At 33.2% G+C, this 72,089-nt stretch overlaps 3 protein-coding genes across 8 annotated transcripts; all 3 read left to right on the forward strand.

The window, feature by feature from the left end:
• Positions 1–12,160: 12,160 nt before the first annotated feature.
• LOC137828606 (UDP-Glycosyltransferase superfamily protein) lies at positions 12,161–23,443 on the forward strand. Its single transcript, XM_068635247.2, has 14 exons — positions 12,161–12,963; positions 15,616–15,702; positions 15,908–16,011; positions 16,187–16,237; positions 18,351–18,522; positions 18,648–18,968; positions 19,741–19,944; positions 20,037–20,543; positions 20,652–20,861; positions 21,237–21,425; positions 21,721–21,893; positions 22,209–22,361; positions 22,466–22,547; positions 22,620–23,443. Exons 1-14 carry the CDS (start codon positions 12,457–12,459, stop codon positions 23,007–23,009), a joined length of 3,150 nt encoding a protein of 1,049 aa, XP_068491348.2. The 5' UTR covers positions 12,161–12,456; the 3' UTR covers positions 23,010–23,443.
• A 960-nt stretch (positions 23,444–24,403) lies between these two features.
• Positions 24,404–28,151, forward strand: LOC137828607 (DNA binding protein). Of its 2 annotated transcripts, none has more exons than XM_068635248.2 (5): positions 24,404–24,684; positions 24,932–25,092; positions 26,236–27,322; positions 27,634–27,779; positions 27,908–28,151. In XM_068635248.2, exons 2-5 carry the CDS (start codon positions 24,959–24,961, stop codon positions 28,014–28,016), a joined length of 1,476 nt encoding a protein of 491 aa, XP_068491349.1. In that variant the 5' UTR covers positions 24,404–24,684; positions 24,932–24,958; the 3' UTR covers positions 28,017–28,151. The 2 variants fall into 2 exon arrangements, with proteins under 2 accessions (XP_068491349.1, XP_068491350.1); XM_068635249.1 differs by having other exon boundaries at positions 24,449–24,684; positions 27,682–27,779.
• Positions 28,152–49,516: 21,365 nt separating this feature from the next.
• On the forward strand, positions 49,517–57,845 carry LOC137828611 (putative F-box protein At3g16210). 5 transcript variants are annotated; one of them, XM_068635257.2, is made up of 3 exons: positions 49,517–49,715; positions 49,911–50,998; positions 55,530–55,903. In XM_068635257.2, exons 1-2 carry the CDS (start codon positions 49,690–49,692, stop codon positions 50,992–50,994), a joined length of 1,110 nt encoding a protein of 369 aa, XP_068491358.1. In that variant the 5' UTR covers positions 49,517–49,689; the 3' UTR covers positions 50,995–50,998; positions 55,530–55,903. The 5 variants fall into 5 exon arrangements, with proteins under 5 accessions (XP_068491358.1, XP_090161429.1, XP_068491356.1 ...); XM_090305303.1 differs by lacking the exon at positions 55,530–55,903 and adding an exon at positions 51,153–51,422; XM_068635255.2 differs by lacking the exon at positions 55,530–55,903 and adding an exon at positions 57,685–57,845 and having other exon boundaries at positions 49,517–50,998.
• Positions 57,846–72,089: the final 14,244 nt, after the last annotated feature.

Here is a 72,089-nt window from a genome sequence, read left to right on the forward strand (position 1 = left end):
TCAGCTAAGGAAATGTGGGATACACTTGAAAAATGGTACAAGAAACCAAGGAGTGATTTAATGGATAAAGAATCTTTTGCTGATTCAATCTCTTCTGAAAATAAGTTGGATGTCTGCTTAATGACCAAGGGAGAATCAGAATCAAGTCAAGTAAGTACAACCTCTTCTAGTAAATGTGAAAGTTATTTTCAATTACTTGATGCTTTCCAAGAAATCCATGAAGCTAAGAGATTAACTTTTTCAAATAACCGATTGAAATGTGAAAACAACAAGTTGAAAATGAGAATCATAATTCTGGAAAATGATTTGAATCAATCAAAAGCTGATTTAGAAAATTCTGAACTAATTTGTGAAAATCCCTCTTGCAAATGTGACTCGAGTTTCTACAAAAACTGTGAGTCCCTTCAAGAGAAAGTTTTATATCTTGTGAAAACAATTGATATTATTTTAAAAGAAAAATCAAACTTTGAAGATGTGTTGGCATCCCAAACACGTGTTTTTGGAAAATCTGGCTTGAGTTTTAACCCCCAAAGCAAACAAAGTGGATGTACAAAACCTTTTTCAACTTTCACAAAAAAAATCGGTTAAAAAGTCAAAATAACCAATTGTTTGTTGTTCTACTGCATGAAAAAGGGACATTCTGTTAGGTTTTGCAGGATCAAAAGGTTTTCTGTTCCTAAGGGTATTCTGAAATGGGTTCCTAAGGATCCTAATGTTCCTTGGAAACACATTAACACTCATGGACCCAAATTCGTAAGGGGACCAAATCTAGCAACTTGATTTTGTTTCTTTTGTAGGATTGTTTGAGGAGAAAATAACACCTATGGTGTCTAGATAGTGGTTGTTCTTAACATATGACTGGTGATGCATCCAAGTTCATCAACATCTCTCTCAAACAAGATAGGCATGTAACCTATGGTGACAACAACAAGGGAAAAATCCTTGGCAAAGGTACTATAGGTAATGAAAATAGCTTGCTTATTCATGATATGCTTTATGTTGATGGTTTGATGCACAACTTGCTCACCATTAGTCAGCTATGTGGCAGTGGTTACCAAGTCACTTTCAGGACTAATTCATGTGAGATTCGCTTACCTAATTCAAAGGATGTTCTGCTCATTGGTAAAAGGTCTAACAACATTTATTTGCTTGACATATCTAGTCCTACTTCAATAGGTTGTCTTCTATCAAAACATGAGGAGTCATGGCTTTGGCATAGAAGAATTGTCATATTCACATGAATCATTTAAATAAACTTGTCCATGGCTTACCCAAACTCAAATTCAAAAAAGAACATGTGTGTCAAGCATGTCAAAAGGGAAACAAACTAGAAAATCTTTTAATTTGAAAAACTGTGTTTCAACTTCAAAGCCCCTTGAACTTTTGCACATGAATCTTTTTGGTCCTTATAGGACTATGAGTCTTGGAGGAAATATGTATGTTGTTGTGGTTGTAGATGATTTTTCCAGGTACACTTGGACTCATTTCCTACACTAAAAGAAGGAAACATATCCAGAATTTAAGAAGCTTGTAAGGAAACTTCAGAACACATGCTGCAGTAACATATGAGCAATTAGAAGTGATCATAGAGGGGAATTTCAGAATGAAAAGTTCATCATCTTCTGCAACAAGCTAGGAATCTCCCATAACTTCTCTTCACCAAGAACGCCTCAACAAAATGGAGTGGTGGAGAGAAAGAACAGGTCTCTAGAAGAGCTTGCAAGAACCATTCTAAATGATTATGCCCTACCAAAATGTTTCTGGGCTGATGCAGTGAGCACTGCCTGTTATGTGATGAATCGTGTGCTAATTCGGCCTATTTTAAAGAAAACATCTTATGAGTTGCTGAATGGAAGAAAGCCAAACGTGAGCCACTTGAAAGTCTTTGGTTGTAAGTGTTATATTATAAATAATGGCAAAAAAAGGTTAGGTAAGTTTGATACTAAATCCGACAAAGGTATCTTCCTTGGTTACTCTCTTAATAGCCATGCTTATAGGGTCTATAATAAAAAGCTTATGACTGTTGAAGAATCCATTCATGTTGTTTTTTATGAGACTAACAAGTGTGAACAAGGTGCAACTAAGATCAACACATATGAAGATGATCAAAACATCTTCTTAAAGAACCTTGACAACAACACAAAAATTCAACCGGTTGAATCTTCAAGACAATTGATTGAAAATCTGCAGCAGGAGGATTTGCCAAAGGATTGGAAGATTCCAAGAGACTTGTCTGTTAATAACATAATTGGCCAAATCCACAGAGGAGTATCCATCAGAAGGAGTATGGCAAATTTCTCCAATCATACAACATTCGTTTCCAAGATTGAACCTTAATCAGTTTGTGAAGCTCTCAAAGAGAAGCACTGAACAACAACAATGCATGAAAAGTTCAATCAGTTTATAAGAAACAAAGTGTGGACTCTTGTTCCAAAGACTACTCAAATGAATGTAATAGGTACCAAGTGGGTGTTTAGGAACAAATCGGATGACTCTGGCATCATCACAAGAAATAAAGCTAGACTTGTTGTAAAAGGGTACAACCAAGCTGAAGGAATCAATTATGATGAGACCTTCGCGCCTGTAGCAAGGTTAGAAACGGTAATATTGTTATTAGCTTTTGCTTGTATGAGTGGTTTCAAATTGTTTCAGATGGACGTGAAAAGTGCATTTCTCAATGGAATTGTAAATGAAGAGATCTATGTTTCACAACCACCTGGTTTTTGAAGATCACAAGTATCCAAAGCATGTATACAAGCTAAAGAAAGCCTTGTATGGCCTCAAGCAAGCTCCACGTCAATGGTATGAAAGGCTAAGTCATTTTCTCTTATCTCATGAATATGAAAGAGGAAAGGTAGATAAAACTTTGTTCATTCAGATAGCTGATTCTGATATTATCTTAGTACAAATATATGTACTTGACATTGTTTTTGGCTCTTCTAATGCAAAACTTTGTGAAGATTTGGTCAAAGCTATGCAGGGGGAGTTCAAAATGTCAATGATGGGAGAACTTTCATTCTTCCTAGGTCTACAAGTTAAACAATCCAGAGAAGGAATCTTTGTATGTCAATTTAAGTAATGCAAAGACATTCTTAAGAAGTTTGAGATAAAAGCATGCAAAGCTGCAACAACACCTATGTCAACAAACTGTTATCTAGGTGCTGATGAAGTTGGATCAGAAGTTAATAAAACAATGTACAGGGGTTTAATAGGTTCTCTTCTTTATCTAACTGCAAGCAGACCAAATATCATGTTTGTTGTTTGCCTTTGTGCAAGATTTCAGTCATGTCTTAAGGAATCACATCTCAAAGTTGCAAAGAGGATCCTGAAATATCTGAAAGGCACAATATCCATGGGTTTATGGTATCCCTCACACTCTCCTATTCATTTAGTAGGATATTCTGACTCTAATTTTGTAGGTTGCAAATTAGACAGAAAAACACAAGTGGAACATGCCATCTACTTGGATCAAGTCTCATTTCATGGCAAAGTAAAAAAACAAGCATGTATAGCTCTATCAACTGCTGAAGCTGAATATGTAGCTGCTGGAAGCTGTTGTGCACAGATCTTCTGGATCAAACAACAACTTGAAGACTTTGGATTAAAGATTAACAAAGTTCCTTTACTGTGTGACAACACAAGTGCTATCAAGTTGACAAAGAATCAAGTCCAACACTCAAGGACAAAGCATATTGAAATAAGGCATCACTTCATCCGTGATCATATCAACAATGGAGATTGTGAGATCAAGTTTGTTTCAACAAAGAGTCAACTTGCTGACATCTTCACCAAACCTTTATCAAAGGATAGGTTCTATTCTCTAAGAAATGAATTGGGAATAATTGATATGCATGATTTACCTTGAGCTTGTCTTCTTTTAATTTGTCTATTTAATGAGACAAATAAGGGGAGAAGGATTGTTGGGAGTTGTAATGTTCTTTATTGTGTTTTACTGTTTTTGAACATTGTTATTATTGACTGCGTTAACTGCTTTAAATTTGGAGTTTATTAAAACTAATGTTATGTCTGGTTTACAGTATTTTAACCGGTTATCTCTATGAAATAACCGATTGTTCTTATGCATTCTTGTATAATTGTTGGTTTCTCATCTGATTGTGGTTGATGTTCCTTCTGGAAATCACCTAGTGAGAACTAGTGTATGGTGTACATTTGTTTTGGATTGGATTACCCTGTGTTTGTTCAATGAATGTAGGATTCAACATATTCTAAACAAAGAACATTCCTAAAAGCATGCTCAGGATTTGTCTCCATCAAATAGGGGGAGATTGTTGAAGATGGGAAGCTTTGATGAATCAAATCCTCATGGAATCTGAAGTTGTGCTGCGTTTTAGATTTGGGTTTAGTTATGGGGTTTAGAATCTTTGTAAGATCAGTCTTGATTCCTACAGAAAGCTTGTTTCAATCTATTTTAAAAGAACTAAGTGTTTTTTCCATGCAAAAGGAAAAACGACCGATTAAAGTTTCGAGACAATCGGTTGTTTGTCACTTAGCTGGAAAAGTAGTTTTGAAATTGTTTTTTGAATCAATTGTGTAAGTGCTGAAACCATTCAACCGGTTAAATCATGGTTTCAACTGATTAAAAGTGAGTTTTCATAACAGTATTTTGAAAACCTGTTTAATTGATTCAGTTGTTCAAATATGCCTTAAACGGTAGCTTTTCAAAGGTTATAAATATAGTCTTCTTTCAAATGTTTCAAACGAGAGAAATATAGAAGTTTTACATTCTGATTTGAGACAAAAAAAGAGAGATTACAATCTGTTTGTGAAAAGGATTTTTTCAAGTTTAGCAAGATTGCTTTTGAGCTTTGCTGTGATTCAAGAACTAATCATAGGGCTTCTAGTTTACTATTATTCCAGGTGTTTTCTATCCTTTCTTAGTTTCTTGTAATTGTTCATATTACATTATGTAAATGTGTTTGTAAAATCCTATAAAGTCAGTGTGATTCTGACATGAGGTGTGTGTTGTGTGCATAGAGGGTGAGTAAGTCTTGTGGTTTCAGGATCACCTCTTTGTGGGTGTTTGTAATCTGTGTTTGGTTACATAGTGGAATACTCAGTGGTTTGACTGAGGACTAGATGTAGCTCAGAGATTCAGTGAACCAGTATAAACCTTGTGTGTAAATCTCTCTCTCTCTCTCTCTCTCTTAACTCTTTAACTGTTTGATATTTTCGCTGCCATAAACAACCGATTAAATTGTGTTTTAACCGATTGAAATTCTGATATCTGTTTCTGTTAGACTGATTGATTGACTTGCTGAAATGCTTATCTGAGTTGATTGTTAAAGATTCATTCTAAAGTAAAGTAATTGCGAAAATCTTTTAGAAACAATTCACCCCCCTCTTGTTTAAGCCATCAATTCTAACACGAGATAGGACTTTTTTTAAGAATGTCTTGTTTTACCGTAACAAACCACTAAAGCCAATAACATCATTACAACTATTGTGCAAAATAATTAGTTAAAATAAAATGGAACAAGTGGAGGGCATTAGAAAGAACTTATGGGGAGCTTATTAGAGTTTATGAAAATGGCATATGACTTTCATACACTCTTTTATTTCTTTTTAGCTTATTCTAATAATATTCATAGTTTTGAATCTATGACACAAGCCCTCGTGTAATAAGAGCTAATTGAATAACACTTTGGCTGTTTAAAATAAACTTATGCATAAAAGCCTACTCAAAACTATGGCGTAAGACCTCGTGTACTTAAAGCCTAGTGAACAAGTACTTAATTCTCCTCTTTCTTAACTTCTAATACAGTCTTAACATTTCCTTGTTACAAAGAATTTTCCCAATGATGGTGTCCAACATGTAGTCATCTCTTTTAGCCACTAATGCATAAATACCAATCTTAGATATCTGAATTCCCAAAAGTTTATGCATCACTGCTAAATGAAACTAAACACTATAACCAGTCGGATCTCAGGTACCCAATCTTCATAAAAGAGAGCAAATAGTGTTGGAAAAATTTTGTTTTTGGCAAGGTCTCCAAAATCTCCAACAACAGTCACACTAAGTTTGGATCCTGTACATTCTGAGTCTCACAATGGGGCTTGCTATCTTCTTTAGCCAATGAAGTTCCAACTAAACCTAATTAATTGGTGAATATATGATATATGACTTTAGCTAAGCTAACCAACTATAGTTAAATGCAAAGGCACAAAGAGTCAACAATATATAAACAATTAAAGCAAACAAGCCATGTGCCCACAACATATGATTTGATTTTAATAGATAAGTGCAATATGGATTTTGATTTATTATAATACATGGATTCAACATTGAACTAAATCTTTAAGCAAAATGGAACTTAAGTACATAGAAGCTAAGGGAGGGAGAAGAGAACATGATGTGATCCCTTGGCAATAAGGAATGAGAATTTTCCAAACTAGAAGAAATATCAAAATAGTAAAAATTAAAGAAAATTAACATATGTTCTGTCAACATGAAGTCAGTCCAACTCCAGTCGAAGCTTTCAGTATGATTTAATTTTTTCCATTGATGGAGGCAAATATATATATAGGGTGTGAGACATAATTGAAGTATGAGAAGTGAAAATTATGAGGGAAAACTAGGAAGAAAAAGGGTAAGAGAGAAGCAGTCAATATGTATATTCTATAGAAAGGGAATAGACTTCCACATAAAGAATATAATATGAATTCTTTTTCTGATTAACAAATTGATAACCAGGTCCAAAGAGTTTAACAATAATGCCTATTGGTTTTCAATGTGACATTAATTGTTTTAGGAACAAAACAAGGTATACAATTGAACCATAGATGTTCTCTAAATAAAATTAAATTTCACTACTAGGATAAAAAGACACTAAGGCTCATAAATCCTAACTCCAACCAATTTGACATAGTATTGAAAATAGTAATCAAAGTGAAAATAGTTTCGAAATACAATTACTAAAAAAACAAAAACTTCCACTTTTGTTATTCAATCGGACAACTCTTATCCCAAATACAACCACAAAATAATTAATATCTGTCTTTCTCAGCCTCCCAGCTTCTTAGCCTCTCACCCTTAAATTCTCACGACCGTAGGCTCCTTAATTTTTTCTACGGTCAGTTATAATCAGAGTGCAAAGGGGAGAAAAGACGGAAAAAAAGAGTGAAAAATTATTATATCGAGTAAAAGTTTATAAATGATATGATTGATGTAATTGAAATGTAAAATACAATTAATTGTATAATTAATAGATTTATTGAAATATTTATTTTAAAATTGTAAAAGATTTGAATTAAAATAAAAAAATGAATATTTAAATATTAATGTTTATGCATATTTAAATATATTTTTGTTCGAAATGTGTAATTAAAAGAGAAAAAAGTTATAATTATTTTTTTAAACCAACATTAGTGTTGTGGCTGAACATGAGTGAGAATCCAATGAAACATTAAGAGTTCAATATAAATAAATACTTTTTAAATATTGGTGAATTTAGTTTATGCATTTGGTGTTAGTAATCACTATTCGTGTTCTGGAATGGGGTTAGAACCAAGAGAACGATTTGAACCACTTCTCGGTCGGTCGATACTTCACTCCTTCCTCTCGGTTGGACTCCTACGCTCTCGCTCTCCCACTCCTCCTCCTCTCTAGCTCTGGCCTTGGATGGTACCTGCAAAAGGCACTCCGACACTCAAGTCAACATCAGCACTCGACACTCAGTATTTAGTATTAGATGATTGTGTATCTGATCCTTTGGGATCCATGTTTATTTATATGATTATTGTGGGTCATATGTCGTTAATGGGAATAATAAAAGGAGATTAACAAATGTTGGGTCATTAATCAATTTCATTGTGGGTCATTAATAAAGGTTTGAGTACACTTGGGTTTTTACAGATGAAGCATAGAAAAAATGAAAACCCATAAACCTTCTTTACAACGCAAGAATGATCCAAGAAGCAAAATTTAATCTCAAATAATGATTTTAAAACCTTTTTTTTTCTTCTCAAGAAATTCTTTGTTTGAAATTGATGAGATTACTTCCTTATATAAGGTATTAATGAGTGTAAATACGGTTTGATCATTTAAAGAAAATAGTTGTATCGAATTAAGTTTGATTAGTTAGAGTAACAAAATTCTATTAAAAACATTTAATTGATTTTTTGAAATAACTAATTGTTTTCTTCTAACAGAAGAAATCAACAGATTTTGAACCGGTTCTTTTATCGAAATAACTTGTTGATTTCACTTAATAGAAAGACAAAATACAAAACAAAATATTTTTAAATCTTTAAGAACTTTAAGTATTTTCAACTTGTTGATATGATAAATCAATCTATTAAAAATACTTACTATAGTTAGAAGACTTTAATAAAAGTAATTTTAAGTTATTAAAACTTGAATCAACTGATTGAAACATACAATAGATTTAGAAAATAAAACTTTTCAAGGAGATAACTTTTTTTTAAGTGACTTGGACCATAATGTAATGCAAATAGATACATCAAAATCTACCTAAACACACACCCACACAACTTCAAATCTTCATGATAGGTTGGATTCACCAAAGCAAGATCTTCTTGGTTAACAATGTAGATTCCAAAAAAATCAATAAAAGGGTATATATAATTACTTTTTTAGGGGAGTTGTATCTTGGAAATCCAAGTTAGAAAGATGTATTCTTTATCAACAACTTAAGAAAAGTACATTGTCGCATCTGAAGTTGACAAAAGGTAAAATTTTCCATGAATCTTGAAAATTTGACAAGAATTAATTTTTCATTATCTTTTTATGAATAAATCTTTTTCTTATTCTCTATATAAAGAGGACTTGTGAGGAAGAGAAAGGAAAACAAGTGAAAAGAGTAATGTTGAAAGTAAATGAGAGAATTGATATTTTCCACATTGTGAGATTATAAATCCTATTGAGAGACTAGAAAGACATTGTATTTCATTATAGTTGGGTGAGATTAGGTATTATCCTCGTAGAGTGAGAGAAACAAATATTATAATCTTACTTTCATAGGAAAGACATTTTATGGACCAGGGCACATGGATTTTATTTCTGAAATTGAGAAAGTTTTTACACATTAAAATTCTTGATGTTATTACTCCATTTTGTTGTATTTTCTTTTGTTACACAAAGGTGAAAAAGTTAATTCTGATTTTCTAATACCTGATAACCGATATAATCAATAACATATTATATAAGTTTTCCCTATAACCAATGTAATAAATCTTATGCTTTTGCAATTGCATCCCATTTTACACCAATTGTAAAATGAACAATGTAATATGTTGATGGTGAAACTGTAATTCACACAAGTGAATATGAAACATTCATATTACACTGATTTAATAAATAAATTATACTCTTAAATTTAAGTAAGCTTATTAACTTAATTACTTAATTAACAGTAGCGGAAACATTTACACGGTTACACTTGTTCATTTTGCAATTTGAATATATTATCTTATTTTATTGAGTTAAAGAATTATATTGATATTAAAATTTAGTTTTATATTATTAATAGACATGAGTAAGTGATTTGTTTGGGGTGACACTTCAAATGAATAAACATTAATGCATGGGAGCGTGATTTGATTGCGAGTAGCCGTTGAAATATTGAACTATTGTTTTTAAATAAATTCTTAAGAGTTTTTGATAGGTTATATAAAATTAGAAAGAAAAAATTTATATTCTAATAATTTTTTTATTGGGAATTCAAAAAATTTAATTTTTTAAAAATACATTAAACTTAATATTCTTTTAATTACTTTTTTTTTATAAATTCGTTGTTTTAAAAAGATATTTGAATTTATTGATTTTGTTTTTTCTTAAATTATTTCATTTATTTCAAAAATACATATTTTTATTTTAATATATTTAAAAAACATAAGTTGGAGATTTTTTTTAAAATAAGGTTATTTTTTTTGCCAAAATAAAAAATTTCAAATAATTTAAATATGACTTTTTTTCATGCATATTACTTCTGGTTATTTTTAACTAATGTTGACCATAATTATTTTATTTGACATAGGATATGATTTTTGAAAGTATGTTGACGATCTATGTTTGTTTTCACACTGATTGAGCATAAATGCAAGTATATAAAAGCGGGTAAAGTGTCTAAAGGATTCCTCGCGTATGGAAGGAGAAATATGAAGAAAGCCATGTAAACCGTGAAGTTATGTTCTTACCCTTCAAATTTGTGTTGAATTTGCGTGAGAGCACAATGTATATTCATTTGAGGAAAACTTCATAGTCGCATATGTAGAGGTTTTCCGTTGGTGTATTTAGGTAAGATTTCACGAATCCAAAGTAATGTAATCTTATTTGCATGAGTTGGGAAGTGATTTCATGACCACAAGTACACACATAATCGATTATCAGTGTTTTACGAATGATCCATTATCGATTTTGAACTGTTTTTTCAAAAGTAATCGATGTTGGCTTAAATTTGTATGGATGATTGATGTTGTCTTTATTTTTTATGGATAATCGATGTTGACTTTCCCATAATTGATTATAGTTATTTTTTAGAAGAGAATTGATTATTAGCGTTCCATGTAGGTTTTCTTTGGTATAATCGATGTTGGTTGGAAGAGAATCAATTATGAATCATTGTGCTTCTCTTATTTAATAATTATATATATTTCATTTTTTTATTATTTAAATAAGACCTTAAATAATTTAAGATTTGTATTTATTTAAGATTAAGATTTGTATTTATTTAAGATTTAGAATAATTTATGAATTTATTTATTTAGTATTTTTTTATTTAAGTAGGAAATTAAATAATTTAGGATTTGTAGTTATTTATGATTCTGAATATTTTATAAATTTTATATATTTCAGATTCTTATTTAAATAAGATATTAAATTATTTAGGATTTATATCAATTTAGAATTTTAAATATTTTAAGAAACTTTATTTATTTTAAATTTTTATTTAAATAGGACATTAAATAGTTTAATATTTCTATTTATTTAATATTTTATAAATTTAATATTTTTTATTTAAATAAGATATTAAATAATTTAGAATTTTTATTTATTTAAAATTTTGAATATTTTAAATTTTTTATATATTTTAGATTTTTATTTAAACAATTCCACTTTCATCTTTCTTTAAATCATTTCAAATTTACTCTTTCAAATTCACTTCCTAATCCAAATAAAATATTAATGTCATTGATTAAATTATTTTTTAAAATTATATCGATTTATGTCCGTTAAAATTAATTTTTATTTGATACTAAAAAAAAATCACAGTCAAAGTTAGTTGAAAACCTTCCTAATCGATTTTATATATTTTTTAATCTAATTTTAGAAAAAATTAACATTGATATATTAATTGAAAAATAATTAATCTATACACTCAACAAAAATAGCATAAATGGATGTAAAAAAAAGTTAACATACAAAAATCAATTTAACTCACATTAACCAAGAAAACTTTAAATAGTAACAAAACTCTTGTTTATATTGATGTAAAAGTAATTTTAATAACATTTACTAAAAAATAATCCCTATAGTTGTAGTAAAAAAACTTGACTTACATCGTCCAATAAATCTTACTAATGTTAATAAAAAATCATGACACGTTAATAACTTTTTCAACTGACATTAATAATTTTTTTTGGTAATTATGTTAATGTTGGTAGAGGGAAATTCTAATTAACATTAGTCAGACAATAACTCTAATCTTTTGTCCTGATTGGTAAAATAATACTAAATAATATAAAGTAAAAAATATATGTCTTCATGTTAATTAAAAAAAGTCTAACATTAAAAAATATTATTCATGTTTACAAAAAATATACTCACATCAATGAAAATTAAAATACAATATCTAACCAATGACATCATTTTAAAATAGAATGTCTAATTAATGATGCATCGATATCAAGATATTCAAACCAAAGCTAGTCTAATAAAAAAAGACAAAAGATAATGTAAATAATTTTAAATAGTATTTTTTAAGTAATGAATAACTCTTTTGTTTTTTCTAAAATTGATTGAAACATTATATTTTATTGTAAAATATTTTAATTTTTTTATAAAAATAAATTATCCTCCAGTTTCTTTTAAGATATTTAAAAAAGAATTATATGCACAAAACTACATTGTCGCACGTACTGCAACGTACATATAGTGAAATTATTAAAAGTAAATGAACATAAGAAATGTAGAGAGAGAGAGAAAGACAAAGGAAAGCACAGGGAAAGGGGGAAGAGAGAGAGTGAATTTCTAAAGTTCTTTCAGTAATAAAAATGATGACATAACAAGGTTGACACAAGATGAGCGAGCGCAAAGCCAAACACAAAATGTGAAAGAAAAAATAGTAACACTTTCAACATTAATAAAACCAATGGCTACACTTCAATTCTCACTCATTCCGCTCTCCAAATCGCAATAAATTCTCGCGGCAAAACCCGAATAGCGTTTTTTTAATTCTTTTCGAGATTCGTTGTTCGATGGGATTGTCGCGCAACGCGGCGTTGCAGCCGGAGATCGACGACGCCGGCGGTGACATTGGATTCCACGCGATCCGCGGTGGATTCCCCTTCAAGCGAAACCCTAGCCACTATCGGCACCGGGGGTCTTTCGATCGGCAATTGCCACGGTCGAGCAACAGCAGCAGCAGCAACAGCAGCAGCCGATCTCACCTGCACAGCCGCCTCACGCGCAAGGGCTTGTTGCTGTGGCTCTTCCCATTCTCCAAGTGCAAGTCCGGCTTCTACGCCCTCATCATCGTCGTCGTGTTCCTCTTCGCGTTCTCCTCCATGGTTATGCAGAACTCCATCACCTCGGTCTTCCGCCAGCGCACCGAGCGCGGCCGCTACCACCGGGAAGGGCTCCGCTTCGGGACCGCGCTCCGCTTCGTGCCCGGGAGGGTTTCGCAGGGGTTCCTCTCCGGCGACGGACTCGATCGGGTTCGCTCCCAGCCCAGGCTTGGCGTTCGCCCGCCCAGGATAGCTCTCGTGAGTTTCCTTTTCTTCGGAATTTGTGTGTGAATGTTTGATGTCGTATGTTGCTTTTGAGTTGAGGATAATTGGCTTGGTTTGAGGTGTTAGTTGTTTTGTTAGGATCTTGTTAACTATTGAGCTTAGATGTTTAGTTAATGCGAGATACAGTGTGTTTTATTTGAAGGATCCGTTGAACTGTGATAGTTGAATCGTGCAATCGAGGGTTGTGGAAGGGTTGTGTTTGTTTGTTTCTTTTCTTTCACGGTTGTTTATGTAATGTGGCGAGGGCTTTATTACTGTTAGTTATGATGAGTTATGGCAATGCCAAAACACTCTTAATTGTTTTAATTGCCCATATCGGTGCTGTTTGATTAGTTGATTGTAAGATATCTATTTTTATTATGGATGCTTTTTTGTTGGGAGAATTTTGAATTACGTTCCAGTTACTTAATTCTTGACTCTTTGTTGGTCCTTGAGCTTAAGAACTTGCTCTTCTGCCCCGGTTTCAAATAAAATTCTCCCTTTTGATTAAGGCTCTCTGGAACAGAATGTCAATAATCTTGAAATATCTATGGCTTAGATATATTCCTGATCTGATTTTTGCTTCAGAAGTTTAACGTCAGGAATAACAGAGTGCACCAGACCAGAGTGATCCCCCTGGACTGCGTGTATTATTAAGTATTTTTTGGTATGTTATACATATACATTGAACAAATTTAGAATGCTATTATTGCATTTGTACCAGGAAAAGGTGAATAGCCAATGCTTGGTGCAAATCATTACTTTTGGCATTCTTTTTACTTTATTCACATATTAACAATAAAGATTGCATGTATCTTGGTACATCAATGCATGTACAAATGAAATTCTTAGAATTTGAGCCTAGGTCCTTAGTCAACCCAACAAAATTTACCTGTGAAGTGAAGATTGCCCAAGCCTTACAAGGATTACATTAGCCATATATTTAGTCGACAGAGGATCTCAACATAAATTGTACAGCTTTACTAATGGCCTTTCTTGCAAATAACTGGCCATAGTTTCCTTAGGAGGAAGCACTTCATACCAGGTTTGGTACCCAAAGAGTGTTAAACTGTCAAAGTACTAGCACATATAGCATCTTATTTTTAGTACCTAGTCTTGATAGAATTTCTCAAAATTGTTTTTGTAGGGGATATAGGTTAGCATATTTTAATTTTGTTGAAGGTTGAAGAGTTCAACATACTTAGTTCACTTGTGTAATGGGCAACAATTCTGCACTTTTTTTTTCATGTATTTTACTATACTATTAGAATTTATCACTTCATGGTTGCTAGCTACTCTTATTCTTTGGAATTTCTTATGTAAATCTAAATGTCTTAGAGAGAAGTGAGGGTTTACTTCACTGAATCCATGGACCTTGGGATATAGCTAGCATGCTGCAAACTTCTAATTCTTAGTTATTAAAATAGGGTGATTACAAAGATAACAAGGGATAATGAAACTCTGTTCTTCTATTGACATTTGATATGTTAGGAATTCAAGTGTGAGTTTGAGTCCCACATTGAGTAGAAAAATGAGAAAGTTGAGCAACATATAAGGAAGAAGACCCACAAACCCATTGTATTAATATTTTGGGTAGGAGGTGGTGTTGTAGCCTCTTATATGGTTGACTCATAGCTCATTGGTACCAAATCTCCCCAATGTACAACCCTCAAAAGACCCAACACTTGTATCAGATCCGATGGTTCGTCTTGGTGACCAACTTAGAAAGTGAGTGAAGTATCCTAGGTTTATGGATTCTTTGTATCGAAAGTCTTCTTGACAGGTATTTTAGGCAAGTGTGTGCCGTTAAGATAAATGAAAATACAAGTAAAGGTCAAAATTGAAGGGGAGTGTACTAATGTGAAAGGACCTAACACTTGAGGAGGAGATTGTTAGGATTCTATGTGTGAACTTGAGTCCTACATTGAGTAGAGCTGAGAAAGTTGAGTAACATATAAGAAAGAAAACCACAAGTCCATTGCATTAAGGTTTTAGGTGGGAGGTGGTATTGTAGTCTTTTATACGGGTTGATTCATAGCTCATTGGTATTGAATTTTCCCGGTATATCTTCTCTCGAAAGACCCAACAAGATAGGTACGTCTACTCTCTACTGCTACATAGTATTCCCAATTGAAGCAGAAGTGCAAAGTCAATTCATTTTTCTTAATCTTATAATGATTGTTATGCAAATCTTATTCCTCTCTGTTATTCAGGCAAATGAGAAATGAAATAATACATGTTAGAACCTGTACTTCGGGTAAGAATCCCCATTTAAGAACTTTGATAATTACCTTTATGATTATGGGTCATTGATTTTTAAGAACGAGCCTTGGCTCAAAGAGATTCTTAGCTTTTCAACAGCATATGGAATAACAATATTTATAGTTTGTGGTCCTGAACTCGACCTTGTATACCTTGGGACAAAAAGGTTGATCCAAGAGGTATTGGTTATTAATTTGGCCCTCTCTTCGTTCAGGGCTGATTACATTAACTTCTGTGCCCTTGATTGGGTTCTCACTCATCAAATATCTCAAAATTCAATTATGTCATCACTCATCAGCATAGTATCCTGCATGTAAAGCATCTTATTAAATTTTATTATAATTACATCTTAATATATTTATCTGTGCTTGTTTTGTCCATCAGATTTTAGGGCACATGACAATCGATCCCCAGTCATTGATGTTGGTTACTGTGATTCGGAATCTACAGAAGTTGGGTTATGTTTTTAAGGTAAGGCACATAATTTTAATTTTTTTGTGAGATCTTATCTGTTTCATGGGTGCTGATAATGATTTATTCAAAACCTAGACAGGAGGCCCTAGTCTGGCAATAATTTTGAATCATGGTCAAAATTGATGATGTTAATTAATATGTTTGGTTTTGTAATTAAGCATAGATTTTAAGAGGCCATACATTTTCCTGTTTCTATTAACAGATATTTGCAGTAGGGAATGGGAAGGCCCACTCAATATGGGAAAACATAGGTGGTGGAATCTCTCATTTGAATACAGAGAGGCAAGGCCTGATTGATTGGTCAATGTATGTGTATTTACTACCTTTACTTTTCTTGTTTGCCAGCATTTAAGTTGGTCTTACCTATGTCAGTTTTAATGCTTCACCATTATTTTTTTCAGTTTGTTTTTGGTGTAATTTCTTGTTGTAACTTGATAGGTGTTAACCTTCGGCTTCCTTTCCCTTTTTTATTTCTCAACAGTTTTGAAGGTATCATTGTTGGCTCCCTAGAAGCAAAAGAAGCCATTTCAAGGTTGATTTTCTTTATCTTAATTGCAAAATGTTTGATTTCTGAACTGTGTGTTGGGCTGTGGGAATGGGGGAGTTCCGATTTGGTGTCCAGGAGTTGAAACAATATTTGTATTCTTTGTGTGTTTTCCAAAAAAAAAAGCTAATCATGTTGCCTACTTTTTTCTGTAAGTACTTGAAAAACTGTCATGAACTGATGTTGAGAGATTGGTTTAATAACTAAATTTATTCCATGGGTTATATAAATATGATTTATGTTGATAGGATGCACTTTTACAATTTGTTTGGCTGATTAATAGAGGAAATACTTTGTTTGGAATGAAGAGAAATCCATAATAAGGAAAAAAATAATATCTAATAGTGAGAAATACTTAGTGAGATATTTCCCTATCAAAACATATCATATCTCCCCACTTAAGGTATTGAAATAGTTTTTCTAGCATAATCAAATCATATCTCTAACACCCCCCTAGAGCATATGTATCTTGAGACGAGCTTGCTACAAATCTTATCAACACAAGACCCCTCGAGAGACTTAGTACACATGTTAGCTAGTTGTTTGTCAAAGTTGACAAAGTAAATAATGACAAAGTTAGTAGATATTTCTCAAACACGACTTTCTCAGTTAAAGTTACAATCAATCTTTAATATGGTTTGTCCTTTCAAATCATATCTTTAACAATATTTTACTTTTATTTCTATTTTGATTTTGATAATTAAAATTTTTGCAGAGACTTGTAGATAGAGTAAGCCTTAAGCAAATGTTGATATTCAGACCCACTATAGGTTTTCCTTTACCTTTTTCTTTATTTAGGTTAATTATTGAAATTTTTGTCTCAAATGTGTATCCTTGTTGGAAAGCCTCCTTAATTGTAGTGTCTTTGGGAATGGCCTTAATTGCAGCTTTGAGGGGGTGTGTTTAGTTTTTGATCGACTAGAGATATGAGTTAAACAGAACTTATAAAGCCCGAGCCAAATTCTTATCAACACAAGACCCCTCGAGAGACTTAGTACGTTAGCTAGTAGATATTTCTCAAACATGACTTTCTCAGTTAAAGTTACAATCAATCTTTAATATGGTTCGTCCTTTCAAATCATATCTTTAACAATATTTAACTTTTATTTCTATTTTGATTTCAATAATTAAAATTTTTGCAGAGACTTGTAGATAGAGTAAGCCTTAACCAAATGTTGATATTCAGACCCACTATAGGTTTTCCTTTACCTTTTTCTTTATTTAGGTTAATTGTTGAAATTTTTGTCTCAAATGTGTATCCTTGTTGGAAAGCCTCATTAATTGTAGTGTCTTTGGGCATGGCCTTAATTGCAGCTTTAAGGGTGTGTGTTTAGTTTTTGATCGACTAGAGATATGAGTTAAACAGAACTTATAAAGCCCGAGCCAAATTCTTCGAATGTTTTTGTCTCCTTGTTTACGAGTACACCTGGGTGAACATGCTTTTCCTAGCAATCAATATGAGGAAATGAATTATGAAGGCAGGATGTTTTGATGGTGGTTTAGGTCTTAAGAAATAAAATGTTATGCTTTATTTAACCTTGAAGGGTGTTGGTATACTGGTGCATTTGCTTCCCTGCCTGCATGTTTTGATGGGGTGTGTTTAGTCTTTGATCGACTAGAGATATGAGTTCAATAGAACTTATAAAGCCCGAGCCAAATTCTTGGAATGTTTTTGTCTATTGATGTTTTTCTCTCCTTGTTTACAAGTACACTTGGGTGAACATGTTTTTCCTAGCAATCAGTCTAAGGAAAGGAATTAGGAAGGCAGGATGTTTTGATGGTGGTTTAGGCCTTAAGAAATAACATGTTATGCTTTATTTAACCTTGAAGGGTATTGGTATACTGATGCATTTGCTTCCCTGCTTGAATGTTTTAATATTGAAAATAGATAAACCATTACTTGAATTCTTTGGACCTGTATTCTATCATTATTATCGTGGAAGGTTAATTGCTGTTTACACAGAATCCAATAATCTGGATTTTAACATTAAGGCTGTGAGCATTCTTTTGGCATCTTTCTATCCTTTCTCTTTTCTTATAGGAGATGTAATCTTATTTGGAGTTTTAGATGCTGTGATTAGTGAGTTTTATATTTGTGCAGCCTTATGCAGGAGCCTTTTTGTTCAATACCATTGATATGGATTATTCAAGAAGATAGCCTTTCAAGTCGCCTTCCAGTCTATGAGCAAATGGGTTGGGAGCATCTTCTTTCTCATTGGAGAAGGGCTTTTGGCAGAGCCAGTGTTGTTGTGTTTCCAGATTTTACATATCCGGTAAAGATGCTGTAACATATGCCCAAAGATACAACAATATTAGAATGATATAATCTATTCTCCATTAGGCTTGCCATAAAAGGTTTGGAAGCTATTGCTCATTTTTTTATGTTTTCCTGCATCAGATGTTATATAGTGAGCTTGATACTGGAAACTTCTTTGTGATTCCTGGATCACCAGTAGATGTGTGGGCTGCAGAAAGGTATCATAAGACCCATGCAAAGGATCAGCTAAGGGAACTTAACGGATTTGATAAATATGATATGGTGGTTCTAGTTGTTGGGAGCACAGTCTTCTATGATGACCTATCTTGGGACTACGCAGTTGCAATGCATTCCATAGGGCCTCTGCTGACAAAATATGCAAGGAGGAATGATGCTACTGAGTCATTTAAATTTGTTTTCTTATGCGGCAATTCTACCGATGGTTCAGACGACGCATTACAGGTAGTTTAAGGCCTACATATATTATGTTGATTGATGCTGACAAAACATAAGACATTTCTAAGAAGTTAATTGACAAATAATTGAGTATATACCTTCTATGGTTTTCACTTTTCAGGAGGAGTATATGTAAATTTTTTTTATGAAAACAATTATTCTTAGGAAGTTACTTTGCTGTCAAATTTGATTTTAATGGTAACTACTTCGCAGTATTTGCACAGGTTGAGGTCAATGTTCTTTCTTTGATGTTTATAATGGAATTTACCTGTCTAATAAAAGAATACATGGAACCGTAATGGAGCACTGTGATTTAAAATTTCATTTGTGGTATTTCCTGGAATATGCCATCTGCTTAAAAATTGCTCTTTTTTATTGTAAAATAGCTTGGATTTAGCCATGTAATTTTTCTGAAGAATGCACCAGTTTTTTATTCTAGTCTTTTATTTTTGTGGTAAAAAAATGATATTATTGGAGGAAGCTCGTCCAAAAGGTTGGAAATTTGTTTAGCGGTCAGGTGGAGGTATGCCAGGATATCAATAAAAGAATGGGCAGGTTAGAAAAGAATATTTTAGTGATGAAGTGTAATTAGTGATACTTGAAGAAAGAGAAACAGAATTCTTCAAGATGAGCCTCTGGAATATATTTGTGGCAATCTCTGCTTTATTATGTTTGGCTTATCCTCAGTGACAATATCTGACACGAACAGATTCATATCGATATCAGCTTGAATATGTTGTTTTTGAATTGCTTACTGATTTATTTGCTGTTGATTTAGGAAGTTGCTTCACGTTTGGGACTTCGTCAAGGTTCAGTAAGGCATTATGGCTTGAATGGTGATGTCAATAGTGTGTTACTAATGGCTGATATCATCCTATATGGTTCTGCTCAGGAGGTGCAAGGTTTTCCTCCATTATTAATCAGAGCAATGACTTTTGAAATTCCAGTTATTGCACCTGATTTTCCAGTGTTAAAAAAATATGTAAGTTTGTTATAGTTCTTCCTTTTCATCGTTCATTGATTTCTGAAACCATAACTAATTTCCTTCATCATTGAGCTTTTCTCAATTTGCAGATTGTGGACGGAGTACATGGGATATTTTTTCCTAAACAAAATACTGAAGTTTTGATGAATGCTTTTTCACTTTTGCTCTCAAATGGAAGACTTTCTAAATTTGCTAAAGCAATTGCATCCTCTGGAAGGAAACTTGCTAAAAATGTATTATCTTTGGATTGCATAACTGGCTATGCAAGGCTTCTGGAGAATGTACTCAGTTTTCCCTCAGATGCTTTACTGCCTGGTCCTGTTTCTCAGATTCAACAGGGGTCATGGGAATGGAATTTATTACAGCATGAAATAAACTTAGGCATTCACTTGTCAAATATGGATGGTGGTTTTTTCAATGGAAAAGTTTCTGTTGTTTATGCTGTTGAGAATGAGTTGGCAGGTCTTAATTATTCAACTAGCATCTTTGAGAATAGAACAGAGGTTTCAGAGGAAGATGAATTAACCCAATTGGATTGGGATGTTTTCAGAGAGATTGAAATATCTGAAGAGAATGAAATGTTTGAAATTGCAGAGGTATGGTGTAATCTTCTGATTTGACTGTCTCTGTTTCATCCGCTTGCAATTGATGATCAGTTTATGTAGGGTTAGCTTGTTTCATAAAGTCATTTCCTTCTGTTGTAGGTTGAAGAGAGAATGGATAAAGAAGTTGGTGTATGGGATAATATATATCGAAATGCTAGAAAATCTGAGAAACTGAGGTTTGAAGTCAATGAGAGGGATGAAGGGGAGCTTGAAAGAACTGGACAACCTGTGTGCATTTATGAGATATACAATGGTGCAGGAGTGTGGCCATTTTTGCACCATGGTTCTCTTTATCGTGGGTTAAGCCTTGTAAGTATCTTTGTCCATAGAAGACATTTTATCTTTTGTTCTCTTTTGGCCTTTTGTTTTCTTGCCCTTTTTTAATTTCTTTCTTTCAAGTTCATATGATATTTTGATCTATTTATCTTTATATTCAAATTGAGATTGCTTCTCTTGAATTTGAACCTCTTTTCCTTCATGAACCGAGAGAAAAAACATCAAGTATGCCATTAAATTGACTGTGTAAGTTATCTGATTTATCTTTTTGATAATTTTTGCTCTATTTCCCTTTGGATGACGACTGGTTTGAATTTTATGAAAAGGTTTAGTTTGGTTAATCTTATGTAAATCTATTGGAAATAAATTAACCCCTTTTCTGATGATAATGAAATATTTTTCTTGCAGTCTAGAAGAGGACAGAGACAAAGTTCTGATGATGTGGATGCAGTTGGTCGTTTGCCTCTTTTGAATGACACATATTATCAGGAGATTCTTTGCGAAATGGGAGGAATGTTTGCTATTGCAAATAAGGTGGATAACATTCACAGGAGGCCTTGGATTGGGTTTCAATCATGGCGTGCTGCTGGTAGGAAGGTATTCCTTTTGTTTTGTTTGCAAAAGTTTACTCGTTTGAAGTGTAATAAACCTTTTTCATGAAGATCCAAGCTAAGTAGCTATCAGAATATATTATTTAGCCTTGAATTTAATTATCAAAATTAATATATCTTCTATTTTTAGGTTATACATCAATTGATGCAAGTATTAAGTTTTCGTTTGAGAAAATTGGGTATTGTTTTCTTTTTTGTTTCATATATATATGTAACTTCCAATGTATGAGAAGGTCCTTTTGAAATTATTGGTTGATTGATACACATTTTTGTCAAAGCAGGTAGCATTGTCACCAACAGCTGAAAAGGTTCTGGAGCAGAGAATGCAAGAGAATTCTAGAGGAGATGTAATATATTTTTGGGGACATTTGGACATGGATCGGACTATCATAGGAAACAACAATGTATTTTCTTTTTGGTATATGTGTGACATCTTAAATGGAGGCAACTGCAGGTATGTAATGGGGAATATAACATTAGAATATTCATTTTGTTCATTGCTGCATTTCAGTTGGTGAGGAATTTCAAGCATCCACCCTCGAGCCCTGATCTTTCCTGAAGTTGCATCTAGTTTTACTTGAACTACTTGCAAAATAAAATGTTTATAATCACGTTGCTTAACTTGGCATGATGCCCATGTGAAAAATACTAGACTTGCTCTCTAAAAGAAATATTTTTGGAGGTTCAAAACCAGAGTTTCTAGAAGTTGGACTTTGGATATTATAATGCGTTTCAAACTCATCTGATATTATGCTTCTAATTGCATCAGAACTGTTTTTCAAGATGGCTTCCGCCAGATGTATGCATTGCCCCCTGATGTTGAAACACTGCCTCCCATGCCTGAAGATGGTGGTTATTGGTCAGCACTGCACAGCTGGGTGATGCCAACCCCTTCTTTCTTAGAGTTCATAATGTTCTCTCGGTAATTAATTAATTGATATTAGCTTTCGTAACAGTAGATTAATTAAAGGTGCTTTCTTGTTTTAAATGGGACTTGAAACCTCGTATGTTGTCTATTGAATGCAGGATGTTTGTTGATTCTATTGATGCTCTGCGCAGAGACTCCAGAAAATATGGCTTGTGCTTGTTAGGGTCTTCAAAGATTGAGGTAATTTGTTTGCATTTGCTTTTAAGGTTTCTTAAATTATTTGGATTTCTTACATTTGTTCTTTCTAAGCAGACGAAGCACTGCTACTGTCGAGTGTTGGAACTTCTCATCAATGTATGGGCTTATCATAGTGCACGAAGGATGGTATACATAAATCCTAGCACTGGTTCTATGGAAGAGCAGCACCCAATTGAACAAAGGAAGGGTTTTATGTGGGCAAAATACTTCAATTTTTCATTGTTGAAGAGTATGGACGAAGATCTAGCCGAGGCTGCAGATGATGGTGATCACCCAAGGGACATGTGGTTGTGGCCAATGACAGGTGAGGTACACTGGCACGGGATTTATGAAAGGGAGAGGGAAGAAAGGTACAGGCTAAAAATGGATAAAAAAAGAAAAACAAAAGAAAAATTATTTGAAAGAATGAAGCATGGTTACAAGCAGAAATCACTTGGAGGATAAGAAATCTTTAGACTTGAAATTTACCCATCCAAACAATTTGTAAACCCGTTTTTGCTTCAGTCGGGAAAATTGTCTTGCTAATCGGAGAGGCTTTGATTCTAACATTGGCACAGATCATATCATAGGGACAGTATTGTTTCTTTCTACATTAACTGAATACGTATACTCAACCCTCAGTCTCATAAAAGGGCGAGACGGAGAACAAAGGAGTGTTCCATCTTCTGCTGTTCATTAATTTCACGGCCTTTTTTCATGGTCAATTATAGGAGCACAGAAGATACAGGTAGTTCCCCTTCGACGTGTACTCATAGTCTATAGAAATGCATTCATTAATTACACTTCATTTAGCTTAAATTTGTATTCTTTCATTATTGTATATTTGGTAAAACATTAGTGGCAATTTTGAGTAGAATAATGGCTGGTTTTTACGTGAATAGTTTGTATTATTATTGATTTTTTTGTTATTCTTATTATTTTTATTATTGAAAACAAAAGGCAGATAATTTTTACTCGGGCATATAAACATGTAATGTGTGTTTATTTCTTCGGACCACTAGTTCAATTGTATTTTCGTATTTTAACCAGATTTGAATAATTTGTGCAATTTTCCACTATGTCGCTCCTTGAGTGTCTCCTTTTCCGCATAATTTCTTTAAAATTAGAATTTAAAAATGTATGGTAATTAAAAATACAAAGCTTTCTAATTTTATAATGACAAGAGTTGGATTACATGTGTAATTAGGAATCAGTATTTGGTATAAAGACAGACTTATAAAAAGAACTTACTTCTAAAATTGAATTTAAGATAAAAAAAAAAAAACAAATGAAGAATATTTCATACTTGTAAAATAAACACAGAAATGAAGAGATTATAAATTTGTTGAAATGAATATTAGTGTCATCTAATTTAATAGCATAGCTTTGGTAAGTAGTTAAAAATAACAAAACAAATTTCATTGTCAGGTAAAAAACAGTTCAGACAAATATATGAAAATTGAAAGTGCAAAAATTCCTTTTGTACTCGGAGAAAACTTGAGAAGGGTATGAATCAAATTCACGGGAGATTGTTTTAATTTAATCCAACTTACTTACAAGTTAATTTTGTATATGTTAATTCACACATTAATTCTCAATTCTTTAAATTATAAATTTAAACAAACATATTTTTAATTAATAAAATTTTAGTATTAAAACATAGTGATATGAATAAACTATATTTTTAATATATTCTTATATACAGAGAGAGGTTACTTTTTAAATGTATTTACATATACTATTTTTTTCTCAAAAATATATTTGATTTATTCTCGTAGGTATAATGCATGGGATGTTATTCCGGAAAGGAGCACGCAAAACTTACAAATAAAAAAAAAAATTCTCCCGCGTCCACACTTGGACCAATCGCTATCATGATGTACTATTGAATATTGATATGATGCGGCTCGCCTCTTGAATGTTTTGTTGCGATGCGAGTGAGTGAGGGTTTTACTACCTTCACACCTCATTACAAAACCCCCTTCTTCCCCACTACACTGTACCCTTCCTTATCTCTTTCTCAATTTTTTTTCATTTCCCCAATCTCCATTCTTTTCTTTTCTCCTTTTTCTAGTTCTCAATCTTTTCCTCAAATTATCTTCACTACATATTACGACTCTACTCTTAGAAGTTCCCCAAGGTATCGCAAAATCTCTTTGTTTCATTTTCTTGGGTTGCAAACCTAATCTTCACCAATTTCTATGCTATTTTATGCTTACCCATTATCTCTTCACTTTTTCCATGTATTGAAGTTTTTTGTGCTATTCAAAATATTAGAAGCCTCTCTTCTTATGCACCACTGCAATTGAATTTCGCTTGTGATGCTATCTCTAACAAGATTATCAAGTGTTATGTAATGTGTCTGAGTTGACTATTACTACACGCAGGTTGAGATTCTTCAAGTGGTGCCAAACATGATGCATTCTGTAAGGGGTGGCCTGGGGCAAACGTTTGCGCTTGCGAAGCATAATGAGTCGGAAGGGAGGAAGACTCGGATTCGGCGCTCCAAGGAGGAAAGAAAGGCAATGGTGGAATCCTTTATAAAGAAGTAATTGCATTTTAGTTTCACACTTTCACTTGACTCGAGATTTACTATCGTATTCAAATTTGGATTGGGAACTTTTATCTCATCATTGTGCCTGCTTTTGTTTCTCAGATTATTAAGCCCTTCTTGTTTTCATGTTTACCTGCTGTTTAGTTTTCTGATGTTAGCCTTTATTTCGCTTATGCTTCGCATATACGTTAGCTCCTAAGGATCTGTTTGGTTCAGAGGAAGAGAGATATTTTAATGTAAGAAGGTAGGGGATGGGAGTGTTTTTTGATTAAAACATTCTGTATGGTTAAGAGGGGAGGAGTGTTGTTTGGTTCACAAGGGATGAGGACAGGTTTTACAAATTAATTTACTTTTATATCCTAATCATTTTTAGATTTCAAAACATAATTAGATATATTTTTGTCAATGCATTTCAAATGTTATAAATCCGCTTCCCTCTCATCCAAATTCCCCAAGATTGAAGAGGAACACAAATTAGATTATTATCCTCCATTCCCTTCTCTTAAAAATTGAACCAAACAGTGATACTTTATAAAATGTCCCTTGCCTCCTCTCCATTTCATCCCAGTTAAACACTTTGTTGACGATATTATTTTAAGGAATGGACACTTTCTTGGTACAACTTTTGAATCCTGACTGATTATTTGAGTTACTTGTGTAATTATCAACCTATCAACAGTGCAAATGTGACCCAAGAGCAATAGTGTTGCTTATTATATTGGTATTTGATGTTTTATTTATGCCGAGATGATTATTTTGCGACCTCTATTCTTGGGCACCTGTTCAATGTGTGAGTGCAAAATTGATAATTTCCTGTTCGGTTTTACTAGTAAAACTGATGCATAGGTTTTTTTACAACTATTTTTTACCTTTAATAAATGCCTATTTGGTAAACTTTTATTCACAGGCGAGACCTTTTTTGTATTTATGTATTCTTTCTGTTATTTGATATCAACCTAGTTCTGATTTTCTCATCCACTACTGTTATATTACATGCTGAAAAGGTTGAATACTTGAACTGTTTACTATGCCCATTATTCTTTTTACTTGTAATTTAAGTCAAACTATAATGACCCGTTTTTTTAATGATTTGTTAAATGCATCAGTTGTATTTACTATCATTTTCCTTGTCTCCAGGTACCAACATTCAAACAATGGAAACTTTCCATCACTTAATCTTACTCATAAAGAAGTTGGTGGCTCTTTCTACACAGTACGGGAGATTGTACGTGATATAATTCAAGAAAATAGAGTGTTGGGTCCTGCTAAGTTCATTTTAGAAGAGCTGAACACTGATCATTTTTTTGAACAAAATCCGCTGGGTTCAATTGCAAGAGACCCCGAACCTTTTTTGGATGCACCTTCAATTGAAAATCAATGTGAGCCTGACAAGCTTCAGGATACAAATAAAAAAATGATTTCTGTTTCTGATGGGTCTTATACTGAAGTTGTGCACCAGGTGGTTGACAATGGACATGTCATAAGTGTTGGCCACATAGACGTGGCAAACAAGGAGCCTATTGAAGCGGTTGTTGATGGGGGTGATACTAGAGCTGAGCATCTAATAGTTGACCAGGGGCATACCATGAATGTTACGAACAATGAATCTGTTGAAACTGCTGTGGTTTCTGATGAAAGTTGGACTGGAAATGAGTACAAAGTTGCCTTAAATGATAGCCAGGTGAATATAGTAAATAAGAAATCGAATGAAACTGCTATTCCTGAGATGCAGGTAAGTGATCCTTCTGCACTCAAACAGAAAGTTGAACCAGAGTTGGCAGCTGCCAAAACACCAATGACTAAAGTAAATGTTGCGGCAGAAGACTTAATAGTAGAGACATTTCCACTAAGCTCTGCTTCCATGACTGCTGATGGAATAAGAAGTCCTGGAGGGTTGAGGGACTCAAGTAATTCACCAGAAAATGATATGAAAATGTTGGAACTGAGACAAGGTGAATTAAATTGTATAGAGCCTTCAAAGAATTCGAACTTATTGGACGATAAATTTGAGGATGCCCCTGCAAATCAAATATTAAAGAACACCTCTAACACTGGCCTTGAGAAGGAGGATAATGTACGAGATATATCAGAAGAGAGCTCCAATCATTCTATTTCTACCCACAAAGAACATTATGATTTTGAAGACCGCACTGATTCTCAAGTTGGAGTATCTCATAAAAATACCATAACCATCGATCAAAGCAAGAAAGCAGATGGAGTTAAGGTATTTCTAAATTTGTCACACTTATTGCACTTAGTCGCCTTCGGTTATTTGGTGTTTTGTCTGTTTGTGGGAGGGGTGTGTAGTGTATACAATTTTGGTAAAATTGTGTTTTGCAGGCAGAAAATTGGATACTCCTTGGTGTGTCAATTTTGTGTTCTCTTTCATCTCTCAGCAACTAGATTAATTGGTTTTCGTATTCTCTGGAAAGATTAAGACTCGTGGATCCCATAAATAATAAACCATAGCTAGTAACTTTTCTGCTACTTATTTGAGGGGAAATTTCCATGTAACCTTTAAATGTATTCTTACAGACAAGCACTGAAACCAATAACCTCAGCAAGACATGTAAACCATTACAGGAAGATGGTGACCTGCTAAAAGCCGATAAACATAGGGTTGATGGTCAAATTGGTGGCAACTCTCAGAGAAGCGGCACAACTGTGGATAGGATATATCTGTAAGTATTTATATAGATTGATTTTATCTCAAATAATGTGCCCATTTTAACTCCATTTTATTATAGAGTGAAATTGATTTGGTTATTTACGAATATCTAATTGCCCCTTTCTATGGTTTTCACTGCAGAGAGTCCTGGGATGGAGCAGCTAAGAATTCCGCAAAGCGGGAACCCAACCCTCTTTTAGCTGTTTTCAAAGTGTTTGTTGATGCTTTTGTAAAATTTTGGTCGGGATGAATATTTTAACGTTTGTTTCTTTCTCTTCTGTTGCGTTATCTTTAGTGTTGGTGGAGTTGATATTTTTAACTAACCGAACAATTTTGTGTAGTATTCATCATTAATGAGCTCATCATTTTTCTTTTCCTTTTTAAATTACTACTATCTTGTTTTCACATATCACCTGGATGCGTGTTATAATCATGTTCACTTTTGTTTAGAAGAAGTGTGTTTAGATTTTAATTGAGCACTCAAATTAGTTTCTATGGAATATATTGCTATCATATTTGTGATTTTTGTCTGTCAAATTCATTTCAAATTTCACTTCACTTGATAGTATATAGTAGGTTGTTTTGTTTAACTTCAATTGAGTTTAACTTAATCTTTTAACTACAATAAAAATACACATTAAATAATAGAAAAGGTTGGAGACCTAAGTTTCGTTAGGATCCAATTTATTATATCTTGTAAATGGTTAAAACTATCTCTGGAAAATAAAATAAGTGACTTGCATTCATCTTTTAGTAAAAGTTGAAATCATTGTTTTCAATCTCTCGTTCTATTACATTCGTAATATTTGTATGTTAGCAGAAAATAAAGTAATAATTTAATTACACTTATGGGCACAGAATGAAATAAAGGAAAAAAAATGAAAATAGAAGAAAAAAAGTTATATTAATTGAATAATATAATAAATTAAAAAATATTTTTGATTTAATTTTAATGAGGATGAGTATGAATTAAAATTAAAAGATAACTAATTATGAAGTAATTAATTTATAAACTAAAAAATAATATTAAAAAAATATTTAAAATTGAAAAATGAAATATATTTAAATAATTAATTGTAAATCATATCCAAATTTTTTTCATGCAATAATTTAAAAATGCTAAAGTATATAAAAACGATTTAAAAAACTACCCACTACCCACGTCGTCAATTATGATCCTCAGCATATGTAATATGTGAAATAAACTTTGCAGAATTCTTTTTTTAAACAATAAATTAAAGTTAAAATAAAATAAAAATAAAAATCACTATAAAAATGTATATTTATAAATTATAAAAAGTTAATTACAATTTTTATTACCACTACCTTCTATTAAAAAACTCTTAAAAAAATTATTATTAGGAAATAATTTTCGGATACTTGTTTAAAAAGAATAAAAAGACCAGGAAATCATTATAGTTGATTAATTTTCACTTTTATATATAGTAAAAATAAATGAGTGATTATTAAGTATAAAACGTGAGTACAGAATGATTATTGATATGTCATAAATGCAACCTTAAAGCAGGAAGCCTCTCTTTCAATTTTGAATCACATCCATTTAAAAATACGTCATAAATCACAACTTTAAGTGAACTAACTAAGAATTATGGCATAAATGTAACCTTAAAGCAGAGCCATTTAAAAGTACGTCATAAATCACAACTTTCAATTGACTCACTATGAATTATGGGGACGAGCGTAATCTATTATAATCATATAAAAAATAACTTATTTTTATATTAGAGCGTTGATATATACACATTGTGAGGTACACTATTTCTACACTTTTTAAATTAAAAGTTATTTTATTTTATTTTATTTTATTTCAAGTGATCCATTTTTGTATTTTTTTTTCGTTTTTGTCATGTTTTTTTACTGTTATTATTTTGTTGTATGCTCTCTTTATTCTTTTGTTAATTTTTTTTTATATTTTTTTTCATAGTTTTGTTCATCTTCTTGTTTACATTTTTTATCTTTTTTTTTTCATTTTGATGTTCGTTTTCAACTTTATGATATCTTTAAATTAATTGTCCACATTAAATTTGCTCGCATCATAAAGTTTTGTTTTCTTGAAATATCGTATGTTTGAACACCACGCCAAAAATTTTTAAGATCATCGATAAGTGGTTGTAAATAAACATCGATATGAGCCTTGGGATTATGTGGACCGGGAATGAGACAACTAAAAAACATATAGGGTTTAGACATGCACATTTCAAGAGGAAGATTATATGGGGTGACAATTATTGGTCAACAAGAGTAAGGTTTTGTTGATGCTTGAATATATATGGATTAAATCCATTAGAGCATAAACCAAGTCGTATATTATGTGGCTCAACGGCAAATTCAGGATGTAATTGATCAAAATGTTTCCAAGCTTCACCGGAGATGTTGTAGCACACCCGAAGATCTATCATAGTGCCATGTCATTTGTCGTGCAGTTTGCATGGATGCAAACAATCTTTGTAATCTTAGAATTATAGGAAAATCTTTTAAGAGGAATTGGTTTTCTTTTACTTGTTCCAACTTTTGGGTCGTGATATCGTGCATGATGACAAAATTTACATTGTAGTAGTCGTCCATCATTTTTCCCATATTCATTGTCATAAAAAAACATACAACCTTTTACACAACAATCTATCCTCTTAGCCTTCAACCCCAACATTGACACTAACCTCTTATCATCATAATAAATTTTTGGCAAACCCTCTTTTATGGGTGTAGCATCCGACAACATTGTTGTGATAAAATCTGAGCATTGGTTATGAAGATTCCAATTATACTTGCAAGCTAATAGTTTCATACACATTGATAATTTATAATCTACAACCCCTTCAAACAATGGCTTATTAGCCTTGATCCTGCCGGTTGACTTAGCGCAAGAGCGTTGCCTCGTCACAGTCTTCCTCACCAGCTTGTCACCACGTGCCCTCTAAGTCCACACAGCAGATAGCCTCTCTGAGAAAATATGCTCTGTAGGACCGTACTAAAGGCACACAACCTTAGCAGAATGAGCCGTATGAAAAACGTACCTCTCCAAATTCTGTTAAGGTTACCTTTATAGCTAGGTTTCTTCTCTCTCCAGGCCGTTATGCTTTTGGACGCGTGGCTCGCATCCAGCCCTGCACGTGTCGCCATTTGGGCTGGGATAGCAGGTAGCGCCCAGCCCTACACGTGTCGTCATCTGAGCTAGGACAACTTGAGCGTCATTTCTCTATTGCTCCCAACCCTACACGTGTCATCATCTAGGTTGGAGTAACTGGTGACATCCTACCCTACACGTGTCGTCATCTGGATTGGGGCAACTTGAACGTTATTTCTGTGTAGTAACCAGCCGCACAACTAAGTCCTCAACTCAAAGAGTAACCCTGCACGCCATGCGCTGTGAAACACCACCTGACGAGGCGAGTATCGGATGCAACAAAGTGCATCATCTCTGTGATATCGCTCGTCGCAAGTGGCACCCTCCTTATTGCTACGCCATGCATGTTCCAGCTGGGGAAACCTTGCCACCAAAGAATGTCCACTCTGGGAATCTTGTCGCTGATGAGCAAGGTGTTCCCCCCAACCCACTCAACCTTCATGCCCCATGCTGGTGCAACAATCGTCTTACTGAATTTACATGCTTGAAATTACCCTTCTGAGCCTTCAACAGCTTTAACTAAGTTTACTAGGAGATCCGGCGACGTGCTCCTTGTGGCGGTGTGTAAACCACCCGATCTCCTAGCATTCCCCGACGATCTCTGATCATCTGATCTCCTAGCACTCTCATACGACGACTGTGACGTAACTCTGGTGACCGCCGGTTACGCACACTAGAGATCGGAGAACGCCAATTCAGCGATCGACGACTATGCCCACTTCTGAACCATTCATCTTTTCTAGCCTACGTGTTCCACCCGAGCGCGCCCCACCCGAGCGTGTGCAAGACACGTCATCACACCCGATGACCTGGTCGGTACAAGCCTCTACCAATAGACCATAAAATCTCTTAGCTTCTTCATTGGGAGGCTCCTCTCTGTTATTAAAATTAGATGGTTCAAATGTCTCATGTTGTCCAAGAGCATAATACACCATGTCTTGCATTGCTACAAATTGTTTACTTTCATCCACATGTACATCACTACATGAAACATGAACGTGATTGTCATTAACATGTGACACTTGTTCACCATTATCAATCCAAACATAATAATCAGACATGAAACCATTTTTATAGAGGTGAAGCTTGACCATTTCAATTGGAAAAATCTTTGTACGTTGACATTTATTGCATGGACATCTAAGCTTCCTTTCATTCAGATAAAACTGTTGTTGACAAGTTTTAATAACGAACTCTTTAACCCCATTCACAAAACTTTCTTTTAAACTCCCTCTGCCAATATAGCATCTATTGTACATCCAACTACAATTTACATGAAACCATTCCATGTTCTGAAACAACGACAACTAAAGATTGAAGTTGCCACAAAGATGCCTTTAGCCCTTTAATGTATTAAAAAAGAGTATTATAAATTATTTCACGTTTGTATGTAAGCTGAACTAGCAAGTAATGTAACAATAAAGTGTGTTAAATGTTGGCTTGTATCTTGTTCAGGGTTATATCTATGAGCAAAGCATCTCTTAAACCAATATAAAGATATCTCTTAATAATAAAGAGTTTCCTAAATTATTGCATTATACGACAACATCAATTACTTATATAAGTTTTATGCAGGACATCAATCACTTCCTAATCTACTTTTCTCCATTATGATATAAACAAACAATTATCATAAAATACATGTCTATGTAGTATGTAATTTCAGTTGGTACCATTCACAAAACAACAAAAAATAAAGCAAATTTCGGACCCACTTATTCTAGTAAGAGAGGTTCAACATGCCACCAATTAGTGAAAACAATGTAGATCCTAATAAATTGCAAAGGATACGCATATGAGTATACTTATTTAATCTATTTCATAAAGACTTACCTCTTAGAAATCCTTTCAACTGATATGATAAAAATCCTAAACTATTTAAAACCTTCAAAGCAACATCCTGCAATTTTAAAAGTACAGTCAAAATTATAATACAAAAATATTTGTCTGTTTTGAAAATATTTGCTCAAGATAATATCTATTAAGAGAAGTTGAGAAAAAAAAATAGATAAATGATATCCCAACAATCAATAATCAACAACCTAAGAGAATAAGTACTTATCTGCATTACACAAAATATAAAAAAGGAAAATCTCTTTATCAATCAATTGTCAAATTGTAATGTATAATAAATTAATTATAAGAACTTTCCTTATTTCCTTTGAATTATGTGTGAATCAATTCTAGAGGACATCTAAAATTGAAAGAAGAAATAGATTTGAATATTTTCTTTAAAGGCCACCTTTGTGGTTTTATTATAGGTTGGCCTAAAAAGGTTATAGATTTAAATTCCAATATTCTGAGAAAGGCTAATCAGGTCAACTACTTAACAATGATAGGTTATTTCACAATTTGTTTTGCATGATTTGTTTTGATGAACCTAATTCTTTAGTTCAGATGAATTTTTTACGATTTGATGTACATTCTTTAGGGGTGACAATGTGGGCTGGCCCGCCCCGCATAGGCCCGCACCGCACTTGGCCTGCAAAAAGCGGGCCGGGTTGGCCCGCCCCGCATAAAATTTGCGGCCTGATTTTTCTAACCCACCCCGCATAAGGGTTGGCCCGCGGGCCTGCGGGCTAACCCACATAAGAAATATTTATTAAAAAAATATTTTTTTAAATATAAATTTTGATTTTTTATTTATTTAGATGCATTAGGTAAATGGTTTCATAATATTATTTTCATGAAACATGCGTAATAACATGTTATTAAAAATTTTGGAATGTAAAATATGAGACTAGATGAAGAAAATATAGGGGTGTAGAAAAAAAATTATACATTTTAAAGTTATGCGAGCCAACCCGCCCCGCCCGCACTTGGCCCGCGCGGGCTGCGGGTTATGCAGGGCGGGCCTAAGTGGGTCAGCGGGTTGAAATAAGCAACCCGCCCCATGTTTTTTTGCAGCGGGCCGCGGCCCGGCCCGCACGGCCTGTCCCACTTTGCCACCCCTAACATTCTTGTGTTGTGGTCTTTAATTGTAAACCACAAGTTATTATTGTTTACAGAAAATGTAAATAAAAAATCATTAAAATGATTCTAAATTGTGATGATACTTGATTGCTACATTTTTTTTTTGGTTTAGAGAATTTTACATTTTAAAATTACATATCCATTGATCTTTTCAATATAATTTACATAATATAACTATAATTCAAAAAAATAATATTTTTTATTAGGTAAAAATATATATGATAAATTTAATTACAACACTTATTAAAGGGGTATGATAAATTTTGTAAATTAAATTAAAAAGGTGTGATGGTGTTATGAGTGATGAAAAGTGATTGTGTCTTCCACTCTTGCTTTTGAATGGAGTGAGTCACATTTGTTTGCCCTACAATTTTTGTTTCCCTTGGTTATAATTACAAACCCCCTTTTTAAAATTATACCAAAATAATAATTTCATTCCTATGTTTCAAAACTCTAAGAAAATATGGTAATTTGGTTTCACTTGTGTTCTAAATCAAATAATGAATGAAATTAAGCAGCCAAAGGCAAAAGGGTGTGTGACTATTATGTAATCAACATTATTTATTGGTTTAGGGTAGTTAAAATGTGAGCACATGACCAATATTGACTCCAGAGGCTAATATATATATATATATATATATATATATATATATATATATATATATATATATATATATATATATATATATATATATAAATAAAAGAAGTGATCCAATATTATCCTATTCTTCTTGGACTTATTTTAAATTGGTAAAAATATGGCAGAAAAAAAAAACCATGTAAATGCATTTGAAACATGTACTCTAAAATGTTTCAGGTGGTAAAATCAATGCATTAATAACATCAATAATATTATTTTACAAATAACAACAAAACAACCATTAACATCAATAATATTATTTTACTTATTTAAGTAACAATTATCGCAGATCCAACATCTCCAAACTCAATTCAAAATCACATAATTCTCATCCATTTGAATATAAAGAATATATGTTATTTAGCTTAGTTTTTTCTTCTTCAAAACATGTATACGCTTATAATGATTTTATAGCAAATCTGTATAGGAATTTTATACCAAAAAAAATTGTTTGATTTATATCTTTACAAAATTCGTTTTAAGTGATTATTAAAATTTGCTGTATTTAAGAAATTCACTTTTGGATTCTAAATTTTTAAATAGCCATCACAATATTCTAGGAAAAAATAGGGTATATTCAAAATTTACAAAATAAAATTACAAAGATGGAGTTTAGAATTTCCTTATTTTTAGAAGACTTTGGTAAATGGGTTATTGTGCATGAGGTGGCTGAAAATTTGAGAGCAAAACTAGGATTGATCCATTTGGTTTTCTTGTTTTCAAATGTTTACAAACAATAAGACATGGGTCCATGATTGTGCGATGTAAATTTTGTAAATTTCTTCTGTTAGTTAGACCAAAATTAAAGGTAATTAAAGATAATTAATTGAGACTAATATTTTCATTTCTACTCTAACATATCATAAGATTATTTAAATCACATAATGCTAAAACGATTTGGCTGAAAGAGATAATTTTCTTTAACATCATTGTCTTCATTAACATATATCTAGTGTTACAGATATAGTGTTACAGTTTCATTTTCACCCACTTACCTAATGTTCCAGTTTATGAATCTTTACTATATCCAGCCTTGTTTGCTATTAGTTGGTGAAGTTGATCACACAACTACAAACATCAAACATGAAACTCGTGACTTCAGACCCCAAAGAAGGATGACATTCTCTCAGGAACACTTCCTATGTATAGAAAAAAATAAAAGAAATTGTAATGAACTTCTCTAAAAAATAAACTTAGTTCATAAATAAATTAATTTGTAATCTAACCAACAATACTTAACTCTTAGCCTAATCACTACTATCAACATAAATAAATTGTAATATAAACATACTCACATGTTTTTCTGGGCCCAACTTTCATCTTCACCAAAAGTCCAGTTTCAATATCTTCTTTTCTCAACTACACACAAGTAGATTAACATTAATAATTTATATTAGTTATTAATATGAAACTACTCATACGAAGGAAAAAACAATAATATTGAATAAATCCCTATAATATGTGTTGAAGCAGTCTCTGAGGACTTGGTGTAGGGAAATTTGACAAGATGGAGAATTAAGAAACAAACTACAGTGGCTAATCCAACAATTCGCAGATGACACTCTATTTTTATGTGAGGAGTCTCACAGTAATGTGGTAACTATAAAGGCTATTATAAGAGGCTTTGAGCTAGCCTCAGGCTTAAATTCTAAGGATGAATCATGTCAACACATTTTCCTAGAATGTAATTTTGCTCAAAAATTTTGGCTGTTGTGCTTTAAATGGATTGGTATGTCGTTTGTACAACACAATGATCTTCTGATTCACTTTGAGAACTTCTACCTGCCCTAAGTCAGCAACAAGAAAAATCTTCTGTGGAAAGGAGTATGAGCAACTACAGTGAGGTGTATTTTGGAGCAAAGGAATTCTATTGTATTCAAGCAAGGGGTAGTAAATGTGGAAGAGATTTTCCAGATAATCCAACTCAAGTTATGGCTGTGGTTAAAGCATATGGGTCGCTCTTTCAGGAACCCCTTAATCTGTATTAGAAGTTATAAGTAATTGGCTGTTAGTAGGTGTTTCCAAGACAACCTACAAAAGTGGAAGGTTTTGCTGGAGTATTTGATTTCGGTCACAGAGCCTTATGCTTAACTGCAGTATAAGTTGGGTTTTTTTTTGGTTGTTTGCTGCCAAGGGTGGAAAAGGTGTGGTCAGAGGTTGATGTGCTGCTAGCTAAACCATCTAGGAGGTATGGCAGAACCACATTGTAGGCATGCAGAATAAGCCTTGTATAAGGTGGTATAATTTTCTTGCTCTGTACTGGAATGATGTTATGATTTAGAGTAATCTATGCAGAATCAGGGGCAATAAGCCTACAGTTTTTTAAGAACTGGCAACAAGCTTATGTAAGGCTAAAAGTGTCTTTCTGAGATTGGTTCCTTGTTGAAAGGCAAGTTTTTTCTCTGATGCTCTTTTTGATGGAAACCGTCCAGCCTCACACAACCATATAATAAAGATGATGAAGACCTAGAGGTTGTTTATTGATTTAATTGTAAATATGGGTCTAATTGGGCTTTTGTTTATTTTTGTAGGCCCAATCAAGAGGACAACTCTAGGGTGAAGGAATGTACAAACATATCCAAGAAGACCTCCAAGTCATCAAAACATAAACTAGAGCTTTGGCCAGAAGAACACAAGAAGACTGGGTTTCTGCTGACTGGTCAACATTATTTGTGGGCCAAGCTTTAACTTAAATAAATTGTATAAAGTTGTTTAGGATTTCATGGGCCCGGTATTGGGCCTAGTAGCATAAAATAATTGGACCAAATGTTTGGGACAAGTAGTATAGGTTTTTGGGCTTGTATTTGGCTAAGTAGTATAGATTTCCTCCAAGACTCATAGTCCTAGAAGGACAAAAAAGATCCATGTGCAAAAGTTCAAGGGGTTTTGAAGTTGAAACACAATTTTTCAAATTAAAAGATTTTCTAGTTTGTTTCCCCCTTTGACATGCTTCACACACATGTTCTTTTTCGAATTTGAGTTTGGGTAAGCCATAGACAAGTTCATTTGATACAAGCTTATTTAAATGATTTATAAGAATATGAGCAAACCTTCTATGCCAAAGCCATGATTCCTCATGCTTTGATATAAGATAACTTATTGAAGAATGACTAGATATATCAAGCAGATAAATGTTGTTAGATCTCTTACCAATGAGAAGAACATCCTTTGAATTAGGTAAGCGAATCTCACATGAATTGGTACTAAAGGTTACTTGATAACCTCTATCACATAGCTGACTGATGCTGAGCAAGTTGTGCTTCAAGTCTTCAACATAGAGCACATCATGAATAAGAAAACTACTTTCATTACCTATTGTACCTTTGCCAAGGATTTTTCCCTTGTTGTTGTCACCGTAGGTTACATGTCCATCTTGTTTGAGAGAGATGCTGATGAACCTGGATGCATCACCTGTCATATGTTTTGAACAACTACTATCTAGATACCATAGGTGTTGTTTTCTCTCCAAACAACCCTACAAAAGAAACAAAATCAAGTTGCTAGATTTGGTCCCCTTGTGAATTTGAGTCCATAGGTGTTAATGTGTTTCCAAGAATCATTAGGTTCCTTAGGAACCCATTTCAGAATACCCTTAGGAACATAAAACTTTCTGATTCTGCAAAACCTAACAGAGTGTCCCTTTTTCATGTAATAGAAACAACAAACAACCGGTTGTTTCAATTTTTTAACCGATTTTTTTTAGTGAAAGTTGAAAAAGGTTTTGTTCACCCACTTTGTTTGCTTTGGGGGTTAAAACCCAAGATTTTCCAAATACACATGTTTGGGATGCCAACACATTTAAAAAATTTGATTTTCCTTTCTAAATGATATCAATAGTTTTCACAAGATATAAGACTTTCTCTTGAAGAGACTCACAGTTTTTGCAAAAAATTGAATCACATTTGCAAGAGGATTTTTCATACACTAGTTCAGAATTTTCTAAATCAGTTTTTGATTGATTCAAGTCTTTTTCCAAAACTGTGATTTTCATTTTCAACTTCTTGTTTTCACATTTCAATAGATTATTTGAAAAAGTTAATCTCTTAGCTTCTTCATGAATTTCTTGGAAAGCATCAAGCAATTGAAAATAAATTTCACACTTATTAGAAGAGGCTGCGCTTACTTGACTCGATTCTGATTCCCCCTTGGTCATTAAGCAAACTTCTAACTTGTTTTTAGAAGATATTGAGCCAACAGATGATTCTTCTTCATCCATCAAGCCACTCCTTGGATTTTTGTGCCATTCCTCATGTGTGTCCCACATTCCCTTAGCCGAAGTGCACTATGAAATCTTGAGCAATTCATCAGAGTCTAGAGCAGACACAATAATATGTTGTGCCATACGATCAAGATATTCTTTAGAGGATTCACTAATTCCAGGCATATGCACACATGTATTATTTGAAATAACATTCCAAATATTCTTATCTAAGGATTGAATAAAGAACTTCATTCTTATGCACCAAATAGGATAGTTTTGACCATAGAACAAAGGTGGTTGTTCAAAGAGGCACCTTCCCCAAAAAAACTTTTATTAGTCATCAAAAGATTTTCAAAAAACAGAAATCAAAACTTGAGTAACTTTCAAGAACCTTGCTCTTATACCAATTGTTAGGATCGATGGCTAGAATAAGAGAGCGGGGTGAATTGTTTTTGAAAGCTGTTCACAAATACTTTGCTTAGAATGAAACTTTAACAATCAACTCAGAAAAGAAATTCAGAAAGCTAATCAAAATACCAAACAGAAACAAATATCAGAATTGTAATCGGTTAAAATAACGATTCAACTGGTTGTTTATGATAACGGAAAATATCAAACAATTATGGAGATAAGAGATAGAGAGAATTACACACAAGGTTTATACTGGTTCACTCTATCCAAGAGCTACATCCAGTCCTCAGTCAAACCACTAAGTATTTCACTATACAACCAATCACAAATTACACATATACCACACAAAAAGGTGACTTTGAATCCCACAAAGCCTACTCACCCTCTTTGCACATAGCCAACACCTCAAGTCATAATCACACTGACTTTATAGGATTTTACAACAGTTTTACATAGAGTAATATGAACAATTACAATAACCTAAACAGGATTAGAAAACACCTGAAATCACAGTACACCAAAAACCCTATTGATCAGTTCTTTGAATCAAAGCAAAGCTCAAAAGCAATCTTGCTAAAACTTGGTAAAACACCTTTTCACAAACAGCTCGTAATCTCTCAAATCAATCACAAATCAGAGTATCCAACTTTTCTGTTTCATCAATCTTTTTACGTTTGAAAGAAGACTAGTTTTATAAACCTTGAGAAGTTACCGTTGAAGACATATTTGAACAAACAAATCAGTTAAAACAGGTTTTCAAAAAACTGTTATGAAAACATACATTTAATCGGTTAAAACCACAATTTAACCGGTTGAATGATTTTGAAAGTTATACAACTGATTCAAAAAATAGTTTCAAAACACCTTTCCCAGCTAAGTGACAAACAACCGATTATCTCGAAAGTTTAATCGGTTGTTTTTCCCTTTGCATGGAAAAACACTTTAATCTTTAAAATAGATTGAAACAAGCTTTGTTTCATAATCAAGACTGATCTTACAAAGATTCTAAACCCCATAATAAAACCTAAACCTAAAACATCACACAACTTCAGGCTTCATGAGGATTTGATACATCAAAGCTTCCCATCTTCAACAGGTTTTGGTATTGGACCAAACCTTTTTAGGTCGGAACCGTGGAGAGTGAAAACCAGTCCATGGTTTTTTGGGTCGAGCCTCTGCTCGACACCATGGTGGGTGAAAACCCTACCATGGTTTTGGTATTGGACCGAACCTTTTAGGTCGGCAACACCATAGAAGGTGAAAACCAGTCCATGGTTTTTTGGGCCGAGCCTCTGCTCGACACCATGGTGGGTGAAAACCCTACCATTGTTTTGCTATTGGACCGAACCTTTTAGGTCGGCACCATGGAGGGTGAAAACCAGTCCAAGGTTTTTTGGGTCGAGCCTCTGCTTGACACCATGGTGGGTGAAAACCCTACCATGGTTTTGGTATTAGACCGAACCTTTTAGGTCGACACCATGGAGGGTGAAAACCAGTCCATGGTTTTTTGGGCTGAGCCTCTGCTTGACACCATGGTGGGTCAAAACCCTATCATGGTTTTGGTATTGGACCGAACCTCTTAGGTCGGCACCATGGAGGGTGAAAACCAGTCCAAGGTTTTTTGGGCCGAGCCTCTGCTCGACACCATGGTGGGTGAAATCTTACCATGGTTTTGGTACGATCGCCCTCCTTAACATAACACATATTAGAATAATACTTCTCCTTTATTTCGTAACAAAAATAACACCATATTTAGTTTCTGAGAAATGTATGCAAAGGAAATTAAAATGAAAAGAAAAAACTTCAGATGAAACACAACTAATTGTAATAAAATCGTAAATTGGCTACATTCCATGTCCTTGGCACCCCTCCTCCATCCAGAGTCTCTAGTCCATACGTTCCTTTCCTTACTACTTCACGAACTCTGTAAGGCCCGATCCAAGTTGATGCTAACTTGTTATCCTTTTCTGTATCTTCTGATTTCCTCAAGACAAGATCTCCTTCCCTGAACTCCCTTGCATGTACCTTACTTAAATGTTTGGTCTCTATGCTTCTCTTCCTCGCGGCCTCCCCCAGCTTGGCTTTGCTCCTCAACTCATCAATGGTGTCTAATTGAAAAAGTCGTCCCTCCTCCGATTCTATTTCAGAAAAGTGATCAGTCCTACTAGATGGTACTTCCAACTCAATGGGTAGCACAACATCTCCACCATAAACCAAACTGAACGGGGTTTCATTCGTTATGGATTGCACCGTCATGTGAAACGACCAAATTACCTCAGACAAAATTTCCACCCACCTGGCTTTCGCTGCTTTTTCAAGCTTTTGATACCTCACCTCTGCCCCTTGGAGAATCCAACTAATAAAATAGATCGATCTCTGCTCCTTCTCTTTTTCCTTTGGGATGAAACGTGATAACGACGTCATCCTTCCTTCCAACTGTTGTACCTCTTTGACAGATGTCAGACTTCTCATGCTAAGAATTGCTTCACATTTCTCCAGGTTCATCTCAATTCCCCATTGAGTCAAAATAAATCCCAAAAACTTTCCCGCCTTCACCCCAAACACACATTTTTCTGGATTCAATTTCAACTTATACTTGCCTAGTGTTCGGAAGAACTCCTTCAAATCTTGCACATGATTGTTGGCCTTAATGGATTTAACTACCATATCATCGACAAAAGCTTCCACATTCCTTCATATCATATCACCCAAAATCCGATCCATTAATCGTCGATAAGTTGCTCTGCATTTTTTAATCCAAAAGGCATTACTGTGTAACAAAAATTCGATGAAGCTCCTCTGAAAGCCGTCTTTTCTATATCCTTAGGATGCATTCGAATCTTATTATATCTCGAATACACATCCATAAAACTAAGCAATTCACAACCAGCAACCCCATCAACCAACCTATCAATGGTAGGTAACAAGTAGGCATCTTTGGGACATGCCTTATTGAAGTTCATGAAATCTGTACACATCCTCCACTTGCCATCACTCTTATGGACCAGAACCACATTAGCTATCCAGGTAGGGTATTATATTTCCCTAATATAACCCACACTTCTTAACTTTTCCACCTCTTGATTCACTATTTGTTGTCTTTCCTCACTGAATTTCCTTTTTTTTTGAACCACCGATTTCACGTTTGGGTTTACCAACAATCGATGACATATGAAATCTTGATCTATTCTTCGCATGTCCTGCACCGACCATGCAAAGGCTCCCACATTTTCTTTCAAACAATATATCAACTTTCTTTCCCTGTTAACATCCATCTGACTACTAATCCTCACCAACCTACCCTCTGCTAACTCAATAGATTTAGTTTCCTCCACCGGCTGCGACCTTTCTCCCTCATAGTCCACCCTTGGATCTAACTCCACCTCCTCACCACTTCGCTCAACCCTTTCTAACTGCCAACATCTCTTTTTATTTTTTAAACTACCCTCGTAACACTTTCTTGCAGATCTCTGATATACTTTAATTACTCTCACTCTTCCTCCTTCAATCGGATATTTTACCTTCATATGTACTGGCGACACTACTGCTCTCCTAACTTATTTATGGTTGGTCTTCCTAACAAAATATTATATGACGAAGGGGTATTGACTACCATGTACCTGATACTGATTATTTTGATCTCACTGTCATCCCCAAAAGTTGTCCGAGCCTCCACATAGCCTCACACTTGCACTGGGTCGCTTGAAAAGCCAACCAACACACCTTCATATGATTCAAGGTCATCCATCGATCCTCCTATTGCCACAAAAGCGTTCCAAAAGAGTACATCTGTCGAGGAACCCTGATCCACCAACACCCTATGAATACACCGACTCCTCATAACTATGGATATCACCACCGGGTCATTATCATGAGGAAAGACATCCTCCATATCTTCCCTTGTAAAACTTAGAGTCGACGAAGGATCCATCTTCACTGCTAATTGCATTACCGATTTTGCATAACGCCTTCTTACTGCACCAGAAACTCCTCCTCCCGAAAATCCTCTAGCAATTGTATTTAAGTCTCCCATCACAGGTTTCTCATGACCAAACCCCCCTTGGATAATCCCCTTCCTCTTCCTCCATCGACTTCTTTGCCTCATCAAACCTTTCTGTCTCCTCCTCGTCTGTCTTGGCTTTAAAAATTTGTATCAGTCCCTTTTTTACTAGCTCTTCTATTTTCCTTGTCAACGTATAACACCGTTTTGTGTCATGTCCCTGTGTCTTATGGAAACAACACCACGCCTTCAAATTTCTTCCATAATTTTATTAGTTCTTTCCGGAAAATGTAATAGTTTGTCCGTATTAACATCTTTAACGATGTCCTTCTGGGATACCACCAGCTTCGGCGGAAACCAATCAAACCTTTCCTCCCTCCTTTCTCCATACCTTTCCTCCCTCCTTTCACCATTTTGTCTCCTCATCGTTTCCATCATCTCCATCAACGTTCGCGTATTCTCGTTTGGGGATCCTCCATTGAAGACCCCATTTGCCTCTTCCCCCGCCATTGCTCTCCTTGTCCCTCTCATTCTAAGCATGTATTTTGATCTTGTGGTGCAGGGATAGATTTGCCTGCCCCATGGTGGCGCCAAAATGTTCTAGACAGGCCAATAGGCGACCTAAACCCAGAACATTCAAGGTAGTTAAGAACAAGTGTGCTCTTAACCTAAATAGAGATTTGTTTATTTGTGAGGTTTTACCTAGTATATATGGAGTCAGTCTTAACCCCGTATCTACCGTTATGATTCTCTATTTACTGCCTAATTAATGCTAATTAATCTAAATCCCCTGTTCCACGCTATTTCCATTGTATTATTCATGTAGATTGGATTCCTGCTGATGATGGATCAACCCAGGCTCATAACCCAACGGAATGTTTGAAAAATATTTTGACATGTAATAAAAGAAATAATAAAGACATTTATTTAATACAAACTATGTTAAAATCGATTAGGCAGTTTGAAACATGAGTTAAAAATCAATAGGTGAGTTAAAAAATAGTGCATAATTTGTTAGTCATTTAAAAACATGTGATTCATAATTTATGGGTAACTTAAAAAATAGACATAATTAATTATCAGTGAAAAACGAAATTTGATAAGAGTAATTGTGTAATGTCTAAGTTGTGTGAACAGGTACATTCCTTCCCTTCTAAATCTTCGCTTAATTAAGGCTTCGTTTGGATCCAGGGGTGCCACTGTTGGCGACGACGGAAGTCACAACAGCACCCCGTTTGGATCCATGCATGCTAGCGGGCGAGTGTGGAAGGAAAGACCAATTTGAGTGAAATGTTGATCTGCGCAAAGATGAAGAGAAAGTTGCACTGTAGAGTGGGAGTGCCAAGTCATCCCAAGCAAGTTACAACGTTGCCCTTGCTTTTGCTGGAATGAAGAGAAATAGTGCCCCTGCGCCCTCTGCATGCATGCCACATGAAGCCATGAGATTCCTGACTTAGCTCAGGAATCGTTTGACTCTCTGTGAATCTGTGAAAGGAGAGTGAATGCAGTGGGTGAGTGGGTGAGGTAGGTGGGCGTGAAGCTGGCTATATAAGAGCATGAATTCCTTCCTCCATTCACAGAAAACCGAAGATACGAGCCATAGAGAGTGCATTGTAGTGTGGTTGGAGAGATTCCTATAAGCCATCTTCGTTTCTGTTAGGATACCTTGTTCATCTCACGTCCTGGGGTTGTTGTTGTGATTCATCTGGATTAATCTAGTTCATCTGGGTTCGTTCTGAGGTTAGAGCTTTTTCTCTGCAATGGTGCATAATCGATTATGCCTCAATTTGAACCAGTAAGATAATCGATTATGAGGCAGATAATCGATTTTTCAAAGAACATAATCGATTATCTGTAAAAATTTACAGGCATAATCGATTATGTGAAGTGTTGAAAAATGGCCATAATCGATTATTGTGTGCCATAATCGATTATGCTTTATTTTTGCCTACGAAGATAATCGATTATGCCTGGATAATCGATTATCCTTTCTGTATAACTGAGAGCATAATCGATTATGTTCTATATTTTTCTGAATTCTATGTTTCTTAATTATTTTTTATGTGATTTTCAGGCACTGTTCTTCATCCAAAGTTATCCTTGTGCTGCTATTGTTGCTTATCTTCAGGTTTTTAATTTTTTTTATGTAAAGTTAATTTTTTTATTTCTGTTTTATATTTATGATTGGATGATTATGGTTTTGTAATATAATTTGTTTCTGAATATAAATGTATTTAAAATGAATATTTTTACAAGTGGAAATAGAAATTTTTAATTTGTAGGGTTTTTAAAAAGTAATTGATATTTTATAAGTGCTATTTTTAATTGATATTTTAATTATAAATGTAGAAAGTAATTATTTATTTCAAAATGAATTGTTTATTAAACAGATTTAAAAAAAATTATTTTGACAGAATGGAATTAAAAATTTTAAAAATATTTTGATAGGGTTTTCATTTTTAGATTAAACATAATTTATTAATGTTATAATAAAAAACATTATAAAAATGTTGTATTAATTAAAAGTAACAGTAAAAGTTTAAAGTAGAAATATCATTTTGAGTTATTTTTTTTAATTTGTATTTCACATAAATTATTGGTGTTAGAATTAAATGTTAAAAAAAATGTTATAGTAATTTAAAAAGTCAGAAAAATTTATTTTAGGATTGATAATAAATTATTACAAAGATAAATAAGTTTACATAATCCAAATAATTGATATTTTAATTATAAATGTAGAAAGTAATTATTTATTTCAAAATGAATTGTTTATTAAACAGATTTAAAAAAATTTATTTTGACAGAATGGAATTAAAAAATTTAAAAATATTTTGATAGGGTTTTTATTTTTGTAGATTAAACATAATTTAGTAATGTTATAGTAAAAAACATTATAAAAATGTTGTATTAATTAAAAATAACAGTAAAAGTTTAAAATAGAAATATCATTTTGAGTTATTTTTTTTTTAATTTGTATTTTACATAAATTATTGGTGTTAGAATTAAATGTTAAAAAAAATGTTATAGTAATTTAAAAAGTTAGAAAAAGTTTATTTTAGGATTGATAATAAATTATTACAAAGATAAATAAGTTTACAGAATCCAAATAATTGATATTTTAATTATAAATGTAGAAAGTAATTATTTATTTCAAAATGAATTGTTTATTAAACAGATTTAAAAAAATATATTTTGACAGAATGGAATTATAAATTTTAAAACTATTTTGATAGGTTTTCATTATAGATGGCATCATCATCCCACAAACGTAACAGAACCCGTAAGGGTAAATCTCCAGCAGAAGATGTTGACGTTCCTCCTCCACCAACGAGGATTCCAGAAGTTCTTGATTATTCAAGATACTTCAGTACCAGGCGTCAAATGGTGGTTTTTGAAAAGAATTTTCACGCAAGAACAGTATTACCACCAAAAGTGATGAATACTCCATTTTTTGCTGGTCTAGGATTTGAATTCCAAAATCTTCTCAATTGGCAAGGTTTACAACCTTTCCTTGGAATTAATCTTCCATATTATGAGGATTTGTAAGGGTTTTTTTATACAAATGCAAAATTCACACCTGCTGGTCACCTTGCCATTGAGATTTGCGGAAAAATGATACGCATCAAAGAAGTGGATTGGATGACCATTACTCATCTACAGTATGACGGTCTTAAGTTAACCCCCGGAACGATGAAAATCTGAAAAATGTCGGTAGTCTGAAGATGAATGACCGACTGTTGCATTACACATGGGTGCATATCTTGTGCCCTCGAGGAAGCAACTATGCATAGAAGATATTTTCATGATGTGGTTAATTAAGAATAATGTACGCATTAATTGACCTCATTACATAATGCAACAGATCATCAAATGTCGGGATAACAAGATGTCTCTCCCATATGCAAATTTGATAACGAGGATCTTGCAGGTGTATGGCTTTGACTTGTCCAATGAACAAGCAACAATGCTAGGCTGGAATCATTACTTTGGCAAAAAAAGTATGACAAAATTAAATATATTCCAAGTCAATGGCATATGGCAACTTGGTAGACCACAACATGCAAACGAAGAAGATGATGAAGAGGATGAATTGCCACCACAAGATGATGAAGGTGGTCAACCTGAGGAGGAAAACCCCACTCAAAGGGAATTGTTAAATCAAATTTTGTCCAGCATGGAAAAGATGAATACCCGAATGGACAGAATGGAGGTTACTCTGGCTGACATTCGACGTCATCAAGGCCATTGAGTGTGTTATTATTATGTTATTGTCATTGTTATTTTTATTTCTAAGTTTCATGTTGAACATTGAAGAATTGTGTTTGTTATTTTTGACGTTGACATTGTTATTGTTAAGGTTTTATGCTACTTTTCATGCTACTTATTTACATAATCATATTGTTTTTAATTATATTTGTATATATATAACATAACATAATTTATAAAATCATTTATAATATTAAAATTATGTAAATAAATTAACTTAAATAAAAAATAATTCTTAATTAATAAAATGTTAAATAATATAATTATACTTTAATTTTAAATTATAATTAACTAAAATATGAAATAGGATTAATCATTATTTATTCTTTTTTTATATAAAGGGTAAAATTGTAATCTTACAAATTTTACTATTCAAAATATATTAAAATACTCTCACAACTATCACACCATTCACAATTTCCAATAAACTTTCTTCACACATTCACTCTAACATACTCCAATCCAAACAACCTCAACTTTCTTCACACTTCCACTCCCACTCACCCTCAACTTTCCACTCCCCCACACCCTCTAATCCAAACACACCCTAAGGGCCTGTTTGCTTCCACATGAGTACTATTCACGAAGACGGAAATGAGAAGCATCTTCTTGTTTGTTTCCAGTGATGCATGAAGGAGAGGAGAAGTGGAAATGGAAAGTTGAAGGGTTTTTGGTTCTTCTCACTCATGAAGAGAAAGTTGAAGGGAAGAGGAGAAAGTTAAATAGATTTATCTAAATTACGTTTTTACCCTTAATATATATAATAAAAAATAATTAAAATCATTTAACTTTTCTAATATTTTTAAATAAACTGTACATACCAAATAAATAATAATAATAATGTAAAGTCTTACTAATACTAATAATATAAATATTAAAATAATAATAATATTTAATATTAATTTATAAAATAATAATAATAAATGCAAATCAAATAATTTTAATAAAGAACAATAACAATAATAATATTAATTATTTTTATTTTTATTTTATTTTATTTATATTAAATATTAATAATTTTATTAATAATATATATATATATATATATAATTATTTATAAAAATAAATTTATATAATAATAAATAATATTAATCATCTAAAATACTTAATTAATTTTTTATATATTTCTATATATATAACATAACATAATTTAAAAATTCACATATAATATTAAAATTATTTAAATAAATTAACTTAAATAAAAAATAAATTTTAATTAATAAAATTATACTTTAATTTTAAATTATAATTAACTAAAATATAAAATAGGATTAATCATTATTTATTCTTTTTTATATACAAGGGTAAAATTGTAATCTTACAAACTTTACTATTCAAAATAATTTATAATACTCTTACAATTATCACATCACTCACAAATTTCAATAAACTTTCCTCACACATCCACTCTAACATACCCCAATCCAAACAACCTCAACTTTCTTCACATTTTCTTCACACTTCCACTCCCACTCACCCTCAACTTTCCACTCCCCCACACCCTCTAATCCAAACACACCCTAAGAGATGCGCTGATATTCCTTCTATGCATTTTTGTGTCTTCATGTGCTCACAAATCACTTAATACAAATACAAATAGATCACGATCTTATATTCTTGCATCCATAGGCGAATGGAAGAATGGATAAAAACATAGAGTTAATATTAAAGATTATATAGATTAAAATACTTGAGTTATTTTTTACTACAGAAATCATAGACAAAGATTTCTAGTTCTTTTTCTTGATCAATAAAATATTATATATTTATTTTAAGTTAAAAAATAGATGTGAAAATGATAATTTTATATACTCTGAAAGGGCGAAATTTTAAAATTTTTATTTTACAGGCATCAAAATATATTTTTATTTTATTTTATATGGATTAAAAGTATTTATAAGTTTTAGTGGATGAAAACAAAATAAAATATCAAAACTTGTTTATTTTAGAGATCAAAACCTTATTTAAGATTATAAAAAATTGAGTTATCTCTAATAGAGATCATTTTACACACTATTCTCTATTTTTTAAAATTAAATTCTATTTTCTTTTTAAAAAAAGTTATAAAAATATATTTGTCTCTCACAGACTTGTTATTGCCTTTTTCTGTTTTGGGGTTGGATTGGAGGAATTGTGATTATGAGATATCTGAATTGGTTGCATTGCAGGGTGGACAATGAAAGGTTCTACATTTATGCTCTCACAACTGGGTTTATGTTGTTGTCTTATACACAAGAACAAAATTACGAAGGTGTTATCTTCTTCTCGTAGCACAAAGTGAAAATGTATGGATGAAACGAACATAGGAAAGGGGTGGGTGTGATTGATTTGTACCCGTTTCTTTGGAATTTGTTTTGTACTTTGTTACCTGCTAAATCTGATTCATTATCATTCCGTCTCATGGTTAGTTAAATTCAGCACCATTTCATAGTTTAATTGTAGATTCAAAATTCAAATGTCTGACACAGTCTTCTTTCCCCATGAAATCCTTTTGGAAATCCTTCGCAGACTTCCGCCACAGACCCTTCTCAGATTCACCACCGTCTGCAAGTCATGGCGCTCTCTCATCACCCACCCATCCTTCATCTCTCTCCACTACCGTCACTCCCCCTCCTTTCTCCTCCTTCAGTTCAGCAACCGCTTCGTTCTCCCCCACCGCCACCCCTCCACCACCCTCTGTCTCCCCTCCTTTCCCCACCTCGATTTCCCCGTCGTTTCCTTCTGCAACGGCCTTGTTTGCGTCGCCTACGGTGACCAATGCCAAACTGTCATCGTCTGCAACCCGTGTATTCGACGATTTGTCACCCTCCCTGCACCCCTCGAGTACCCTTGCTACTACACTTCTAACGTTGTCTTAGGCTTTGATCCCAGTAAATGTGATTACAAGGTGGTCAGAATTTCTTGCATGGTGGATGATGAAAGGTTTGGCCTTTCTGCTCCTGATGTTGAGGTTTGCTCTCTTGCAACTGGGTCTTGGAGGACCCTTGATCATGGCATTGCTCCTATCTGTTACCTTGCTGGAGATTCTCCCCATGGATTTCACGATGGGCTTGTTCACTGGGTTGCCAAACGCTGCGTGGCTGGTGGTTGGTACAATTTTGTTTTGTCCTTTCACTTTGAGGGTGAGATGTTTCGTGAGGTTATGCTGCCAGAGAGCTTGTCTGGCGCCTCTACGGATGCAGTTATGATCAAGGTTGTCGGAGGTGGCAATGGGAAGACTCTTAATGTGTACCACGTGGGTGGGGGTTCTCCATGCTCTTGTGACATTTGGGTGATGAAAGAATATGGTGAGGTGGAGTCTTGGAACAAAGTATTTTCTTTTGTTATGAGCGGATTTTGTTTGGAAGCACCGTCTTTAGGGATGATGCTCAGTGACGTGGAAATTCCACCGATGGAATTGTGTGTTACGTGTAGTGGAGAGGTGTTGCTGCTCGTGGATGTGGCGGGAAGGAGATGCCTGTATTCGCTGGACATAGAGATGAAAAGTTTTACGGACCTTCAAATTGAAGTAGACACCGAGTTTGTGTATTCTGGTTATTATGCTGAGAGCTTACTTTTATTGAACATAGCAAGTGGCGTGGTGTCTTATTGAAGAGGTAATGACATTCCAATCCGATACTTATGTGTTATTTTTTACTTATCATGTCTCTGTGTGTTATCTTCACATTTTGTTGCTTTCTCAATGGGAGTTAAACCATTCCAAGTACAAGGAGTGTAAACCAAGTCTTTATCTTTGTTTCTTGTTTGTAGATTCCAAGTAATCACTGTACCAACGGTTTTCTGCTAATAGAATAGCTATTGGATATGTTCTGCTTGCTTTAAATTCTAAAAGAATTTTGTCTGTAAACTATTAGAGATGTTACCAAATTCATCATCATAGTGTTTGACCAAATTCTGTCAGGTTGTTGTTGAGTAACATGACATTGTGTACCCAAACTCTATTCTAATTGTAGTCTTGAATGGCTTGCAGTTTTGTTATGTTTCTCATTACAATGAAAATCAAAATTGTGAAAGATTAAGGAATAACTAGGGAGTAAAATCTGATGGCAATTATGAAACATTGTTCAGGGGAATTTTGTCAGTTATCTATCCGAAGTCCCTGACCACTAAGTAAAAATCTTGTGCATCTTTTTCAAGTTTGAAATTTCGCTTTCAGGGAATGTGAAACATGTTTTTATGTCTGTATATCTGGTTATTTAAGGACAAGGAGGGTTCTTTAAGTAAATATGGAAGTGTTTTGGTAGTCAAGGGACTGTTCCTAGCTAATCGGGTTGGTGGACGGTGTCTTGGGGCAACATGATGATTTGGTGCTGAATGAGTTTTAGTGCCAAATACTTGATTTTTTTCTTTCTAAAGTGATTGAGGGATGACTGGTAAATTCAGGGTGCTTGTATTTTGCAGTTAGTTAAGACCAGTAAAGACTGGCCTATTATGGTGATACATTGTTGACATTTATCGGCTAATTACTAAAGTATGATAAATTTTTTGTATATTATTTAGCGCATAAATAGTGTTTTTTGAAATAATACATTATATTGGTTGGCTAAAATGGCTAATGGGATGTATGATAGAGTGTAGGAAAATGTGTGGTTGACACCGAATAAGTACGAAGGCGTTTCTAATGTTGTGTTTGGATTGAGGTGAAGATTTGTGAAGTTGTTTGGATTCAGGAATGATAAAGTGGATTAAAGATGATGTATGAGATTTGTGAGGTTGTTTAGATTGAGAAATAATATAGTGAATTTGTGAGGATGATTTATTAAAATTTGTGAGTGATGTAATAGGTAGGAAAAATTTAGAAATTATTTTAAAGTTGTAAAATGTAAGTTTACAAAAATGTTTTAATAATAGGTTTGAGTTAATTATTATTTTTTAATATATAATATTCATAATTACTCTTATTTTATAATAAAAAATAATTTTGTGTTAAATTCAAATAAATTTATTAAATATATTAAAATTTATGAAAATAATATTTATTATTATATATTTATTATTTTATATAACTAATGATCATTATTCAGTCTTTAATTGAACAATTAAGATTAATTGATTAAGATATGATGTGTTATAATATTACATTAGATACCATAAATTACCAATAATCTGGTTAGAGACATCATCTTACACTTAGTATATTTGTTTAGTTAGTGTAATTCATTGATCTGCTAGTACTGAGTAATATTTTCATGCCACATGCTAGTTAAATAATATTTAGGTTGAGAGAAGTGATGGAGGAGTTTACAATGGACATCATTATGGAAATATGACAGATAAAGAAATCTATATTAATGCCTAGGAAGCAGCCACCTCCTTGTAGCCGATGAAAACTTGTATATAAACAAATAAGCAACATAATTACAAGTGAAAATTCACCATGGCATTTGCATATTTGGAGTTAATAGATAAACTAAGAAATTAAACGTAGTAAAAAATGTATAAAAACTTTTATAGTTGTAACAACTACTTTACAAAGTTATAATCTTTTTAATTAGTTAATGACCATGTATAAAAATTAGTATATATATATATATTGTTGGAGATCCCACATCGACTAGAGATTAGAGTCTTTCATTGTATATAAGTGGGTGCAACCCTCACCCCATTTAGCCGATTTTATGGGGTTGAGTTAGGCTTAAAGTCCACTTCTTAACATGGTATCAAAGTCATTTCGAGCCTATCCTAGCGAGTATTTGTTGGGCTTATCAGGCCACTCGCTATCGGGTCGCTATCAGACCACCCATAATATATTGTCCCACGCACGAGTTGGCAGTCTCGGCGTGAGGGGTGTGTTGGAGATCCCACATCGACTAGAGATTAGAGTCTTTCATTGTATATAAGTGGGTGCAACCCTCACCCCATTTAGCCGATTTTATGGGGTTGAGTTAGGCTTAAAGTCCACTTCGTAATATATATTAACATACTGATAACTATAAACCAGAAGAAATAGATTAGTGAATCTTATTCTCAGCATGTAACTTTTTTGGTCTCGTGTTAATGACACAAGTTATTGTCTAATTCAAAGCACCATTTTTGTTCTCAGAGAATTCTAAATGCATTGACTTCTCTAAATTCAACTAGTAAGGATCTGAGTGCAGGACTTGCAAGGCCAACTACTTCTAGACTAGAAGTTCTAGTTTTGTCAATGAGATGGGTATCTTAGGATATTATGGATCAGATTTACTTTTCTCATTAGTATAAATTGTAATAATTATCTAAGTTAATTAATATTTTTCTATGTTTATTTAAATGTTTTTAATCAAATTTTCTTTATATATATATTATAAATAATCTAGATAATTAATTTTCTAAGATGTGTTTTGTAAGTTCTTTTTGGGAGGAGAAGCGGTTGTGTTGAGTTAAGACTGCCTCAAGCCATGTATCTAAAAAATGTAAAAACTAAAATGTTTTTCTTACATAGGTCATTACTTATTGAGACTAACTACATTCATACTCAGATTAGAGAATTTGACCTTGGTGTCCTCCACTCAATTCACTTTACACGCACCTCGTGCATCACCCCATCTAAGAACATTAAGCTCAAAATTTCAAAAATTAGTGTAGTGTGCAAAAAGTTAGTAGTAAGTCACCACTTATTTCTACACAAATTATCATTGACTAAATGCATTCACACCTTGGTGTCCTCCAGTGAGGTCACTTTACACACACCTCATGCACCACCACACCACAAAACAACAATAAACTCAAAATTTTGAAAATTTGTTGAATGTGCAAAAAGTTCGTAACTTTGTATTAAAGCTTTCATGTTAAGCCTCACTTTGTAACTTGACATCTCAGATAGGCTGACACCTCAAGTAACAACAATCATCTATCATCACATAAAAAACTATTATTGAAAAAAAGAAAAAAAAGGAAGAAAATACAAAAGAAAAACTATGACGGGACTAAACCAAAACTCATACGTTAACAAAAAGGGTACATAGGTACATTATACCTATTCATAAATAATTCTAAGCACAGATTAAATAGAAGCCTATTACACCAATGAAATGATTCTTTATGAATAAATCTTAAATTAGCCAACTTATCCGCACACACATTCCCTTCACGAGAGATATGAGTAATCCTAAACCTGATTTCCCCCCAGTAATTAAGACAGGTATTCCATCGATTACGAAGTATCCACGAAACATTAGTCTAACAGTAAACGCAACACAAACCAAGACATAATCACATTCAAGTCATACATTAGTAAACCTCATCTTTTAAGTTTTCTCCATAGCATATATAACTCCATAAAACTCAACAACCATAGCAGTCTGAACTTCAAGAAACACAGAGAAAACACAAATAAAATCCCCACACTCCCACGGAAAATACCTCCACAAGTAGCAAGACCAGGATATCCTCTAGCAGTCCCATCAATGTTAATTTTAACCCAGTCTGGTGAAGGGAACTCCCATCTAACAGGAGGAGGACGAAGAACTTTACCAGTACGAGTATTAATACTAAAACCTCAACATAAACCTTCTCAAAAAACAACTCCTGATGAACGAGAACAGGGGAAGGTCACGGTTCCTAAACAACGTAAAAAGTATAGGAAGAATGATCCACAGCTGAAGCTCGTGGAAGGCCCTATTGATAATTTGACAACTGATGCTCCTAGCGAGGCTAATGCAGGGTCACTCTTGGGTCACCTTGCTTCTGATATAACAAATGGAGAAGAGGATGATTTTAAAAATATAGCTCCTCTCGAGGATGCATCAAATCATGATAGAAAACCAGGGAGACCACCTAAGGGGACTGGTAAATTCAAAAAAGTTGCTAAGGTAGTTCTCTCTACAACGTCACAATGAATGTCTCTTCATTTTTTTTGAAATGTTAGAGAACTCGGAAACCACAAAACCGTAGAGATGTTGATTAATTTACTTAAACTACATAAATCCCTCCTGGTTTTTCTTGCTAAACCTATGATGTTGTATGCTGATGCTTTCAATGTCCTTTTCAAATCTGTTAATATGCATTTGGTGGCTACGTCTCCTATTGTTAATAAAGCTGCTAAGCTTTGGTGTTTGTCAATTTCTAATTTTGTCCAAAATTTCTTGGTCAATGATCAGTTTATTTCTGTAACTTGCCTTCTGCATGATAAATGTTTTAACTTTGCAGATGTTTATGGTGCTAACACATACTTGGTTAGACGATTTTTGTGGAGGGATCTTAATTTCTTCACAGGGCCTTGGTGTATTATGGGAGATTTTAATGTTGTGCTATCGGCGGATGACTACAAAGGGGGTGACTTCTAATCAGGTTTCTTGTTGGATTAATACTAATGATCTTTTTTGTATTCCTTTTACTGAATCTTGTTATACTTGGTGTAATGGAAGAAGAGGTTTGCATATAATGCATAGAAGTTTGGATAGGGCTTTTTGTAATGGAGTGTTTCTGGATGAATGAGATTCTTGTACTTATCAGGTTCTTGTTAAAAATTGTTTTGATCATTCCTCTATTCTCACTAGTAATTCTTAAAGGAATGTTAGCAATTTTCGTGTTTTTTCTATGTGGCTTCAGGATACTTCATGTATGAAACTTATTCATGATTCTTGGGCTAATAAGATTGTTGGTTGTCCTATGTTTATTTTTCAACATAAGTTCATAATGTAGTTCTTAAGCAGGGTCTCTTCCTTGGTATTCAACAAAACTTAGAGACTGCTAGTTTGTCTTATATTCATGGGTTTCTCTATCAAGAAAAGATTGCTAAGAAGGAGTTTGATCATGCTCTACACTATCAATATTTGTTTTGAGGAGAAAGAGCTAAGATGTTATAGTTTAATAATGGGTGATGCGGTCAAGAAGAGAAATAGTTCTAGTGGGATTCATCGTCTACTGATTGATAATGAGGTTATTGAGGATCCTAAACTCATTGATGATCATAATTTGAACTTTTATAAAAATCTTTATGTTGAGTCTATTTCTAATGTTTTGGATACAAGTAATATGGAAGATTTAATTGGTACTTATATTCTTGAGCTAGTTTCCTCTGAGGAGAATATGATGTTGATAAATGTCCTGATTTTTTGAAAATCAAGAATGTTTTTAATCTTAACGGTAATAGTTGATGTGAGTTGATTAGGAGATGAAACATCATATGACACTTTCAAGAATTGGATCAAGATTCAACAAACAATTCAAGAACACAACAAGAACAAGAAACCAAAATAGAAACCCATTACTAGAACATGAACCAATTATTATCACAAACCAAAGCACATGAACCAATTAGAAACTCCAACAAATCATTCTAATCGATTAAAACCTAAGAAAACAGCAAACTACCGAATGAAACAACAATTAAAGGAATTCTACCGGTTGGAACAACAAGAGACATGTTTATAGATTTTGATATGAAGTGGACATGGAAGAAGAAGATGAAAAGTTGAAGAAAACTTATGTGGTTGAAGACAATAGGAGTGGTCACACCACTTGGATGGTGGAAGGCTCCAAGATGAGTGAGAGTGCCGCCAGTTGAGGATTCCCAAGACCCACAAGATAAGACAAAGAGAAGGAGAGCAAGTCTCACAAAGAACCCACTCAAATTCAAGAGAGTAACTTCACTTTCAATTTCAATATTCAACTTGTGTTTACAAAAGCAAGGCTCCTCTTTATATAGGAATAGAGGACCGGTCATGAAATGTAAGATACATGAAGAGTCATTGTAAATGAAGAGGCAAGGTACATGAAAAGACAATGTAAATGTCGCCCCTTTCCAAGTCACTTCCTTATTCTAGAAAAGTGACTTTTCCTACTATTTCCCTTCTAATGTTCTATTTAGAATTTATTCTAAAGATATTACAAAAAGAGACATTAATTGGGTTTGGATCTCATTTTGAGAAGACTAATAAGAAGAACTTCAAATGCTTTGGGCCTTGTCCATTTCTTCTATTGATGAAGTCTTTATTTGCTTGTTGAGATGACCCTTCAAGTATAGCAACCTTGGTCATCTTCATGTATATTTGGATCACATCAATAGTGCTTCTGGTACTAATGGTTATGGTGGTGTTTTCTATCATTCTTGCTCGGAAGTTATTAGGACAGATGTTTGAAATGTTGTTCAACCGTTTTTTAAACAAAATCGGGTTCTTCCTAGATTCAACAATAATGTGGTATATCTTATTCCTAAGATTAGGGTGTTGACTCCATTAAAGATTACAGACTAATTGTTGTTGCTAATTTCAAATTTAAGATTATTTGCAAGATATTGGCCGATAGGTTTGCAGTTGTGGCTGCTAGAATTATTTCTCCTAATTAATATGGGTTTGTGTAGGGTAGATAGATTCAAGATTGCATTGGTATTGCTTGTGAAGTTATTAACATGCTTTCTAAAAAGCTTAGAGGAGGTAATGTGGCTTACAAAGTTGATATTCATAAAGTCTTTGACACTCTGAGTTACAAGTTCTTATTATTAATTTTGACATGCTTTGATTTTCATCCCTCGTTTGTCGGTTGGATTAGTACAATTTTCCGTTCAGTTATGTTTTCTATCATAATAAATGGCAGTTTGGTGGATTTATGCAATCATTTATGTGACTACTAAACAACATGGTTTCTTATGATGATAATTAAAATCAAATCACTTAATTTCATCATGGAGAGTAAGTAGGGTTTGTGTGTGGATATTTTTAAATCAATTTTTCAAGATTATCAATAAATGATTATTAATTTGTGTGATTAGTAATGTAAGTTCTTAATTATTAGGTAAGAGAATATGAAAAAGGGTCACATTATAATTGGTAGAGTACTGTACAGCTTATAACATTTAAAATTATGTAGTTATAGTTTGATTAAGTTGTAGCAACATCGTGACTCCGTGAAGATATTGATATCAATATATTTCTTTCATAACATTTCTTTCATAACAGATTCACTATATACCAAACTTGACATATCAATATATTTCTTTTATAACATATTCAATGCTTATCAACCTTGTCATATACTGGTCATAATAATATATATACATTTTGTTTAGTCATTACATCTTATACAACAACAAAAATCTTTATAAAAATAATTTATTTTGATACAACACTTATGTTCTACCAAGGTAAAACTTACAAGTATTTTGTATTTGTTGTCTTTGTCTAGAGGCTCAAAATCTAATTTAACTAAGAGAAAAAAAAATTGTATTTACAATACCATTAGTTACAAAGGTTCAAAGTCATGTATCACCCACATTTTTCCTTCCTACGTCCAAACTCACTTCTATTGTTCTCAATTTAAGCTTCATTATCATTCTTCATGCATCAATACTTCACAATTTCTTTCACTCAGTTTAGTCACCATATCCCACCAAATTTCGCACTCCAAAATACAAAAATAAAAAACTCATAGCAATGCAAGCTAAGATTGCATCAAGTGGTATCAGAGCATTAGGTTTACAGTTCTTCAAGAGATAAGTTCTCAAAAAAATTGTTCTTCATTTTTCCACATTGTTTACATGTTGTTTTTCATGTCTTGATTCTGTTTTTGTTTTAGTTCTACCATTTTTGTTGTTGTTTGTTTGGTTTAATCGGTTCAAATAACTTGTTCTTTCTTGAACCATCTATATTGGTGTTTAGGAGTTATTTTTTAGTTTATCTTGTGTGTTTTTGAATTTTGTTAAGTCTTCTTTCATTTTCTTTAGGTAAAAACAGTTTATGTGGGTTTCATTTTTATTTTATGATCCATTTGTAGTTGTCTAAAGTTATGTTGTTTCCATATATGTCATAAAATCAAGTAATCATTTGTTTGATTTTTTGTTTCTTGTTTTTACATTGGATATCCATGTGGTTTGAGTCATTTTGTGCCTTTTATGTGCTTTTTTTTAATATATTATTTAGTCTCTAATCCTGTTATTAGATCATTAGCAAGTTCATTAGATTTAGGTGTCTATTATGTCTTGAGTTTCAATTCTTTTTTTCAAATCCCTTAGGTTTCTTCTTTTCTAGTTTTTGTGAAATCTTGTCTCTATTGTGAGAATTTATTGTGAGTTTGTATTTTGGTAAAAAAATCTGAAAAACATCACAAAACCCTATTGAGATGTTGTTTGTATCCAGTTAAAACAGAGTGTCCAAAAACAAAATAGAAAAAAAGTTATAAACAGTAAAAGTCAGGATATTTTCAGCCAAGAAAAAACGGTTTCAGTGTGGTGTTGCTCTCAATATAAAATTTATTGCACCTTATTCCTTGAGCTTTTTGACCTGAAATTTTTACCTCACTTTGCTTTCTGTGTTGTGGAGTTGGGATAAAAGTTTGAGATTTAAATTCATTATAATATTTCCCCAGTAAATATTTGAATCATCTCTGCCAGTGCTGAAAAACAGTTTCAATCTCTAATTCTAGTACTGCAGTATTTGATTTATTTCTCTCAGACACACATCCGTTTGACCTAAAATTTGTTTCGTTTGACCAAATATTATGTTGAGATTCTCACATAAAAATTTCATACACAAAATGTTTCTGGATGAAGTTTCAAAAGTTTTGGAAGTTTCAGTGTCTGTTTCATTCTATTATTTTTAAAAAAAAATCTATTCTAGTTCCATTCTTAGGTTTCCTAATCGAGTGCTCACTGTTTTTGTTACCTTTAATTGTTGATTTGTGTCTTAAAATACTCCTTGCATTTGTCAAATTAAATCAATTTGATTTTAGAAATTTTAATTGAGATTTTCTTGATTCATTACTTGTGGGCCTCATAAGGTGAAGTTCATATTGAGTGGAAGTTTGGTTTTGAAGTTATGAAGCTAATTTCTACTTGATGATGCATAGCCAAAGGCCAAAAATAGTGTTTATTTGGAGATGGCAACAATTGAAGACAAGAATGAAGTTCATATAAAGAGAAAGAGGATTTGACAACTTGAAGAAAAGAAATTCATAAAAAAAAATTGTAGTATTTTTAGCTTTGTATCACAAAACCTTTGTGTACAAGTTTAATTTTTTGCTTACTTTTGTTTTGTTTTGGAAAATGATTTCAAAGCAATCCCATTAAGAACATTGTTATAGTAAAACGCTTAGTCTTGTGGAAATGTGTCAAGGGACTCAAAGTGTCACTTGCATTTTCACCTAGGATTTTCGTCTAGATATTCTTGTTTTACTTTACTTTCTTCTTGTTAATTTCTTGCTTTATTTTATTTTTTGTAAGTCTTCGTGACACTTAGGTTTTTTTCTTCATTTGTAGTTTATCTTCTTTTGATCCTTAGAAAGTCTTGCACACACATATATAGAAAATTGTTTTGAAGTTCTATGAGAGAACTTGTTTTGAGAACTATCTGAGGTAAGCTCTAGCTAGGAATGTCTTGGTACTTAAGCAATCCATTGTGACTCACCTCAATTTCCTAGGAGTGAACTTGGAGAAATCTCATACTTGAACTCTTGATTTACTTCACCAAAAAAGTATAAAAGTATTTTCGAAATTTTTTAATCATTCCTTGTTGAATCAAAACTCTTGTTAAATTTTTTTGCATTTTTCAAAATGAGTGATCATTTACATGCATCAAGTGTACAAGGAAGTAATAGGGAACAAGAAGATGCCCATGGGTGGAGAGAGGAGAATAGAATTTCGAGAGAGGATAAAGATGGAAAATATAATGAGGTAAATTATTTTTTTTTGGCAAAATGGTTCTCAACCAAAATAAGGACAAAAGGTTTGAAGAAGAAAGACCTATTCATAGAAGAAAGATTTATAACTCCCATTATCTAAAAAAGGAAGGGGTGTAATTTGAGCCTAGAAGTTTATATTATTCTACAAAGCCTAGGTATACATTCCCTATTTTGATGAAAACAAAAATGTTGAATATTTAAAATGGGAGACAAAGCTTGATCAAACTTTTAAGAAGTACAAAGTTGATGAATATATTGGATTTTTCTTGGCTACCCTATGTTTTCAAGAATATGTTAGGTCTTGATGACAACAAAGGCAACTTGATGTTTGAATTGGTACAACATCAAAAGTAGAGTATTGGAGTGATTTAAAGGTGTGTATGAGAAGAAAATTTGTTCCGCCTTCATATGATAGAAAACGAAAGCATAGAGAAGAAATGAAAGAGCTTTTTAAAATAGGAAGAAAATTTGTAAAAGGAGAAAAAGAATATGCTAGAAGAGAAAAAGAGTTTAAATAAAAATTACAAGCTCTTGTCAGAAAGAAAAAAAAGAAAGACAAAAGAGAAAGAGAGGAGAACAAAGGAAAGATAGAGAATGGAAAGAAAAAGAGAGAGAAAGTGATGATAAAAAAGGAAAGTACAAAAAACTCATTTTCTGGAATTGAATCAGATATCGATAACATTAGAAAAACCTTATGAGGATGTGCTTGAATAAAAATCTATGTTTGTAGCTGAACCAAATATAGATATAAATTGTTACATCGCAAAAAATATAGATGAATGTTTGATTGAAAAGGAAGAAAAGTCTTTTATGACACCCCCTGCAAGCATAGCTGAGAAAGAATCCTTAAAGGGGAATTGCAATACTTTTAACTCTTCTTTTTGGTTATATAATTTTCATTCTTCTTCACAAAAATCTCAAAAACAATACTTTGTGATGTTGTTGCCTAGCTTGGGCAGTAAACAACACAAAGTGAAAAACAATATTTTTAAAAAAGGTCCTACGTTTTTCTTTCAAAAAATTTATAAAAATAAAGGACCTTATTTCTATTTTATTTCCATTTGTTTTAATTTTCTTTTAATAAAGAAAATTATCTCATATTTGTTTGATGTCTATTGTAGATTGAAATTTGATCCAGGAGAAAAATAACAAATAAACAGAGGTTGTTGTTATTGAACATCATTCAGTATTTGAGGAGAGATCCTTCTCAAGAGGGAGAGAATGATGAAAACCCATCCAGCCTTAAAACATTCGGCTAAGAAGATTGGAAGTAGGAAAAGGATCTCAGAAGACTTTAATCTCAGAGAGAATTAATTGTTGTCTGCTCTTCCATTTTAATCTAGTTTTATACACATTATACAGAGTAGTATAGGCTTTATTTTGGACTTGTATTTGGGCCATTTTCTTGGGCCAATTTTCATTGTGTAAATAGAAAAATAAAGAGTCTAGCTAGAGTTATAATTGGGCCTCCTTGGACCCAATGCAACTCTAGATCATCTAAGGTGCACAAATAAATTACTAAAGTGCAAATCGAAAACAGGAGTGGCAAGGAAGGCATGAAGGTCCATATGTCATCTCCTTAATGGAAAGGATTCCTACCAATGCCAAAAGGACATTTGTCTTTATGGGAATGGAGAGGATTCTCTCCAATTAGAGGAGGACACTTGTCAACCTCTAATTTGAGAGGATTTGCTCCAATTAGAGAGAGACACTTGTCCTTCTATGAGTGGAGAGTTTTTAGGGTTAAAACTTGCACCTTGGCTGCCCATAACACTATAAATACAAGTGCTAGCCCCCTTATAAATTAGCTTTGAAAAGACTATTGCATTGCTGCCAAAATTTCAACTTCAACTAGTCTCTTAGCTCACTCTTTGCTAGCCTTATTTCTAAGTATTTTAGCAAGGAACCTCTTAGGAGTTGGTCTAACCTCTCTTAAGCTTCATTATCATTCTCCATACATCAATACTTCACAATTTCTTTCACTCATTTTAGCCACCCAATCCCACGAAATTTCGCACCCCAAAATACAAAACAAAAGACTCTTAGAAATGCAAGCTAGAATTGCATCACCTAACTTGTTCTACAAAGGAGAAGATTTCGCCAAGATAGAGAAACCTGGAATACGAAATCAAAATGTGAGTCATACAAAGGTCCTCAAAAAGAAATAAATGTTTGTAGTTATTATTCGAGAAAAAAATGGATAAACAATATATGATAAGTTTAAACTTCTATATAGGTTAGATTACTTATGAATTCCACATAGAATAAACCTTACAAATAAAAGGAACGCTAAGTGTTAAAGAAAATATAACTAAAAATTTAAAATATTATGAAAGAATGTCACCAAATTTATTTCTCCTTCATTATCTTACTAGTAAAAATATAAATATACTTGAAAATCCTATGCTTAAAAACACAAGTAAGCTTACTAGTAAAAATCTTAATATACTTGAAGATACTTAATTCTTTTTAGAAGAAATATGCATACCCCATATTGACTACAATACACATCAAAATGTACTACTCATTCAAAATGTGTTGCACATATGGTACACGCTAATAAATAGTAGAGGGTAGTAGTAATTTACTATTGAATTTATGGGAGTTTAAGTTCAAGAAAGGTGAATTGTAGTTAGGACAATTTTCACAAATGAATTATTTTAGCAATGCTGATAGTAAAAAAAATTGTTTCAAGAAACAACAAATTCAAATTTCTCAATCAGAATGCAACTTCAGAAAAACGACAAATTAGAATTTAAAACAACTGATTGTTATTTTCACATCAACTTTACTTAGACATAATAATTTAAAACTCCAAAAATTTAAAAGAAGATTTTTTAATAGATCACATATAGTTTTCAAAATGCTTACACAGTATAAAAATTGTACACTATTTTTCAAAGATAGATCTTGATCAGTTCTAAGACACAATGTCTTAATAGAAGACTTGATTTTAATTTGACAATCAATATCTAAAGTCCAAAAATAGTTTGCAATTATTTATTTGTTTTATAAACCAGCAAAACACTTATACATAATCTATTGTAAATCCATATTTAATATAGTTAGATTAAAACTATTTTAAGTCTAGATTACTTGTTAACAACTTGATTTAAAGCATGAAATAGTCATTGATTAAAATCACCTTGTAGTTTTGCGTTTGGTTAATAGCTTTAAGAATCTTAATAACAAATTACAACAAAGGCTAAAACCACAATAATTTATACTAGTTCACTCAAAATTGAGCTACATCTATTCCTATCTCACACTAAGATGAATTTCACTATATCACAAAATCTTTTACAAAGATTGCACAAAAACCAGTTCTTGAACCCTTCAAGAACAAAAGATACAAACTAAAAAACACCATTTCAGCAATCGTATACTTCAAGAAACTCTATCCTAGAAGAATACTGGCACAAGATTACAAAGAAGAGGAATTGAGGAACGATTACACCTTATATGTAGACTTAGAGACTAAACTCGGATCTCCAAACTGAAGAACCTTGATGAAGTTCCTAATCACTAGCCAAAGTGAAAATGACACCACAAAACTTAAAAAAGATTTTTCAGAAAAACCTTCAAAAACTGAACTTCTTAAGAACCTCTCAAAAAACTCTTTGAAAGAAGTAAGCAAATGAGTTTTCTAAGGATGATTTACAATGAAACCCATCCATCCTTTTATAGGATACAAAACATAACTTATTTGGTAGAACAGTTTCAAATCAGTTAAAAAATAGTTAATTAAAAGTTGAGAAAATAGATTGTATTTCAAAATACACTTGGTAGAAACAAAACTAACTTTTTAAAAGTTGAAAACAGAAGGTGGAAAAAAATTGAATTTTGGAAACAAAACTGTTTCAGTTCATAAAAAGTTTAAAATCAATTATTTCATAAAAAATCAAAGGAAAAACTAGTACATACCAGAAAAACAAGTTGCAAAAGATTTTAACATATTTGAAAACCTGTGACAGTGTTAAAAACAATTTTTAAAATCACTTGTGCTTAGTATCATCATCATAGCTATGAGATATGGAGTTAGATCAAGATACAAAGGACACTTAAACAATTCTATCTTAACTAAGACAAAAAAGACACAATACATGACAACATCCATAAAATAGCTTTTCAAAAATCTTTTCTTCATAAAAAACATCTCCATTTAGCATAATAGTTGAGTAGTGTTCAAGATCTCCAACAAATACTACTCCATATTTGCTTGATTCTTTCATCTTACTACTTCCTAAATGAAAGGAGATTAAGGAATCAAGACCTATTACTATGAACTTAGCATTGAATATCAAAATTTTTGGTAATCTTTCTGTGCCAAGTATCGTGAGGAGGATAACATCAACTCATGATTTGCGCCCTTTAAGCACATGATAGCATTAAAATTGTTACACAAGAAATAAGGGTTCAGTGGCAGAAATTTCGTTGGCTTAAATGGAGAAATTCTACCACCGGGATTGTAAATGTAGATAGGAAGAGTTACAGAGATTTATACTTTTGGACTCTAGAAGGTGGGTTCATGAGTAGGCTTAACAAGGTTTAAATAGTGTTTTTCTAGGAACACTGAAAGTTTAAATGGCATTGTAATATGACCAGGGAAACTAACAAGAATTACAAAGGGTTGGAATGTGCATACTAAACAAAATCCAATGAGAATACGGTTCACTACAAAAAAACCTTCTGTGGTAGCGGTTATAATATGACGGTTATTAAAAATCGTCACAATTAGCTATATAATACGAAAACTTTATAATTGTCATAATTATCCTTCAAAATGTGACATTTAGAACTGTCATAATCATCTTTCGAAATAAACACTCTCTCGCACTTCTTTCCCTCCGTAACCTTCCTCTTTTCTAATGTTTTTTTATATTCCCCTTTCTTACTTCTTGAAAATATTTTCGTATTCCCCCTCACTAAACATTATCGTCTTTCGAATTCCCCTCTTTTCTATTCCCTTCAGTGAACCTTGCCTCCAATGGTGTTCCAACGGATTGTGCACATATTTTCAAACCTTTTTGAGAAAGTAAGCCAAATTGGTACGTGCGATTGTCAGGTATTACAGAGATCCCACAACTAAAAGATAGCAAGAAGAATCTAGAACCGCTATAGTGTCATCGTGAATTAAACGTAACAAAGACACCATAAGTGTTGCTTGTGACTTAAACCCAAGCATGTTGGCTTTTTGAAAAAATTATTTGATGTATTATTTTGGGATAAGTGAATATTGTCATCTTTGTTCCAAGAAGTATCAATTCCAAGGAAATAGTTTAAGGAACCTAAGTCTATAAAGGCAAAGTGTATACGTAAAAATCTAATGAGAGATGCAATGCAATAAGAAGAACTTTAAGTGATGATAATATCATCAACATATATGAGAAGGTGGAAACAAGGTGGGGTGGGTGTGTGAATGACCATCTCATCTTCATCCCCAACGTAAAAATTTATCGAAATTTACACTTTCATGCCCAACAACTATGATTTTTTTTTTCTCATCCCCTTCCCCATCAGAGAACGGGTATACCCATACTCACGCGTTGATGTGAGTTGATTTTAGGATTGCACATTTTATGGGTTGCACTTTGTTTATGATTTTTTTTTAATTAGCAATTATGATGAGAAACCCAAAGAAGATTCTCATTGGACACGTACTTAACCAAGTGGTTAAGTAAATGTGAAGATTCACTTCTAGAGGGCAAAGAGAAAAACAAAATATAGGGTGATGATAATGATGAGGTGCGAGAATTAAAAAGCATAAATGGAAAGGGAAATAATATAGAAACTGAAAAAGGAAAAAGAAGAACACAAACTCATAAGAAGGAATGGAAATGGTGCATGCTGAAGAAATGAAAAGATGAAGAGATAAGAGAAAGCCTATGCATGGTGAGAACTTTTCACGCCACTTAGAAGAGGGGATACTCCAAGATGAGTGATGAAGAGTCGCCACTTGAGATGTTGTGCACTCAAGATAAGACCCAAAGATGATAGGAGACTCAACTCACAAAACACTTTAACAGAGTTTCTTTACTTTCAATATTTAATGTGTGTTTTATAAGAGAAGAGGGACCCTATTTATAGATATGAATGCCTTGGAGAGGAAGAGGGGAAAGGTAGGGGTGTAAATGACTACAAGCTTCTAGAAACTAGGTTAAATGTGAGCACGTGGGGGATTTTTCTAAAATCTAGGTCAAAGATGAGCACATGGGTGAAACATAGGTAAGTTTCTAGAAGCTAGGTTAAGGTGGGCTTTGACACAAGCTCAATTTACTAACTACACCCTCTTTTAGCTTATTTTTCTAATTGAAACCCAAAGTGAGCCCATTTTATTTACTTAACTTGTCTTGTAAGAAGACTAGAAGGAAGAACAATTGATATTCTGGTTCATGTCCGGTTCTCTCTCTATTGAGGCTCTTCTGAGATTTGGTAGGGCCTTGTCTTGTATGTTGAGATGACTGACCTAGCTATGAAGATTTTGTGGTGTTCGTAAACATCTATTTGTCGATTTGGGTTGTATCACGCATGCACCTGCGCCTTTACAGTTCCAAATATCAATTAAATATATTTTTTATAAAAAAAATCACAACACAACAAACATGATATTATCAAGTTTTCAGTGCAAAATGATACAATTTTATTTCCTCCAATATGAAATATGAAGAAAGAAATTATAATTACATAAATTTAAAATGAGAGTATCAAATAACAAATGTTTAATGGTCAAATAGTTATAGAAATGATTAAAAATAACCAAATGTATAACATAAAAATAAGTTATGAAACTAAGGACTAGATAAAGGTTAATCTATGTTTTTTAGGGTACCTAATGAATTAAAAGTGTTTTACTAATTTAAAACAAGGACATGTGTGAAGACGATATTGGGACAAGTATGGAGATGTTGATGTAAGTTGATTTTAGAATTGTATATTTTAGATGCTTTTGCTTAGACTATGATTTTCATTAGCAATGATAGGTGAAACTCAGTGAAGATTGCCACTAGACAGGAACTTAACCAAGTGGTTGGTTAAGTAAGAATGAAGGTTCTCTTCAAAAAAGCAAAAGAAAAACACAATTACTAAGATGATGATGATTGCGAAAATTAAAGCAAGACAAAGGAATGAATAAAACGAAATGAAAAGGAAGATAAAATGGGGGAACAATTAAAGAGATAATGAACAAAAGAAATGAAGAGTAATGGCGGAATTGAAGAGAAAAGAGTAAGGAGTATAGGAAGCTTAGGGAGTGGAAAGAAATTAAGAGGAATCACGCAACTTGGGGGAGGAAGCTCCAAGATGAGTGAGGATGGAGTCGCCACTTGCAGTTATCTCTGCCAAGATAAGACTCAGAGAAAATATAGGAACACTCTAGACTCACTCAAGCAGAGTTTCTTTACTTCAAAATTCAATGTGATTTACAATAGGGGAGTGATTTGAGTTGATTTTAGGATTGTTCATTTAGGGGGCACTTTAGATTTATGATTGAGATTGTTAAACAATTAATAGTGAAAACCTAAGGAAAATCCCCACTGGACATTAACTTAACCAAGTGGTTAAGTATATGTGAAGGTTCATTTCACAAAGGTAAAAGGAAAAAGACAATTATAATGTGAAGATGATGCCAAGATATGGTGCAGAATTCAGCATGGATAGGAATTATAAAGACAATGACCGAATAAACAAAAGGAAACCAAAAGAAGAACATATTTATGAATTGAATGGAATACCAACGGAAGGAAAAGATGAAGGAAAAGGAAGCTTATGAGAAATGGGGTTTGAGATGATGAGCAGACCACTTGGATGATGAAATGACTCCAAGATAAGTGTTGTAAGTCGTTAGTTGAGAGCTCTCAAATTCTCACAAGATAAGACTAAAGACTAAGAGGAACAAGCCTCACTAGCATCTCACACAAAATGTGCAGAGTAACTTCTCTCTATTTCATTCAACTTGTAAAATACACTAGGTAGGCCTCCTATTTATAGGTCAAGGAGCCTTGGAGAACAAGCTAAAGGGATAGGATGGGAAAAGGGAAAAAATGGACAACCTTAGGGTTTGACTAAGTCAATCCCGCATCCTAGGCTTGTCCTTCTAGAAAATAGGTCAAAATGCCTTCAAATGGGCTAGGAACAAGCTAAAATGCTACCCACACCCCCTATTATGCTAAAGGTACCTTATTCTAGCCTATATTTGGTATTTGGACGCCTAAAGTGAGTCCAATTTATTTACATAACTTTTCTCTTGTGGAAAAGACCAGAAGGAAGAACTTCTAATATTCTGGTTTATAGCTTCTTCTTCCGCTGATGCTTTCTCAAGGTTTGGTGGGGCCCGACGTTGTATATTGAGATGACTGACCTTTTTGTGAGGTGATTGATTTGTCCTTTATCATTCATTGGTTGCTTTGGTTTATATCAGGGAGGCACCCTATTATATATATGAGTGCCTTAAAGAAAAAGAGAAGAAGTGTAGGGGCATAAATAACTACAAGCTTCTAGAAATTAGGTCAAATGTGAGCACACGAGGGAGTCTTTTAGAATCTAGGTCAAAGGTGAGCACATGGTTGGCACATGGGTGATCTTCTCAAAAATAGGGTTTTAGAAACATAAACTAGCTTATTCTTCTTCTAATTGGGCCAATGTAAACCCAATTGATTACAAATTAAACTTGTCTTAAAAAGACTAGAACAAAAAATAATTGATACTTTGGCCCATGCCCGATTTTTCTTCTCCTGAGGATCTTCTGATAGATGGTGGGGCCTTGTGTCTCCGCCTGAGATGTTTGACCTAGCCTTGAATAGTCCTTTGGGTTTATGGTCAGCTTCCTGTAAACTTGGGTCATATCAAATGAGGACGAGACGAATATCTAAATACTCATCCTCACTCTCATTCTCAATTTGAAAAAATTAGTTATTATCCATACCCCTCAAAATCGGGACGACTTCAAACAATACCCACAAAGACAGGTTCATTTGTCATCTCTAATGAGAATAAACATAGTAAAACTATTAGAAAACATAGTAAACTAAGAGGGAACACTTTTAGTAAGAGTAAAGCCAAAAACGAGAAAAGTTTGACTTAGCCTTTGAAACCAAGAACACGGTGCTTGTTTGAGCCCATATGCAACCTTTGTCATCTTGCACACAAGAGTAGAATCCTTGGATACATAGCATAAAGGTTGTTGAATATACATAGTTTCATCCAAATCACCATAAAGAAAGGCATTGTTGATGTATATTTGATGTATTGACCATTGAGATGATAAAGCTTTGGTTAGTATAACACATATGGTTGTAGGCTTAACAAAAGGACTAAAAGCATCATTGTAATCCAATCATGTTGTTTGATGAAAGCCTTTGGCAACAAACCTAGCTTTGTGTGTCTAGAATCTCCCATTTGCATTAAATTTGTTCTTAAAAAATCATTTGCAACCAACCTTAGTTGCACCAATAGGGACTGTGATGAGGGTCCAGGTATTATTGGCAAATTGTACTCATGTTACATGTCATGGTACCAATTTGGATTATTGAGAGCATCATGTAAAGTAATTTGTTCAACATATAAAGAAGTAGTGGTACTAAGAAATTAATCTATGATAAATTCCATTTGTAGAAATATATGGTTTTAAACCTAAGAACCCTTTGGCATTATCAATTTGAATGCTCATGATAGTATAAGTAGTTTGATTTTCAAAATAAATTTTAAAGGATTGAAAAATAACTTATATTTGTGACTTAGAGTGCAACAAATAACACCAAGTGAATTTTGAAGAAAAAAAAAACATCAAGAAAAGCAACATAGTAACGTGCACCAGAAGGTCCCCAAATATCAATGAAAAGAAGTTCTAAAGGCTTTGTTCAAACAATGGAAGAAACAAAGAAAGGTAACTGACAAGATTTCCCAAGAACACAAGATTCACAAAATTATATGGCTGTGTTCCAAGGTATATTACAATTATTCATAACTTGGTGAACAATTTTGGCTAAATCGTGTCCTAACCAAGATTGCCACAATTGATAAGAAGATAACATAGGTGAAATAGTGGTACTATGAGCAAAAAAAAGCACACAATAATGAAAAGAAGGGCAAATATAAAGGTCATCCTTATGTTTTCCATGAAAGAGTATCTCCTTGGTGTCGTGGGGTTTAACATAACATTGGTTAGGATACAACTCAAAGGACACATTGTTGTCTTTTGCAAACTTTGAAACATTTATTAAATTCCTGGTAATTTGAGTAACATGTAAGAGTTGATTAAGAAAGACTTGTATTGAAGTGTGTGACAAGATGCATATATCATTGCCAATTGATGAATGGAAAAACTTATACCATTACCTATCTTCACCATTCCAAAACCAGTATATGCATTTTTTTGGTGTTGAAATTGGTGTTATCATGAATGATGTGATGAGAAACACACTAGTGCAAAAATGACTATTTTCGACACTACATTCACAGCGCTTTTCCGGCTAGACGTTGTCCTTCAAAATGTGGTGGCATTTTTAAAAATTAAATTACTCTAAAAAGGCGGCTATGAGTTATAGCCGCCTTACAACAAAGTTCTTTGTGTAAGAAGGTGGCTATGAGGTAAAGTCACTTTCTTACAACAAAGTGTTTCTTCTAAGACGGCGATTTTACCTCATAGTCGCCTTCTTACACGAATTGCTTTGTAGTAAGAAGGTGGCTTTACCTTATAGTCTCCTTTTTAGATTCTTTTTATTACCCTAAATCATAACGCGCCAGTTACGCTTTCATATTTCCTTGTCTTCTAGCACTTCGTTTTACTTTTTCTTTGTGCTTCTTCTTCATCTCGAATCATTGTCATCTTCGAGCCATTGTGTGAATTTATTTTGAGCTCTCTGTTTCTTCTTCACCATTACCTTTTTGTTTTTTTTGTTTCTCTTATTTCTTTCTTTTCTCCCAATTTTGTGAATGTTCTTCACCATTCCTATTGTTTCATTATCTTGCACGTTGTTCTTTGGGTTTTTCTTATTCCTCCATTTGGTTCTTCGCCACTGTCGTTCGATGTCGTTCTCGTCGCTCTTCACCACCATTGTTACCTTCACGCACAAGGTTGGTGGTGTTGGTGGTGTCTTA

The sequence above is a fragment of the Phaseolus vulgaris genome, chromosome 7 (assembly GCF_051622355.1).
Source record: "Phaseolus vulgaris cultivar YP4 chromosome 7, ASM5162235v1, whole genome shotgun sequence".
Taxonomy (NCBI): Eukaryota; Viridiplantae; Streptophyta; class Magnoliopsida; order Fabales; family Fabaceae; genus Phaseolus; species Phaseolus vulgaris.

Excerpts from the sequence above, each read along its gene's own strand:
- LOC137828611 (XM_068635255.2), top strand. The coding sequence starts at position 49,858 with ATGTCTGACACAGTCTTCTTTCCCCATGAAATCCTTTTGGAAATCCTT.
- LOC137828607 (XM_068635248.2), top strand. The coding sequence starts at position 24,959 with ATGATGCATTCTGTAAGGGGTGGCCTGGGGCAAACGTTTGCGCTTGCG. Across the intron at positions 25,093-26,235 it reads GTGGAATCCTTTATAAAGAA|GTACCAACATTCAAACAATG; the intron begins GTAATTGCATTT and ends CCTTGTCTCCAG. Across the intron at positions 27,323-27,633 it reads AGAAAGCAGATGGAGTTAAG|ACAAGCACTGAAACCAATAA; the intron begins GTATTTCTAAAT and ends GTATTCTTACAG.
- LOC137828606 (XM_068635247.2), top strand. The coding sequence starts at position 12,457 with ATGGGATTGTCGCGCAACGCGGCGTTGCAGCCGGAGATCGACGACGCC. Across the intron at positions 20,544-20,651 it reads AAATGTTTGAAATTGCAGAG|GTTGAAGAGAGAATGGATAA; the intron begins GTATGGTGTAAT and ends CTTCTGTTGTAG. Across the intron at positions 21,894-22,208 it reads TTAAATGGAGGCAACTGCAG|AACTGTTTTTCAAGATGGCT; the intron begins GTATGTAATGGG and ends TAATTGCATCAG.